Genomic DNA, 72,089 nt, shown 5'->3' with positions numbered 1-72,089 from the left:
GTATTCATGTGAGTTGAACCAGAATCAGTTGTTTTTGTAAGGTTTGCAAATACAAAATATGGGTTTTTCGCACTATGACAGTATACTGTCAAACTCAGTCTGACAGTTATTTAAACATAACTCCTAAACCACACATGAAAATGACTAATAATGCCTGGAGAAATGTATCTTTGTGAGTTTTACTAGAAAAAATATATTTTGTAAGGTTTGCAAAGACACAAGTTAGTTGTTTTACTCAATATGACAGTATAACTGTCATACTAAATCCATCCATCCATCCATTTTCTTCCGCTTATCCGAGGTCGGGTTGCAGGGGCAGCAGCCTAAGCAGAGAAGCCCAGACTTCCCTCTCCCCAGCCACTTCTTCCAGCTCTTCTCAGGGGATCCCGAGGCATTCCCAGGCCAGCCGGGAGACATAGTCTTCCAAATGTGTCCTGGGTCTTCCCCGTGGCCTCCTGCCGGTCGGACTTGCCCTAAACACCTCCCGAGGGAGGCGTTCGGGTGGCATCCTGAGCAGATGCCCGAACCACCTCATCTGGCTCCTCTCAATGTGGAGGAGCAGCAGCTTTACTCTGAGTTCCTCCCGGATGACGGAGCTTCTCACCCTATCTCTAGGGAGAGACCCGCCACCCGGCGGAGGAAACTCATTTCGGCCGCTTGTACCCGTGATCTTGTCCTTTCGGTCATAACCCAAAGCTCATGACCATAGGTGAATTGGGAACGTAGATCGACCGGTAAATTGAGAGCTTTGCCTTACGGCTCAGCTCCTTCTTCACCACAACGGATCGATACAGCGTCCTCATTACTGAAGATGCCGCACCGATCCGCCTGTGGATCTCACGATCCACTGTTCCCTCACTCGTGAACAAGACTCCTAGGTTCTTGAACTCTTCCACTTGGGGCAAGATCTCCTCCCCAACCTGTAGATGGCACTCCACCCTTTTACGGGCGAGAACCATGGACTCAGACTTGGAGGGGCTGATTCTCATCCCAGTCGCTTCACACTCTGCTGCGAACCGATCCAATGAGAGCTGAAGATCCTGGCCAGTTGAAGCCATCAGGACCACATTATCTGCAAAAAGCAGAGACCTAATCCTGCAGCCAACAAACCGGATCCCCTCAACACCATGACTGCGCCAAGAAATTCTGTCCATAAAAGTTATGAACAGTATCGGTGACAAAGGGCAGCCTTGGCGGAGTCCAACCATCACTGGAAAGGGGTCCGACTTACTGCCGGCAAAGCGGACCAAGCTCTGACACTGATCATACAGGGAGCGACCCGCCACAATCAGACAGTCCGATACCCCATACTCTCTGAGCACTCCCCACAGGACTTCCCGGGATAGGGTCGAATGCCTTCTCAGTCCACAAAGCACATGTAGACTGGTTAGGCAAACTCCCATGCACACTCAACGACCCTGCCGAGAATACAGAGCTGGTCTAGAGTTCCACGACCAGGACGAAAACCACACTGTTTGTCCTGGATCCGAGGTTCGACTATCCGGCGTAGCCTCCTCTCCAGTACACATGAAAAGACCTTACCGGGAAGGCTGAGGAGTGTGTTCCACGATAGTTGGAACACACCCTCCGGTTCCCCTTCTTACAGAGAGGAACCACCACCCCGGTCTCCCAATCCAGAGGTACCGCCCCCAATGTCCACGCCATGTTGCAGAGTCTTGTCAACCAAGACAGCCCCACAGCATCCAGAGCCACCGAGGAGCTTTTTAACTACCTCAGCAACCTCAGCCCCAGAAATAGGAGAACCCACCACAGATTCCCTAGGCACTGCTTAATCATAGGAAGACATGTTGGTGGGATTGAGGAGGTCTTCGAAGTATTCCCTCCACCGATCCACAACAGCCGCAGTAGAGGTCAGCAGCACACATTACACGGTGTTGACGGTAAATAGGCTCTTTCTTCAGTTTGACGGCTTCCCTCACTGCTGGTGTCCACCAGCGGGTTCTAAGATTACCGCCACGACATGCACCAAACACCTTGAGGCCACAGCTCCAATCAGCCGCCTCGACAAGAGAGGCACGGAAAATGGTCCAGCACCTCCCTCGTGACATGTTCAAAGTTCTTCCGGAGGTGGGAATTAAAACTCTCTCTGACAGGAGACTCTGCTAGGCGTTCCCAGCAGACCCTCACAATGCATTTGGGCCTGGATCCTCCCCCACCATCGGAGCCAGCTCACCACCAGGTGGTGATCGGTAGAAAGCTCTGCCCCTCTCGTCACCCGAGTGTCCAAAACATGAGGCCGCAAATCCGATGACACAACTACAAAGTAAATCATGGAACTGCGGCCGAGTGTGCCCTGGTGCCAAGTGCATATATGGACACCCTTATGTTTGAACATTGTGTTTGTTATGGACAATCCGTGACGAGTACAAAAGTCCAATAACAAAGCACCACTTGGGTACAGATCCGGGTGGCCATTTTTCCCAATCACGCCTCTCCAGGTTTCACTGTCGTTGCCAACATGAGCGTTGAAGCCCCCCAGCAGAACAAGGGAATCACCCGAGGGAGCACTCTCCAGTACTCCTTCAAGGGAATCCAAAGAAGCGGGTACTCTGAGCTGCTGTTTGGTGCGTAAACACAAACAACAGTCAGGACCCGTCCCCCAACCCGAAGGCGGAGAAAGCTACCATCTCGTCTACTGTGTTAAAGTCCAATGTGCAGGCTTTGAGCCGGGGCCTGTCGCTCTCATTGCTTGCAATGCCAGAGTGGAAGAGAGTACGGCCCCTCTAAGAGAACAGGTTCCAGATCCCTTGCTGTGCGTAGAAGTGAGTCCAACTATATCTACCTGGAACTTCTCCTTCCCTCCCAGCGAGGTGACGTTCCACGTCTCAAGAGCTAGCTTATGTCGCCGATGATTGGACCGCCAAGTGCCCTGCCTTCGGCTGCTGCCCAGCTCACACTGCACCCGACCTCTATGACCCAGCCCATGAGTGGTGAGCCCTTTGGAGGGGGGACCCACATTGCCTCTTCGAGCTGAGCCTGAGTCCCATTGGGACAGGCCCGGCCACCAGGCGATCGCCATCGTGCCCCATCTCTGGGCCTGGCTCCAGAGGGGAGCCCCGATGACCCGCGTCAGGGCGAGGAAAAATCTAGGTCCTCGATTTGTACTTCTCATGAAAGTCTTTGAGCTGCTTTTTGTCTGATCCCTCACCTAGGACCTGTTTGTCTGGGAGACCCTACCAGGGGGCATAGAAGCCCAATACCGATGGATGGACGAGCGTAATATTGTATCTATGTGAGTTTTACTAGAATCAGTTTTTTTGTAAGGTTTGCAAATAGAAAAATTAGGTTTTACTCACTATGACAGTATACTGTCACACTCAATATGACAGTTTTTAAACATAACTCCTAAACAACACATGCGAAATTGCTAATAATGACTGGAGAAATGTATCTTTGTTAGTTTTACTAGAATAATGATATTTTGTACGGTTTGCAAAGACACAAGTTGGTTGTTTTACTCAATATGACTACATATGAAAGTTATATAAACATTACTCCAAAATTCAAACATGCAATATGTCTAAAAATGCCTGTAATATTGAATCTATGTGAGTTTTACCAGAATCGGGTATTTTGGTAAGGTTTACAAATACAAAAATTAGGTGTTACTCATAATGACAGTTTTACTGCCACATTCAATATGACAGTTATTTAAACATAACTCTTAAACCACACATGGGGCGGCGTGACGAAGTTGGTAGAGTGGCCGTGCCAGCAATCGGAGGGTTGCTGGTTACTGGGGTTCAATCCCCACCTTCTACCATCTTAGTCACGTCCGTTGTGTCCTTGGGCAAGACACTTCACCCTTGCTCCTGATGGCTGCTGGTTAGCGCCTTGCATGGCAGCTCCCGCCATCAGTGTGTGAATGGGTGAATGTGGAAATACTGTCAAAGCGCTTTGAGTACCTTGAAGGTAGAAAAGCGCTATACAAGTATAACCCATTTATCATTTATTATTTTACATGTAAAATGGCTAATATTGCCTGGAAAATTTATCTTTGTGAGTTTTACTGAAAAAAAAATATTTTGTAAGGTTTGGAAAGACACAAGTTAGTTTTTTTTACTCAATATGACAGTATAACTGTCATACTAAAAATGAAAGTTATATAAACATAACTCCAAAAGCAAACATGCATTATGTCTAAAAATGCCTGTAATATTGTATTCATGTGAGTTGAACCAGAATCAGTTGTTTTTGTAAGGTTTGCAAATACAAAATATGGGTTTTTCGCACTATGACAGTATACTGTCAAACTCAGTCTGACAGTTATTTAAACATAACTCCTAAACCACACATGAAAATGACTAATAATGCCTGGAGAAATGTATCTTTGTGAGTTTTACTAGAAAAAATATATTTTGTAAGGTTTGCAAAGACACAAGTTAGTTGTTTTACTCAATATGACAGTATAACTGTCATACTAAATCCATCCATCCATCCATTTTCTTCCGCTTATCCGAGGTCGGGTTGCAGGGGCAGCAGCCTAAGCAGAGAAGCCCAGACTTCCCTCTCCCCAGCCACTTCTTCCAGCTCTTCTCAGGGGATCCCGAGGCATTCCCAGGCCAGCCGGGAGACATAGTCTTCCAAATGTGTCCTGGGTCTTCCCCGTGGCCTCCTGCCGGTCGGACTTGCCCTAAACACCTCCCGAGGGAGGCGTTCGGGTGGCATCCTGAGCAGATGCCCGAACCACCTCATCTGGCTCCTCTCAATGTGGAGGAGCAGCAGCTTTACTCTGAGTTCCTCCCGGATGACGGAGCTTCTCACCCTATCTCTAGGGAGAGACCCGCCACCCGGCGGAGGAAACTCATTTCGGCCGCTTGTACCCGTGATCTTGTCCTTTCGGTCATAACCCAAAGCTCATGACCATAGGTGAATTGGGAACGTAGATCGACCGGTAAATTGAGAGCTTTGCCTTACGGCTCAGCTCCTTATTCACCACAACGGATCGATACAGCGTCCTCATTACTGAAGATGCCGCACCGATCCGCCTGTGGATCTCACGATCCACTGTTCCCTCACTCGTGAACAAGACTCCTAGGTTCTTGAACTCTTCCACTTGGGGCAAGATCTCCTCCCCAAACTGTAGATGGCACTCCACCCTTTTCCGGGCGAGAACCATGGACTCAGACTTGGAGGTGCTGATTCTCATCCCAGTCGCTTCACACTCGGCTGCGAACCGATCCAATGAGAGCTGAAGATCCTGGCCAGTTGTAGCCATCAGGACCACATTATCTGCAAAAAGCAGAGACCTAATACTGCAGCCACCAAACCGGATCCCCTCAACACCATGACTGCGCCTAGAAATTATGTCCATAAAAGTTATGAACAGAATCGGTGACAAAGGGCAGCCTTGGCGGAGTCCAACCATCACTGGAAAGGGGTCCGACTTACTGCCGGCAATGCGGACCAAGCTCTGACACTGATCATACAGGGAGCGACCCGCCACAATCAGACAGACCCATACTCTCTGAGCACTCCCCACAGGACTTCCCGGGATACGGTCGAATGCCTTCTCAGTCCACAAAGCACATGTAGACTGGTTAGGCAAACTCCCATGCACACTCAAGGACCCTGCCGAGAATATAGAGCTGGTCTAGAGTTCCACGACCAGGACGAAAACCACACTGTTCATCCTGGATCCGAGGTTCGACTATCCGGCGTAGCCTCCTCTCCAGTACACATGAAAAGACCTTACCGGGAAGGCTGAGGAGTGTGATCCACGATAGTTGGAACACACCCTCCGGTTCCCCTTCTTAAAGAGAGGAACCACCACCCCGGTCTCCCAATCCAGAGGTACTGCCCCCAATGTCCACGCCATGTTGCAGACTCTTGTCAACCAAGACAGCCCCACAGCATCCAGAGCCACCGAGGAGCTTTTTTGAACTACCTCAGCAACTTCAGCCCCAGAAATAGGAGAACCCACCACAGATTCCCCAGGCACTGCTTAATCATAGGAAGACATGTTGGTGGGATTGAGGAGGTCTTCGAAGTATTCCCTCCACCGATCCACAACAGCCGCAGTAGAGGTCAACAGCACACATTACACGGTGTTGACAGTAAATTGCTCTCCCCCAACCCCACCCCCCCAGATAGGCTCTTTCTCATTGCTGGTGTCCACCAGCGGGTTCTAAGATTACCGCCACGACATGCACCAAATACCTTGAGGCCACAGCTCCAATCAGCCGCCTCGACAAGAGAGGCACGGAAAATGGTCCAGCACCTCCCTCGTGACATGTTCAAAGTTCTTCCGGAGGTGGGAATTGAAACTCTCTCTGACAGGAGACTCTGCGAGGCGTTCCCAGCAGACCCTCACAATGCATTTGGGCCTGCCAGGTCTATCCGGCATCCTCCCCCACCATAGGAGCCAGCTCACCACCAGGTGGTGATCGGTAGAAAGCTCTGCCCCTCTCGTCACCCGAGTGTCCAAAACATGAGGCCGCAAATCCGATGACACAACTACAAAGTCAATCATGGAACTGCGGCCAAGGGTGTCCTGGTGCCAAGTGCACACATGGACACCCTTATGTTTGAACATTGTGTTTGTTATGTACAATCCGTGATGAGTACAAAAGTCCAATAACAAAGCACCACTTGGGTTCAGATCCGGGTGGCCATTTTTCCCAATCACGCCTCTCCAGGTTTCACTGTCTTTGCCAACATGAGCGTTGAAGCCCCCCAGCAGAACAAGGGAATCACCCGAGGGAGCACTCTCCAGTACTCCCTCAAGGCAATCCAAAGAAGTGGGTACTCCTAGCTGCTGTTTGGTGCGTAAACACAAACAACAGTCAGGACCCGTCCCCCAACCCGAAGGCGGAGGAAGCTACCATCTCGTCTACTGTGTTAAAGTCCAACGTGCAGGCTTTGAGCCGGTGGCAACAATAATTGCCTCCCCAGCCTGTCGCCTCTCATTGCTTGCAATGCCAGAGTGGAAGAGAGTCCGGCCCCTCTAGAGAGAACATGTTCCAGAGCCCTTGCTGTGCGTAGAAGTGAGTCCAACAATATCTAGCCGGAACTTCTCCTTCCTTTCCAGCGAGGTGACGTTCCACGTCTCAAGAGCTAGCTTATGTCGCCGATGATTGGACCGCCAAGTGCCCTGCCTTCGGCTGCTGCCCAGCTCACACTGCACCCGATCTCTATGACCCAGCCCATGAGTGGTGAGCCCATTGGAGGGGGGACCCACATTGCCTCTTCGAGCTGAGCCTGAGTCCCATGGGGACAGGCCCGGCCACCAGGCGCTTGCCATCGTGCCCCACCTCTGGGCCTGGCTCCAGAGTGGAGCCCCGGTGACCCGCGTCAGGGCGAGGAAAAATCTAGGTCCTCGATTAGTACTTCTCATAAAGGTCTTTGAGCTGCTTTTTGTCTGATCCCTCACCTAGGACCTGTTTGTCTGGGAGACCCTACCAGGGGACATAGAAGCCCAAGTACCGATGGATGGACGAGCGATAACCTGCTGCCACCTGTCCGCCGCAGCTAAAACCATCCTACTGGTGTGTTTTTGATAACAAGGTAATTTCCGTGCAATCAGAGTCACTTGTACCTTGATGTGTCATTTTCTGTTTGAATTGCTTTATATATATATTTATAAAGTCCGAAATTAAATAGCGTCACAGTCAGCATCACAGACACTATCGTTGACCACATGTACCGCCGCATGCTAGCTAGCTAAGTTTTCTTCATTTTTGTCATAGTCATCTCAAAAAGATGATAACTTGCAACATATGTGCTACGACTTGCAGCAATGTATTTGCGTATGTTAGACACATGCGAAGTCTCAGTTGAATGCCTAATGCATCATTTAAGTGTGCTTTACCTGAATGCACAAGAGTTTTTTCCAACTTCTCAGCCTTCAAAACTCACAGCCGTCACCATAAATATGGCAAGAGTAGGACTGATCTGTATAGCGCAGAAGGTTTACCTTGTAATATTGTCTCATTTAGAGCGAAGTGCGATGATATACGGGGCCTTCTCCTGCATTTGAAAAGTCATATTACCGAAGGTAGGACAGTTACGTGCCCCTTCAGTCAATGTGAAAAAAGATTTACAGTCAAGTCTACTTTCACATCGCACGTGGCAAGGAAGCTCTACGGCTACACTGAACGAAGTTTGACTTGCTCAATAGAAAATCCAAGCAGCTCCTGTGCAACACTGATGATGACTATTGTGATACGCAACTTGAGAATTCAGGATATTCCTGTTATGAAGACATGGAGGTCTACCCCGAAAAAACAGATGAAGGTCAATTCCTCAGAAACGTAGCCTTGTTTTATATGAAGCTACAAGCGAAATTGCCACTTCCATCCTCTACTGTTCAAACCATCATTGATCACTAGCAAGAATTACATGACACAAATCAGTCACTTTTGCTGTCCAAACTTAAAGACAAGTTGACACTGCTTGGGCTTGATGAAGCCGCTGTAAGTACTGTGATTGATACCCTGAAAAGTGAGGATCTCCTCAGTGCCAACAATACACACACACACTCAAAACTGACCATAAAAGAAAAACGTTTTACAAAAATGACTTTAAATATGTGGAGCCACTCCCAATTTGTCTTGGTCAGAATGAATCAGGCAAAGAATGTTTTCTACAATATGTGCCAGTGAAAAACACTGTTATCCTTAAAGTCTGTGAGGGAGCAAATACAGCAAGTAAAAACTAGAATCCAAACTGATAATTTTATTCAGGATTTGTGGGATGGCACAAATATTTAAAAGAACATGCTGCTCAAAGACAGGACAGACAGCTTAGGCATAATTCTTTATCAAGATTCCTTTGAAGTGGCAAATCCACTAGGGTCTGGAAGGAAAAAGCACAAGATTGTCAACAAGCTGTCCCACCACTCTGGTCGCTTTGGTGTAGAACACATTAAAGCCTTCTACAGAAAGCTAGGAGTATCCAACAATGATTTCAAATTAGAAATTGTCACAGCTGATGAGGTGCTTAAAAAATTGAGCGCGCTCCACCCAAACAAGGCCACCGACCTTGATAATATTCCCTTCAGATTCCTCAGGGACTCTTCCTCCATCATCACGCACATAATAAACCTTTCAATTTCACACGGCCAAGTACGAAAATATTTTAAGACAACAAGAGTAACTCCCCTCTTTGAAAAAGGAAGCAAATTGGAACCTGGCAACTACCGACCTGTTTTTATTCTCAGTTCCATTTCGAAAGTAATGGAAAAAATCGTTTATGAACAGGTTGATAGTTGCCTTGCCACTAATAAACTCATATACAAATTCCAATCCGGCTTCAGAACTAACCACTCCACTGACACATGCCTTCTCTATCTGACCGACCACATCAAACATGAGGTGGACGCGGGCAAACACTGCGGCATGGTCATGCTGGACCTTCAGAAGGCATTTGACAGCGTTCACCAGGCTATACTGTTGGATAAGCTCAGAGCAATCGGATTTAACAAAACCTCATCGAGCTGGATGCAATCTTACTTGAGGGGAGAGAACAGGTGGTAGAGGTGAACGGCACCATGCCCCCCCCCTCTCAGTGAGGTGTGGAGTCCCCCAAGGCAGAATATTGGGGCCTTCACTGTTCCTAATATACATAAACAACTTGTCATCGGCATGAAACTGTGAATTGTTCTTGTTTGCGGATGACTCGGCCTTGCTGGTATCAGACAAGGGACAAGTCACAGGTGGAGAAAATCCTCAGTGCTGAACTCTGCAGAACTTGCACCTGGCTCGCTGACAACAAGCTATCCATACACTTGGGTAAAACGGAATCCATCCTGTTTGGGTCCCACATCAACCATAAGAAAGTCAATGACTTCACTATAAAAGTGGGTGTCATTGTTATCACCAGGAAGGATGAGGTCACCTACCTAGGTTCCATTCTAGAGGCTAATCTTTCCTGCGATAAAATGGCAACCAAGCTAATCAAAAAGGTCAACCAACGAACGAGATTTCTCTGTAGAATCTCCTCTCTGGTCAACAAAAGCACCATGAGGATTCTGGCGGGAACTCTCGTTCAACCCTTTTTCGATAACGTATGCACCTCCTGGTACCCTAGCACCTCCAAAACCCTCAATTCTAAACTCCAAACATCCCAGAACAAGCAAGTCAGATTACTTCTAGACCTCCACCCCAGATCCCACCTCACTCCTACCCACTTCTCAAAAGTGGGCTGGCTCAGGGTGGAGGACAGAGTAAAACAACTTGCACTGAGCCTAGTCTATAAAATCCGCTACACTTCCCTGATACCGAAGTACATGTCAAACTACTTCCTTAACGTTAATGACCGCCATAACCGCAACACCAGGGGGAGCTCCACTAACCACATTAAACCCAGATTCCGATCTAATAAAGGTCTTAACTCATTCTCTTTCTATGCCACATCAATGTGGAATGCGCTCCCAACAGGTATAAAAGAAAGGGCATCTCTATCCTCCTTCAAAACCGCAATAAAAGTACACCTCCAGGCAGCTACAACCCTAAACTAACACCCTCCCGGATTGTTAATAATCAAATGTAAACAATCAAATGCAGATACTTTTGCTTATGCCTTCTGAGCTCTCTCTCTCGCTCTCTCTCTATGTCCACTACTTGCTGTACATATCCTACCAAGTCAGACCTACAATGTTCCAATATCCATTTCTCTGTTCTCAATTGTTGATGACTGATGATAACAACCAAACTTAACACCCCCCTCCCCCTCCACACCCCGGATTGTAAATAATGTAAATAATTCAATGTGATTATCTTGTGTGATGACTGTATTATGATAATAGTATATATATGGTAGTGTATATCTGTATCATGAATCAATTTAAGTGGATCCCGACTTCAACAAGTTGAAAAACTTATTTGGGTGTTACCATTTAGTGGTCAATTGTACGGAATATGTACTTCACTGTGCAACCTACTAATAAAAGTCGCAATCAATCAATCAATCAATCAAAGTCCGGCCTTCATGCCAAGAGCCTAAATCTCTAATGTGAGTGACGTCATTAGATACTTTGCTCGCCGGGAAATAGTAGCAACAGGACTACTGCAATTTAACGACAAGCCTCAAAATTTCAGAGCTTGGAAACGCTCCTTTAAAAATGCCATAAATGGATTAGATTTAACAACAAGTGAGGAGATGGACTTGATGTTAAAGTGGCTTGGCAAAGAATCCTCTGAACACGTAGAACAAATTAGAGCCATACACATTAACAACTCAACCAAAGGTCTCAATATGATGTGGGACAGGCTTGAGCAATGTTATGGCTCAGTTGAAGGGATTGAGGATACACTCTTCAAAAGAATTGATATGTTCCCCAAAATCACATCCAAAGACTACACAAAACTAAGGAAGTTAGTGACCTGCTCATGGAAATGCAGAGTGCTAAAGCTGAATTGAGACCTTCCTGGTCTTGCGTTTTTGGATACCGCAAGAGGACTAAATCCAATTGTGCAGAAACTTCCCTTCAATTTGCAAGAAAGGTGGATCACAGTAGGAGCTAAATACAAATGCACACAACGTGTCCCCTTCCCACCATTCCAAGAAGCTAACTCAAGAAATGACCCAAGCTTTAACTTTACATCGTTCCCTGACGTACCCAAACTCGACAAACTGCCTTGGAGAGCATATAAACAAAAATAAATGTCAATGCACAAAACTGATGTTGTCTCCAGTTACAATTTAGATACACAAAGAACGGCAAACAAAGCTGTTAACAGCGACAAGCTTTGCCCAATTCACATGAAACCTCATCCCCTCTCAAAGTGCAGATCATTTCGAATGAAAACACTCGATGATCGAAAAGCATTCTTAAAAGAGGACCACATTTGCTTCAAATGCTGTTCTTCATCTACACACAATGCAAAAAACTGTATGGTCAAGATACAGTGCTCTGAGTGTCTTGATGAAAAACACAGCACTGCTCTTCACCCAGGACCAGCACCCTGGTTTAAAGAAACTGAACCTGCAGCAGAGTATGGCGGGGAGAGTGACTCCGCTAAGTCGGAGGAGATCACGTCCAAGTGCACACAGGTTTGTGGCGTGAACGAAGCAGGCAGATCCTGCTCTAAAATTAGTCTTGTTAAAGTGTACCCAGCAGGCCATCCTGAACAAGCAGTAAGGCTCTATGCCATCCATGATGAACAAAGTAACAGGTCGTTAGTATGTCCTGAGTTTTTTGAATTGTTCAATGACCGTGGCCCTAGTTCCCCTTACTCACTAAGGACATGTGCTGGTACTAAAAAAGCAATGGACAGGAGAGCTACAGGATATGTAGTGGCAGCCTTGGATGGTTCAGTCCACATCCCATTGCCTAGCCTCATTGAATGTATAAATATCCCAAACGATAGAGATGAAATTCCCATACCCAGTGCAGCTATGCAACACAGTCACCTAAAGTCAGTAGCTCACCTTATCCCTGACCTGGACTCTAATGTCCCTATACTCATGCTTCTCGGACGGGATGTTATTAGAGTTCACAAAGTCCATAAACAGATAAGTGGCCTTAACAACGCACCCTATGCACAAAAATTGGACCTCGGGTGGGTCATAGTAGGAAACGTGTGTTTAGGTGATGTCCACAAAACTCTCGCTGTGAAGACGCTTTTTCACAAATACAACTGAGAAGGGGCGTCCTACAATGTTTGAGCCATGTCCCAATGTATTTAATGTAATAGCGAGACATTGTGAGCTACAAGTTCCATTCAGCTTCAGCACTCAACTTGTGGATAGCGCTTGTGAACCTGATCATTTAGGATGTAATGTGTTCAAACAAACCAGGCATGACAATTACATCGCACCCTCCATTCAGGACAAAGCCTTCTTGAAAATAATGGAAGAAGGATACAGACAAGAGCTGGACAGTTCCATTACAATTCAAGTCGCCACGTCAAAAACTCCTTAACAGCAGAATTTCACCATTTAATTACAGTAACCTAATGGCAGCTAATGGTTCCAGTATAAAACTGTTTTTTAAAAACTGCTATGCAGTATGAATACATTTGCATAGCCGTTTTTAAAAACAGTTGTATACTGGAACCATTAGCTGCCAGTAGGTTACTGTAATTAAATGGTGAAATTTCTTACAGTGTGAGATAATGTGAAAAAAGCAATAAAAAATGATTCAAACAACTCCTAAACCAAACATGCAAAATGTCTAAAAATGCCTGTAATATTGAACATATGTGAGTTTCACTAGAATCAGTTGTTTTTGTAAGGTTTGCAAATACAAATATTAGATTTTAAACATAATGACAGTATAACTGCCACGCTCAATATGAAACCACACATGAAAATTGTCTAATAATTAATTAAGAAATGTATCTTTGTGAGTTTTACTAGAATCATTTTCTTTTGTAAGGGTTGCAAACACAAAAGTTATTTTTTTTTACTCAATATGACAGTAAAACTGCCACGCTCAATATGTCAGTTATTTAAACATAACTGCTAAACTACACATGAAAAATGGCTAATAATGCCTCAAATAATGCATTCTTGTGAGTTTTGTTCGAAACATATGCTTTTTTAAGGCTTGCAAACACAAAAAGTAGTTTTTTTACTCAATATGACAATAATGTTCTTAGATTATCTGAGAAAATGCGAAAAAAGCAATAAAAATGTATTCCATCATTCCTAAACCAAACATGCAAAATGTCTACAAAAAAAATTAAGAAATGTGTCTTTGTAAGTTTTACTGGAAACAATTTATTTTGTAAGGTTTGCAAACACACAAGTTATTTTTTTTACTCAATATGACAGTCTAACTGCCACGCTCAATATGTCAGTTATTTAAACATAACTCCTAAACTACACATTAAAAATGGCTAATAATGCCTCAAATAATGCATTCTTGTGAGTTTTAATCGAAACATATGCTTTTTTAAGGCTTGCAAACACAAAAAGTAGTTTTTTACTCAATATGACAACAATGTTCTTAGAATCCTGAGATAATGCGAAAAAAGCAATAAAAATGTATTCAATCATAATTCCTAAACCAAACATGCAACTTGTCTAAAAATGCCTGTAATATTGAATCCATGTGAGTTTTACTAGAATCAGATAATTTTTTGTAAGGTTTGCAAATACAAAAATTAGGTTTTACTCACTATGACAGTATACTGTCACACGCAATATGAGAGTTATTAAACATAACTAATAAACCACCCATGCAAAATGGCTAAAAATGTCTGAAATTATGCATCATTGGGAGTTTTACTCCAAACATATGCTTTTTTACGGCCTGCACACACAAAAAGTAATTTTTTACTCAATATGACTGTAATTTTCTTAGAATCCTGAGATAATGCAAAAAAAGCAATACAAATTTATTCAAACATAACTCCTAAACTACACATTAAAAATGGCTAATAATATCTCAAATGATGCATTCTTGTGAGTTTTGCTCGATACATATGCTTTTTTGAGGCTTGCAAACACAAAAAGTAGTTTTTTACTCAATATGACAATTATGTTCTTAGAATCCTGAGATAATGCGAAAAAAGTAATAAAAATGTATTCAATCATAATTCCTAAACCAAACATGCAAATTGTCTAAAAATGCCTGTAATATTGAATCCTTGTGAGTTTTACTAGAATCACTTGTTTTTGTAAGGTTTGCAAATACAAAAATTAGGTTTTACTCACTATGACAGTATACTGTCACACTCAATATGACAGTAATTAAACATAACTAGTAAACCGCCCATGCAAAATGGCTATAAATGTCTGAAATAATGCATCATTGGGAGTTTTACTCCAAACACATGCTTTTTTAAGGCCTGCAAACACAAAAAGTAGTTTGACTGTAATGTTCTTAGAATCCTGAGATAATGCGAAAAAAGCAATACAAATGTATTCAAGCATAACTCCTAAACAACAGATCCAAAAGGGCTAATAATACCTGGAGATATGTATCTTTGTCAGTTTTACTAGAAAAATAATGTTTTGTAAGGATTGCAAAGACACAAGTTAGTTTTTTTAATTCAATATGACAGTATAACTGTCATACTAAATATGAAAGTTATATAAAAATGACTCCAAAACCAAACATGCATTATGTCTAAAAATGCCTGTAATATGGAATATATGTGAGTTTTACCAGAATCGGGTATTTTGGTAAGGTTTACAAATAAAAAATTATGTTTTACTCATAATGACAGTATAACTGCCACAAACAATATGACAGTTTTTTCAAACATAACTCCTTAACCACAAATGCAAAATGGTTAATATTGCCTGGAGAAATGTAACTTTGTGAATTTTACTGGAAAAAACATATTTTGTAAGGTTTGCAAAAACAGAAAGTAGTTTTTTACTCAATATGACAATTATGTTCCTAGAATCCTGAGATAATGCGAAAAAAGCAATGAAAATGTATTCCATCATAATTCCTAAACCAAACATGCAAGATGTCTAAAAATGAATTAAGAAATGTATCTTCGTGAGTTTTACTAGAAATATTTTCTTTTGTAAGGTTTGCAAACACACAAGTTAATTCTTTTTACTAATATGACAGTTTAACTGCCACGCTATATGTAAGTTATTTAAACATAACTCCTAAACTACACATGAAAAAAGGCTAATAATGCCTCAAATAATGCATTCTTGTGAGTTTTGCTCGAAACATATGCTTTTTTAAGGCTTGCAAACACAAAAAGTAGTTTTTTACTCAATATGACAATAATGTTCTTAGAATCCTGAGATAATGCGAAAAAAGCAATACAAATGTATTCAATCATAATTCCTAAACCAAACATGCAACTTGTCTAAAAATGCCTGTAATATTGAATCCATGTGAGTTTTACTAGAATAAGTTGTTTTTGTAATGTTTACAAATACAAAAATTGGGTTTTACTCACTATGACAGTATACTGTCACACTCAATATGACAGTTATTAAACATAAATAGTAAACCACACATGCAAAATGGCTAATAACGCCTGAAATAATGCATCATTGGGAGTTTTACTCTAAACATATGCTTTTTTAAGGCTTGCAAAAACTAAAAGTAGTTTTTTACTCAATATGACAGTAATGTTCTTGGAATCCTGAGATAATGCGAAAAAAGCAATAAAAATGTATTCAAACATATATCCTAAACAACACATGCAAAATGGCTAATAAAGCCTAGAGACATGTATCTTTGTTAGTTTTACTAGAAAAACGATCTTTTGTAAGGTTTGCAAAGACACAAGTTAGTTTTTTTAATTCAATACGACAGTATAACTGTCATACAGAATATGAAAGTTATTTGAACATAACTCCAAAACCAACTATGCTATCCGTCTAAAAAGGCCTGTAATACATGTGAGTTTTACTAGAAACAGTTTTTTTGTAAGGTTTGCGAATACAAAAATTAGGTTTTACTCACTATGACAGTATAATGTCACATTTAATATGACAGTTTTTAAACATAACTCCTAAAAATCACATGCGAAATTGCTAATAATGACTGGAGAAATGTATCTTTGTTAGTTTTACTAGAATAATGATATTTTGTAGAGTTTGTAAAGACAGAAGTTGGTCTTTTTACTCAATATGACTACATATGAAAGTTATATAAACATTACTCCAAAATTCAAACATGCAATATGTCTAAAAATGCCTGTAATATTGAATCTATGTGACTTTTTCCAGAATCAGGTATTTTGGTAAAGTTCACAAATACAAAAATTAGGTGTTACTCATAATGACAAGTTTACTGCCACATTCAATATGACAGTTATTTAAACATAACTCTTAAACCACACGTGTAAAATGGCTAATATTGCCTGGAAAATTTATCTTTGTGAGTTTTACTGAAAAAAATATTTTGTTAGGTTTGTAAAGACACAAGTTAGTTTTTTTTACTCAATATGACAGTATATAACTGTCATACTAAATATGAAAGTTATATAAACATAACTCCAAAAGCAAACATGCATTATGTCTAAAAATGCCTGTAATATTGTATTCATGTGAGTTTAACTAGAATCAGATGTTTTTGTAAGGTTTGCAAATACAATATATGGGTTTTTCTTAATATGACAGTATACTGTCACACTCAATCTGACAGTTATTTAAACATAACTCCTAAACCACACATGCAAAACGGCTAATAATGCCTGGAGAAATGTATCTTTGTGAGTTTTACTAGAAAAAATATATTTTGTAAGATTTGCAAAGACACAAGTTAGTTGTTTCACTCAATATGACGGTATCATACTAAATCCAATTTGCTTCCGCTTATCCGAGGTCGGGTTGCGGGGGCAGCAGCCTAAGCAGAGAAGCCCAGACTTCCCTCTCCCCAGCCACTTTGTCCAGCTCTTCTCGGGGGATCCCGAGGCATTCCCAGGCCAGCCAGGAGACATAGTCTTCCAAATGTGTCCTGGGTCTTCCCCGTGGCCTCCTGCCGGTCGGACTTGCCCTAAACACCTCCCGAGGGAGGCGTTCGGGTGGCATCCTGAGCAGATGCCCGAACCACCTCATCTGGCTCCTCTCAATGTGGAGGAGCAGCAGCTTTACTCTGAGTTCCTCCCGGATGACGGAGCTTCTCACCCTATCTCTAGGGAGAGACCCGCCACCCGGCGGAGGAAACTCATTTCGGCCGCTTGTACCCGTGATCTTGTCCTTTCGGTCATAACCCAAAGCTCATGACCATAGGTGAATTGGGAACGTAGATCGACCGGTAAATTGAGAGCTTTGCCTTACGACTCAGCTCCTTCTTCACCACAACTGATCGATACAGCGTCCTCATTACTGAAGATGCCGCACCGATCCGCCTGTGGATCTCACGATCCACTGTTCCCTCACTCGTGAACAAGACTCCTAGGTTCTTGAACTCTTCCACTTGGGGCAAGATCTCCTCCCCAACCTGTAGATGGCACTCCACCCTTTTACGGGCGAGAACCATGGACTCAGACTTGGAGGGGCTGATTCTCATCCCAGTCGCTTCACACTCTGCTGCGAACCGATCCAATGAGAGCTGAAGATCCTGGCCAGTTGAAGCCATCAGGACCACATTATCTGCAAAAAGCAGAGACCTAATCCTGCAGCCAACAAACCGGATCCCCTCAACACCATGACTGCGCCAAAAAATTCTGTCCATAAAAGTTATGAACAGTATCGGTGACAAAGGGCAGCCTCGGGGGAGTCCAACCATCACTGGAAAGGGGTCCGACTTACTGCCGGCAAAGCGGACCAAGCTCTGACACTGATCATACAGGGAGCGACCCGCCACAATCAGACAGTCCGATACCCCATACTCTCTGAGCACTCCCCACAGGACTTCCCGGGATAGGGTCGAATGCCTTCTCAGTCCACAAAGCACATGTAGACTGGTTAGGCAAACTCCCATGCACACTCAACGACCCTGCCGAGAATACAGAGCTGGTCTAGAGTTCCACGACCAGGACGAAAACCACACTGTTTGTCCTGGATCCGAGGTTCGACTATCCGGCGTAGCCTCCTCTCCAGTACACATGAAAAGACCTTACCGGGAAGGCTGAGGAGTGTGTTCCACGATAGTTGGAACACACCCTCCGGTTCCCCTTCTTACAGAGAGGAACCACCACCCCGGTCTCCCAATCCAGAGGTACCGCCCCCAATGTCCACGCCATGTTGCAGAGTCTTGTCAACCAAGACAGCCCCACAGCATCCAGAGCCATCGAGGAGCTTTTTAACTACCTCAGCAACCTCAGCCCCAGAAATAGGAGAACCCACCACAGATTCCCTAGGCACTGCTTAATCATAGGAAGACATGTTGGTGGGATTGAGGAGGTCTTCGAAGTATTCCCTCCACCGATCCACAACAGCCGCAGTAGAGGTCAGCAGCACACATTACACGGTGTTGACGGTAAATAGGCTCTTTCTTCAGTTTGACGGCTTCCCTCACTGCTGGTGTCCACCAGCGGGTTCTAAGATTACCGCCACGACATGCACCAAACACCTTGAGGCCACAGCTCCAATCAGCCGCCTCGACAAGAGAGGCACGGAAAATGGTCCAGCACCTCCCTCGTGACATGTTCAAAGTTCTTCCGGAGGTGGGAATTGAAACTCTCTCTGACAGGAGACTCTGCTAGGCGTTCCCAGCAGACCCTCACAATGCATTTGGGCCTGGATCCTCCCCCACCATCGGAGCCAGCTCACCACCAGGTGGTGATCGGTAGAAAGCTCTGCCCCTCTCGTCACCCGAGTGTCCAAAACATGAGGCCGCAAATCCGATGACACAACTACAAAGTCAATCATGGAACTGCGGCCGAGGGTGTCCTGGTGCCAAGTGCACATATGGACACCCTTATGTTTGAACATTGTGTTTGTTATGGACAATCCGTGACGAGTACAAAAGTCCAATAACAAAGCACCACTTGGGTACAGATCCGGGTGGCCATTTTTCCCAATCACGCCTCTCCAGGTTTCACTGTCGTTGCCAACATGAGCGTTGAAGCCCCCCAGCAGAACAAGGGAATCACCCGAGGGAGCACTCTCCAGTACTCCTTCAAGGGAATCCAAAGAAGCGGGTACTCTGAGCTGCTGTTTGGTGCGTAAACACAAACAACAGTCAGGACCCGTCCCCCAACCCGAAGGCGGAGAAAGCTACCATCTCGTCTACTGTGTTAAAGTCCAATGTGCAGGCTTTGAGCCGGGGCCTGTCGCTCTCATTGCTTGCAATGCCAGAGTGGAAGAGAGTACGGCCCCTCTAAGAGAACAGGTTCCAGATCCCTTGCTGTGCGTAGAAGTGAGTCCAACTATATCTACCTGGAACTTCTCCTTCCCTCCCAGCGAGGTGACGTTCCACGTCTCAAGAGCTAGCTTATGTCGCCGATGATTGGACCGCCAAGTGCCCTGCCTTCGGCTGCTGCCCAGCTCACACTGCACCCGACCTCTATGACCCAGCCCATGAGTGGTGAGCCCTTTGGAGGGGGGACCCACATTGCCTCTTCGAGCTGAGCCTGAGTCCCATTGGGACAGGCCCGGCCACCAGGCGCTCGCCATCGTGCCCCATCTCTGGGCCTGGCTCCAGAGGGGAGCCCCGATGACCCGCGTCAGGGCGAGGAAAAATCTAGGTCCTCGATTTGTACTTCTCATAAAAGTCTTTGAGCTGCTTTTTGTCTAATCCCTCACCTAGGACCTGTTTGTCTGGGAGACCCTACCAGGGGGCATAGAAGCCCAATACCGATGGATGGACGAGCGTAATATTGTATCTATGTGAGTTTTACTAGAATCAGTTTTTTTGTAAGGTTTGCAAATAGAAAAATTAGGTTTTACTCACTATGACAGTATACTGTCACACTCAATATGACAGTTTTTAAACATAACTCCTAAACAACACATGCGAAATTGCTAATAATGACTGGAGAAATGTATCTTTGTTAGTTTTACTAGAATAATGATATTTTGTATGGTTTGCAAAGACACAAGTTGGTTGTTTTACTCAATATGACTACATATGAAAGTTATATAAACATTACTCCAAAATTCAAACATGCAATATGTCTAAAAATGCCTGTAATATTGAATCTATGTGAGTTTTACCAAAATCGGGTATTTTGGTAAGGTTTACAAATACAAAAATTAGGTGTTACTCATAATGACAGTTTTACTGCCACATTCAATATGACAGTTATTTAAACATAACTCTTAAACCACACATGGGGCGGCGTGACGAAGTTGGTAGAGTGGCCGTGCCAGCAATCGGAGGGTTGCTGGTTACTGGGGTTCAATCCCCACCTTCTACCATCTTAGTCACGTCCGTTGTGTCCTTGGGCAAGACACTTCACCCTTGCTCCTGATGGCTGCTGGTTAGCGCCTTGCATGTCAGCTCCCGCCGTCAGTGTGTGAATGTGTGTGTGAATGGGTGAATGTGGAAATATTGTCAAAGCGCTTTGAGTACCTTGAAGGTAGAAAAGCGCTTTACAAGTATAACCCATTTATCATTTATTATTTTACATGTAAAATGGCTAATATTGCCTGGAAAATTTATCTTTGTGAGTTTTACTGAAAAAAAAATATTTTGTAAGGTTTGTAAAGACACAAGTTAGTTTTTTTTACTCAATATGACAGTATAACTGTCATAGTAAAAATGAAAGTTATATAAACATAACTCCAAAAGCAAACATGCATTATGTCTAAAAATGCCTGTAATATTGTATTCATGTGAGTTGAACTAGAATCAGTTGTTTTTGTAAGGTTTGCAAATACAAAATATGGGTTTTTCGCACTATGACAGTATACTGTCAAACTCAATCTGACAGTTATTTAAACATAACTCCTAAACCACACATGAAAATGACTAATAATGCCTGGAGAAATGTATCTTTGTGAGTTTTACTAGAAAAAATATATTTTGTAAGGTTTGCAAAGACACAAGTTAGTTGTTTTACTCAATATGACAGTATAACTGTCATACTAAATCCATCCATCCATCCATTTTCTTCCGCTTATCCGAGGTCGGGTTGCAGGGGCAGCAGCCTAAGCAGAGAAGCCCAGACTTCCCTCTCCCCAGCCACTTTGTCCAGCTCTTCTCGGGGGATCCCGAGGCATTCCCAGGCCAGCCGGGAGACATAGTCTTCCAAATGTGTCCTGGGTCTTCCCCGTGGCCTCCTGCCGGTCGGACTTGCCCTAAACACCTCCCGAGGGAGGCGTTCGGGTGGCATCCTGAGCAGATGCCCGAACCACCTCATCTGGCTCCTCTCAATGTGGAGGAGCAGCAGCTTTACTCTGAGTTCCTCCCGGATGACGGAGCTTCTCACCCTATCTCTAGGGAGAGACCCGCCACCCGGCGGAGGAAACTCATTTCGGCCGCTTGTACCCGTGATCTTGTCCTTTCGGTCATAACCCAAAGCTCATGACCATAGGTGAATTGGGAACGTAGATCGACCGGTAAATTGAGAGCTTAGCCTTACGGCTCAGCTCCTTATTCACCACAACGGATCGATACAGCGTCCTCATTACTGAAGATGCCGCACCGATCCGCCTGTGGATCTCACGATCCACTGTTCCCTCACTCATGAACAAGACTCCTAGGTTCTTGAACTCTTCCACTTGGGGCAAGATATCCTCCCCAAACTGTAGATGGCACTCCACCCTTTTCCGGGCGAGAACCATGGACTCAGACTTGGAGGTGCTGATTCTCATCCCAGTCGCTTCACACTCGGCTGCGAACCGATCCAATGAGAGCTGAAGATCCTGGCCAGTTGTAGCCATCAGGACCACATTATCTGCAAAAAGCAGAGACCTAATACTGCAGCCACCAAACCGGATCCCCTCAACACCATGACTGCGCCTAGAAATTCTGTCCATAAAAGTTATGAACAGAATCGGTGACAAAGGGCAGCCTTGGCAGAGTCCAACCCTCACTGGAAAGGGGTCCGACTTACTGCCGGCAATGCGGACCAAGCTCTGACACTGATCATACAGGGAGCGACCCGCCACAATCAGACAGACCCATACTCTCTGAGCACTCCCCACAGGACTTCCCGGGATACGGTCGAATGCCTTCTCAGTCCACAAAGCACATGTAGACTGGTTAGGCAAACTCCCATGCACACTCAAGGACCCTGCCGAGAATATAGAGCTGGTCTAGAGTTCCACGACCAGGACGAAAACCACACTGTTCGTCCTGGATCCGAGGTTCGACTATCCGGCGTAGCCTCCTCTCCAGTACACATGAAAAGACCTTACCGGGAAGGCTGAGGAGTGTGATCCACGATAGTTGGAACACACCCTCCGGTTCCCCTTCTTACAGAGAGGAACCACCACCCCGGTCTCCCAATCCAGAGGTACTGCCCCCAATGTCCACGCCATGTTGCAGAGTCTTGTCAACCAAGACAGCCCCACAGCATCCAGAGCCACCGAGGAGCTTTTTTGAACTACCTCAGCAACTTCAGCCCCAGAAATAGGAGAACCCACCACAGATTCCCCAGGCACTGCTTAATCATAGGAAGACATGTTGGTGGGATTGAGGAGGTCTTCGAAGTATTCCCTCCACCGATCCACAACAGCCGCAGTAGAGGTCAACAGCACACATTACACGGTGTTGACAGTAAATTGCTCTCCCCCAACCCCACCCCCCCAGATAGGCTCTTTCTCATTGCTGGTGTCCACCAGCGGGTTCTAAGATTACCGCCACGACATGCACCAAATACCTTGAGGCCACAGCTCCAATCAGCCGCCTCGACAAGAGAGGCACGGAAAATGGTCCAGCACCTCCCTCGTGACATGTTCAAAGTTCTTCCGGAGGTGGGAATTGAAACTCTCTCTGACAGGAGACTCTGCGAGGCCTTCCCAGCAGACCCTCACAATGCATTTGGGCCTGCCAGGTCTATCCGGCATCCTCCCCCACCATCGGAGCCAGCTCACCACCAGGTGGTGATCGGTAGAAAGCTCTGCCCCTCTCGTCACCCGAGTGTCCAAAACATGAGGCCGCAAATCCGATGACACAACTACAAAGTCAATCATGGAACTGCGGCCGAGGGTGTCCTGGTGCCAAGTTCACATATGGACACCCTTATGTTTGAACATTGTGTTTGTTATGTACAATCCGTGACGAGTACAAAGGTCCAATAACAAAGCACCACTTGGGTTCAGATCCGGGTGGCCATTTTTCCCAATCACGCCTCTCCAGGTTTCACTGTCGTTGCCAACATGAGCGTTGAAGCCCCCCAGCAGAACAAGGGAATCACCCGAGGGAGCACTCTCCAGTACTCCCTCAAGGCAATCCAAAGAAGTGGGTACTCTGAGCTGCTGTTTGGTGCGTAAACACAAACAACAGTCAGGACCCGTCCCCCAACCCGAAGGCGGAGGAAGCTACCGTCTCGTCTACTGTGTTAAAGTCCAACGTGCAGGCTTTGAGCCGGTGGCAACAATAATTGCCTCCCCAGCCTGTCGCCTCTCATTGCTTGCAATGCCAGAGTGGAAGAGAGTCCGGCCCCTCTAGAGAGAACATGTTCCAGAGCCCTTGCTGTGCGTAGAAGTGAGTCCAACAATATCTAGCCGGAACTTCTCCTTCCTTTCCAGCGAGGTGACGTTCCACGTCTCAAGAGCTAGCTTATGTCGCCGATGATTGGACCGCCAAGTGCCCTGCCTTCGGCTGCTGCCCAGCTCACACTGCACCCGATCTCTATGACCCAGCCCATGAGTGGTGAGCCCATTGGAGGGGGGACCCACATTGCCTCTTCGAGCTGAGCCTGAGTCCCATGGGGACCGGCCACCAGGCGCTTGCCATCGTGCCCCACCTCTGGGCCTGGCTCCAGAGTGGAGCCCCGGTGACCCGCGTCAGGGCGAAGAAAAATCTAGGTCCTCGATTAGTACTTCTCATAAAGGTCTTTGAGCTGCTTTTTGTCTGATCCCTCACCTAGGACCTGTTTGTCTGGGAGACCCTACCAGGGGGCATAGAAGCCCAAGTACCGATGGATGGACGAGCGATAACCTGCTGCCGCCTGTCCGCCGCAGCTAAAACCATCCTACTGGTGTGTTTTTGATAACAAGGTCATTTCCGTGCAATCAGAGTCACTTGTACCTTGATGTGTCATTTTCTGTTTGAATTGCTTTATATATATATTTATAAAGTCGGAAATTAAATAGCGTCACAGTCAGCATCACAGACACTATCGTTGACCACATGTACCGCCGCATGCTAGCTAGCTAAGTTTTCTTCATTTTTGTCATAGTCATCTCAAAAAGATGATAACTTGCAACATATGTGCTACGACTTGCAGCAATGTATTTGCGTATGTTAGACACATGCGAAGTCTCAGTTGAATGCCTAATGCATCGTTTAAGTGTGCTTTCCCTGAATGCACAAGAGTTTTTTCCAACTTCTCAGCCTTCAAAACTCACAGCCGTCACCATAAATATGGCAAGAGTAGGACTGATCTGTATAGCGCAGAAGGTTTACCTTGTAATATTGTCTCATGTAGAGCGAAGTGCGATGATATACGGGGCCTTCTCCTGCATTTGAAAAGTCATATTACCGAAGGTAGGACAGTTACGTGCCCCTTCAGTCAATGTGAAAAAAGATTTACAGTCAAGTCTACTTTCACATCGCACGTGTCAAGGAAGCTCTACGGCTACACTGAACGAAGTTTGACTTACTCAATAGAAAATCCAAGCAGCTCCTGTGCAACACTGATGATGACTATTGTGATACGCAACTTGAGAATTCAGGATATTCCTGTTATGAAGACATTGAGGTCTACCCTGAAAAAACAGATGAAGGTCAATTCCTCAGAAACGTAGCCTTGTTTTATATGAAGCTACAAGCGAAATTGCCACTTCCATCCTCTACTGTTCAAACCATCATTGATCACTAGCAAGAATTACATGACACAAATCAGTCACTTTTGCTGTCCAAACTTAAAGACAAGTTGACACTGCTTGGGCTTGATGAAGCCGCTGTAAGTACTGTGATTGATACCCTGAAAAGTGAGGATCTCCTCAGTGCCAACAATACACACACACTCAAAACTGACCATAAAAGAAAAACGTTTTACAAAAATAACTTTAAATATGTGGAGCCACTCCCAATTTGTCTTGGTCAGAATGAATCAGGCAAAGAATGTTTTCTACAATATGTGCCAGTGAAAAACACTGTTATCCTTAAAGTCTGTGAGGGAGCAAATACAGCAAGTAAAAACTAGAATCCAACCTGATAATGTTATTCAGGATTTGTGGGATGGCACAAATATTTAAAAGAACATGCTGCTCAAAGACAGGACAGACAGCTTAGGCATAATTCTTTATCAAGATTCCTTTGAAGTGGCAAATCCACTATGGTCTGGAAGGAAAAAGCAAAAGATTGTCAACAAGCTGTCCCACCACTCTGGTCGCTTTGGTGTAGAACACATTAAAGCCTTCTACAGAAAGCTAGGAGTATCCAACAATGATTTCAAATTAGAAATTGTCACAGCTGATGAGGTGCTTAAAAAATTGAGCGCGCTCCACCCAAACAAGGCCACCGACCTTGATAATATTCCCTTCAGATTCCTCAGGGACTCTTCCTCCATCATCACGCACATAATAAACCTTTCAATTTCACACGGCCAAGTACGAAAATATTTTAAGACAACAAGAGTAACTCCCCTCTTTGAAAAAGGAAGCAAATTGGAACCTGGCAACTACCGACCTGTTTTTATTCTCAGTTCCATTTCGAAAGTAATGGAAACAATCGTTTATGAACAGGTTGATAGTTGCCTTGCCACTAATAAACTCATATACAAATTCCAATCCGGCTTCAGAACTAACCACTCCACTGACACATGCCTTCTCTATCTGACCGACCACATCAAACATGAGGTGGACGCGGGCAAATACTGCGGCATGGTCATGCTGGACCTTCAGAAGGCATTTGACAGCGTTCACCAGGCTATACTGTTGGATAAGCTCAGAGCAATCGGATTTAACAAAACCTCATCGAGCTGGATGCAATCTTACTTGAGGGGAGAGAACAGGTGGTAGAGGTGAACGGCACCATGCCCCCCCCCTCTCAGTGAGGTGTGGAGTCCCCCAAGGCAGAATACTGGGGCCTTCACTGTTCCTAATATACATAAACAACTTGTCATCGGCATGCAACTGTGAATTGTTCTTGTTTGCGGATGACTCGGCCTTGCTGGTATCAGACAAGGGACAAGTCACAGGTGGAGAAAATCCTCAGTGCTGAACTCTGTAGAACTTGCACCTGGCTCGCTGACAACAAGCTATCCATACACTTGGGTAAAACGGAATCCATCCTTTTGGGTCCCACATCAACCATAAGAAAGTCAATTACTTCACTATAAAAGTGGGTGTCATTGTTATCACCAGGAAGGATGAGGTCACCTACCTATGTTCCATTCTAGAGGCTAATCTTTCCTGCGATAAAATGGCAACCAAGCTAATGAAAAAGGTCAACCAACGAACGAGATTTCTCTATAGAATCTCCTCTCTGGTCAACAAAAGCACCATGAGGATTCTGGCGGGAACTCTCGTTCAACCCTTTTTCGATTACGCATGCACCTCCTGGTACCCTAGCACCTCCAAAACCCTCAATTCTAAACTCCAAACATCCCAGAACAAGCCAGTCAGATTACTTCTAGACCTCCACCCCAGATCCCACCTCACTCCTACCCACTTCTCAAAAGTGGGCTGGCTCAGGGTGGAGGACAGAGTAAAACAACTTGCACTGAGCCTAGTCTATAAAATCCGCTACACCTCCCTGATACCGAAGTACATGTCAAACTACTTCCTTAACGTTAATGACCGCCATAACCGCAACACCAGGGGGAGCTCCACTAACCACATTAAACCCAGATTCCGATCTAATAAAGGTCTTAACTCATTCTCTTTCTATGCCACATCAATGTGGAATGCGCTCCCAACAGGTATAAAAGAAAGGGCATCTCTATCCTCCTTCGAAACAGCAATACAAGTACACCTCCAGGCAGCTACAACCCTAAACTAACACCCTCCTCGGATTGTTAATAATCAAATGTAAACAATTAATGCAGATACTTTTTCTTGTGCCTTCTGAGCTCTCTCTCTCTCTCTCTCTCTCTCTCTCTCTCTCTCTCTCTCTCTCTCTATGTCCACTACTTGCTGTACATATCCTACCAAGTCAGACCTACAATGTTCCAATATCCATTTCTCTGTTCTCAATTGTTGATGACTGATGATAACAACCAAACCTAACACCCCCCTCCCTCCACACCCCGGATTGTAAATAATGTAAATAATTCAATGTGATAATCTTGTGTGATGACTGTATTATGATAATAGTATATATCTGGTAGTGTATATCTGTATCATGGATCCCGACTTAAACAAGTTGAAAAACTTATTTGGGTGTTACCATTTAGTGGTCAATTGTACGGAATATGTACTTCACTGTGCAACCTACTAATAAAAGTCGCAATCAATCAATCAATCAATCAATCAAAGTCCGGCCTTCATGCCAAGAGCCTAAATCTCTAATGTGAGTGACTTCATTAGATACTTTGCTCGCTGGGAAATAGTAGCAACAGGACTACTGCAATTTAACGACAAGCCTCAAAATTTCAGAGCCTGGAAACGCTCCTTTAAAAATGCAATAAATGGATTAGATTTAACAACAAGTGAGGAGATGGACTTGATGTTAAAGTGGCTTGGCAAAGAATCCTCTGAACACGTAGAACAAATTAGAGCCATACACATTAACAACCCAACCAAAGGTCTCAATATGATGTGGGACAGGCTTGAGCAATGTTATGGCTCAGTTGAAGTGATGAGGATACACTCTTCAAAAGAATTGATATGTTCCCCAAAATCACATCCAAAGACTACACAAAACTAAGGAAGTTTAGTGACCTGCTCATGGAAATGCAGAGTGCTAAAGCTGAAGGAGACCTTCCTGGTCTTGCGTTTTTGGATACCGCAAGAGGACTAAATCCAATTGTGCAGAAACTTCCCTTCAATTTGCAAGAAAGGTGGATCACAGTAGGAGCTAAATACAAATGCGCACAACGTGTCCCCTTCCCACCATTCAATGTTTGTGTAGACTTTGTAACGCCAGAAGCTAGCTCAAGAAATGACCCAAGCTTTAACTTTACATCGTTCCCTGACGTACCCAAACTCGACAAACTGCCTTGGAGAGCATATAAACAAAAATAAATTTCAATGCACAAAACTGATGTTGTCTCCAGTTACAATTTAGATACACACAGAACGGCAAACAAAGCTGTTAACAGCGACAAGCTTTGCCCAATTCACATGAAACCTCATCCCCTCTCGAAGTGCAGATCATTTCGAATGAAAACACTCGATGATCAAAAAGCATTCTTAAAAGAGGACCACATTTGCTTCAAATGCTGTTCTTCATCTACACACAATGCAAAAAACTGTATGGTCAAGATACAGTGCTCTGAGTGTCTTGATGAAAAACACAGCACTGCTCTTCACCCAGGACCAGCACCCTGGTTTAAAGAAACTGAACCTGCAGCAGAGTATGGCGGGGAAAGTGACTCCGCTAAGTCGGAGGAGATCACGTCCAAGTGCACACAGGTTTGTGGCGTGAACGAAGCAGGCAGATCCTGCTCTAAAATAGTCTTGTTAAAGTGTACCCAGCAGGCCGTCCTGAACAAGCAGTAAGGCTCTATGCCATCCATGATGAACAAAGTAACAGGTCGTTAGTATGTCCTGAGTTTTTTTAATTGTTCAATGACCGTGGCCCTAGTTCCCCTTACTCACTAAGGACATGTGCTGGTACTAAAAAAGCAATGGGCAGGAGAGCTACAGGATATGTAGTGGCAGCCTTGGATGGTTCAGTCCACATCCCATTGCCTAGCCTCATATCCCAAACGATATAGATGAAATTCCCATACCCAGTGTAGCTATGCAACACAGTCACCTAAAGTCAGTAGCTCACCTTATCCCTGACCTGGACTCTAATGCCCCTATCTCATGCTTCTCGGACGGGATGTTGTTAGAGTTCACAAAGTCCATAAACAGATAAGTGGCCTTAACAACGCACCCTATGCACAAAAATTGGACCTCGGGTGGGTCATAGTAGGAAACGTGTGTTTAGGTGATGTCCACAAAACTCTCGCTGTGAAGACGTTGTTCACAAATACAACTGAGAAGGTTTCGTCCTACAATGTTTGAACCATGCCCCAATGTATTTAATGTAATAGCGAGACATTGTGAGCTACAAGTTCCATTCAGCTTCAGCACTCAACCTGTGGATAGCGCTTGTGAACCTGATCATTTAGGATGTAATGTGTTCAAACAAACCAGACATGACAATTACATTGCACCCTCCATTCAGGACAAAGCCTTCTTGAAAATTATGTAAGAAGGATGCAGACTAGAGCTGACAGCTCCATTACAATTCAAGTCGCCACGTCAAAAACTCCCTATCAACAGAATTTCACCATTTAATTACAGTAACCTAATGGCAGCAAATGGTTCCAGTATAAAACTGTTTTTTAAAAACTGCTATGCAGTATGAATACATTTGCATAGCAGTTTTTAAAAACAGTTTTATACTGGAACCATTAGCTGCCAGTAGGTTACTGTAATTAAATGGTGAAATTTCTTACAGTGTGAGATAATGTGAAAAAAAGCAATAAAAAATGATTCAAACAACTCCTAAACCAAACATGCAAAATGTCTAAAAATGCCTGTATATTGAATATATGTGAGTTTCACTAGAATCAGTTGTTTTTGTAAGGTTTGCAAATACAAAAATTAGGTTTTAAACATAATGACAGTATAACTGCCACGCTCAATATGAAACCACACACGAACATTTTCTAATAATGAATTAAGAAATGTATCTTTGTGAGTTTTACTAGAAACATTTTCTTTTGTAAGGTTTGCAAACACAAAAGTTATTTTTTTTTACTCAATATGACAGTAAAACTGCCACGCTCAATATGTCAGTTATTTAAACATAACTGCTAAACTACACATGAAAAATGGCTAATAATGCCTCAAATAATGCATTCTTGTGAGTTTTGCTCGAAACATATGCTTTTTTAAGGCTTTGCACCACAAAAAGTAGTTTTTTTACTCAATATGACAATAATGTTCTTAGATTATCTGAGAAAATGCTAAAAAAGCAATAAAAATGTATTCCATCATAATTCCTAAACCAAACATGCAACTTGTCTAAAAATGCCTGTAATATTGAATCCATGTGAGTTTTACTAGAATAAGTTGTTTTTGTAATGTTTACAAATACAAAAATTGGGTTTTACTCACTATGACAGTATACTGTCACACTCAATATGACAGTTATTAAACATAACTAGTAAACCACACATGCAAAATGGCTAATAATGCCTGAAATAATTTATCATTGGGAGTTTTACTCTAAACATATGCTTTTTTAAGGCTTGCAAAAACAAAAAGTAGTTTTTTACTCAATATGACAGTAATGTTCTTGGAATCCTGAGATAATGCGAAAAAAGCAATAAAAATGTATTCAAACATATATCCTAAACAACACATGCAAAATGGCTAATAAAGCCTAGAGACATGTATCTTTGTTAGTTTTACTAGAAAAATGATCTTTTGTAAGGTTTGCAAAGACATAAGTTAGTTTTTTTAATTCAATGCGACAGTATAACTGTCATAGAATATGAAAGTTATTTGAACATAACTCCAAAACCAACTATGCTATCCGTCTAAAAAGGCCTGTAATACATGTGAGTTTTACTAGAAACATTTTTTTTGTAAGGTTTGCAAATACAAAAATTAGGTTTTACTCACTATGACAGTATGCTGTCACACTCAATATGAGAGTTATTAAACATAACTAATAAACCACCCTTGCAAAATGGCTGAAAAATGTCTGAAATTATGCATCATTGGGAGTTTTACTCCAAATATATGCTTTTTTAAGGCCTGCACACACAAAATGTAATTTTTTACTCAATATGACTGTAATGTTCTTAGAATCCTGAGATAATGCAAAAAAAGCAATACAAATTTATTCAAACATAACCCCTAAACAACAGATGTAAAATGGCTAATAATACCTTGAGATATGTTTATTTGTTAATTTTACTAGAAAATTATTATTTCTTTTGCAAAGACACAAGTTAGTTTTTTTTTATTCAATATGACAGTATAACTGTCATACCAAAAATTAAAGTTATATAAATATAACTCCAAAACCAAACATGCATTATGTCTAAAAATGCCTGTAATATTGAATTTATGTTAGTTTTACCAGAATCAGGTACTTTGGTAAGGTTTACAAATACAAAAAGTATGTTTTACTCACAATGACAGTATAACTGCCACAAACAATATGACAGTTTTTTCAAAAATAACTCCTTAACCACAAATGCAAAATGGCTATATTGCCTGGAGAAATGTAACTTTGTGAGTTTTAGTGGAAAAAACATATTTTGTAAGGTTTGCAAAAACAGAAAGTTTTTTACTCAATTATGTTCTTAGAATCCTGAGATAACGCAAAAAAAGCAATAAAAATGTATTCCATCATAATTCCTAAACCAAACATGCAAGATGTCTAAAAATGAATTAAGAAATGTATCTTTGTGAGTTTTACTAGAAACATTTTCTTTTGTAAGGTTTGCAAACACACAAGTTATTTTTTTTAACTAATATGACAGTTTAACTGCCACGCTCATATGTAAGTTATTTAAACATAACTCCTAAACTACACATGAAAAGTGGCTAATAATTCCTCAAATAATGCATTCTGGTGAGTTTTAATCGAAACATATGCTTTTTTAAGGCTTGCAAACACAAAAAGTAGTTTTTTACTCAATATGACTGTAATGTTCTTAGAATCCTGAGATAATGCGAAAAAGGCAATACAAATGTATTCAAGCATAACTCCTAAACAACAGATCCAAAAGGGCTAATAATACCTGGAGATATGTATCTTTGTCAGTTTTACTAGAAAAATAATGTTTTGTAAGGATTGCAAAGACACAAGTTAGTTTTTTTTATTCAATATGACAGTATAACTGTCATACTAAATATGAAAGTTATATACAAATGACTCCAAAACCAAACATGCATTATGTCTAAAAATGCCTGTAATATGGAATATATGTGAGTTTTACCAGAATTGGGTATTTTGGTAAGGTTTACAAATAAAAAATTATGTTTTACTCATAATGACAGTATAACTGCCACAAACAATATGACAGTTTTTTCAAACATAACTCCTTAACCACAAATGCAAAATGGCTAATATTGCCTGGAGAAATGTAACTTTGTGAGTTTTACTGGAAAAAACATATTTTGTAAGGTTTGCAAAAACAGAAAGTAGTTTTTTACTCAATATGACAATTATGTTCTTAGAATCCTGAGATAATGCGAAAAAAGCAATAAAAATGTATTCCATCATAATTCCTAAACCAAACATGCAAGATGTCTAAAAATGAATTAAGAAATGTATCTTCGTGAGTTTTACTAGAAACATTTTCTTTTGTAAGGTTTGCAAACACACAAGTTAATTCTTTTTACTAATATGACAGTTTAACTGCCACGCTATATGTAAGTTATTTAAACATAACTCCTAAACTACACATGAAAAATGGCTAATAATGCCTCAAATAATGCATTCTTGTGAGTTTTGCTCGAAACATATGCTTTTTTAAGGCTTGCAAACACAAAAAGTAGTTTTTTTACTCAATATGACAATAATGTTCTTAGAATCCTGAGATAATGCGAAAAAAGCAATAAAAATGTATTCAATCATAATTCCTAAACCAAACATGCAACTTGTCTAAAAATGCCTGTAATATTGAATCCTTGTGAGTTTTACTAGAATCAGTTGTTTTTGTAAGGTTTGCAAATACAAAAATTAGGTTTTACTCACTATGACAGTATACTGTCACACTCAATATGACAGTTATTAAACATAACTAGTAAACCGCCCATGCGAAATGGCTATAAATGTCTGAAATAATGCATCATTGGGAGTTTTACTCCAAACACATGCTTTTTTAAGGCCTGCAAACACAAAAAGTAGTTTTTTACTCAATATGACTGTAATGTTCTTAGAATCCTGAGATAATGCGAAAAAAGCAATACAAATGTATTCAAGCATAACTCCTAAACAACAGATCCAAAAGGGCTAATAATACCTGGAGATATGTATCTTTGTCAGTTTTACTAGGAAAATAATGTTTTGTAAGGCTTGCAAAGACACAAGTTAGTTTTTTTTATTCAATATGACAGTATAACTGTCATACTAAATATGAAAGTTATGTAAAAATGACTCCAAAACCAAACATGCATTATGTCTAAAAATGCCTGTAATATGGAATATATGTGAGTTTTACCAGAATCGGGTATTTTGGTAAGGTTTACAAATAAAAAATTATGTTTTACTCATAATGACAGAATAACTGCCACAAACAATATGACAGTTTTTTCAAACATAACTCCTTAACCACAAATGCAAAATGGCTAATATTGCCTGGAGAAATGTAACTTTGTGAGTTTTACTGGAAAAAACATATTTTGTAAGGTTTGCAAAAACAGAAAGTAGTTTTTTACTCAATATGACAATTATGTTCCTAGAATCCTGAGATAATGCGAAAAAAGCAATAAAAATGTATTCCATCATAATTCCTAAACCAAACATGCAAGATGTCTGAAAATGAATTAAGAAATGTATCTTCGTGAGTTTTACTAGAAACATTTTCTTTTGTAAGGTTTGCAAACACACAAGTTAATTCTTTTTTCTAATATGACAGTTTAACTGCCACGCTATATGTAAGTTATTTAAACATAACTCCTAAACTACACATGAAAAAAGGCTAATAATGCCTCAAATAATGCATTCTTGTGAGTTTTGCTCAAAACATATGCTTTTTTAAGGCTTGCAAACACAAAAAGTAGTTTTTTACTCAATATGACAATAATGTTCTTAGAATCCTGAGATAATGCGAAAAAAGCAATAAAAATGTATTCAATCATAGTTCCTAAACCAAACATGCAACTTGTCTAAAAATGCCTGTAATATTGAATCCATGTGAGTTTTACTAGAATCAGATAATTTTTTGTAAGGTTTGCAAATACAAAAATTAGGTTTTACTCACTATGACAGTATACTGTCACACGCAATATGAGAGTTATTAAACATAACTAATAAACCACCCATGCAAAATGGCTAAAAATGTCTGAAATTATGCATCATTGGGAGTTTTACTCCAAACATATGCTTTTTTACGGCCTGCACACACAAAAAGTAATTTTTTACTCAATATGACTGTAATTTTCTTAAAATCCTGAGATAATGCAAAAAAAGCAATACAAATTTATTCAAACATAACTCCTAAACTACACATTAAAAATGGCTAATAATGTCTCAAATGATGCATTCTTGTGAGTTTTGCTCGATACATATGCTTTTTTGAGGCTTGCAAACACAAAAAGTAGTTTTTTACTAAATATGACAATTATGTTCTTAGAATCCTGAGATAATGCGAAAAAAGTCATAAAAATGTATTCAATCATAATTACTAAACCAAACATGCAAATTGTCTAAAAATGCCTGTAATATTGAATCCTTGTGAGTTTTACTAGAATCACTTGTTTTTGTAAGGTTTGCAAATACAAAAATTAGGTTTTACTCACTATGACAGTATACTGTCACACTCAATATGACAGTTATTAAACATAACTAGTAAACCGCCCATGCAAAATGGCTATAAATGTCTGAAATAATGCATCATTGGGAGTTTTACTCCAAACACATGCTTTTTTAAGGCCTGCAAACACAAAAAGTAGTTTTTTACTCAATATGACTGTAATGTTCTTAGAATCCTGAGATAATGCTAAAAAAGCAATACAAATGTATTCAAGCATAACTCCTAAACAACAGATCCAAAAGGGCTAATAATACCTGGAGATATGTATCTTTGTCAGTTTTACTAGAAAAATAATGTTTTGTAAGGATTGCAAAGACACAAGTTAGTTTTTTTTATTCAATATGACAGTATAACTGTCATACTAAATATGAAAGTTATATAAAAATGACTCCAAAACCAAACATGCATTATGTCTAACAATGCCTGTATTATGGAATATATGTGAGTTTTACCAGAATCGGGTATTTTGGTAAGGTTTACAAATAAAAAATTATGTTTTACTCATAATGACAGTATAACTGCCACAAACAATATGACAGTTTTTTCAAACATAACTCCTTAACCACAAATGCAAAATGGCTAATATTGCCTGGAGAAATGTAACTTTGTGAGTTTTACTGGAAAAAACATATTTTGTAAGGTTTGCAAAAACAGAAAGTGTTTTTTTACTCAATATGACAATTATGTTCCTAGAATCCTGAGATAATGCGAAAAAAGCAATAAAAATGTATTCCATCATAATTCCTAAACCAAACATGCAAGATGTCTAAAAATGAATTAGGAAATGTATCTTCGTGAGTTTTACTAGAAACATTTTCTTTTGTAAGGTTTGCAAACACACAAGTTAATTCTTTTTACTAATATGACAGTTTAACTGCCACGCTATATGTAAGTTATTTAAACGTAACTCCTAAACTACACATGAAAAAAGGCTAATAATGCCTCAAATAATGCATTCTTGTGAGTTTTGCTCGAAACATATGCTTTTTTAAGGCTTGCAAACACAAAAAGTAGTTTTTTACTCAATATGACAATAATGTTCTTAGAATCCTGAGATAATGCGAAAAAAGCAATACAAAGGTATTCAATCATAATTCCTAAACCAAACATGCAACTTGTCTAAAAATGCCTGTAATATTGAATCCATGTGAGTTTTACTAGAATAAGTTGTTTTTGTAATGTTTACAAATACAAAAATTGGGTTACTCACTATGACAGTATACTGTCACACTCAATATGACAGTTATTAAACATAACTAGTAAACCACACATGCAAAATGGCTAATAATGCCTGAAATAATGCATCATTGGGAGTTTTACTCTAAACATATGCTTTTTTAAGGCTTGCAAAAAAAAAAAAGTAGTTTTTTACTCAATATGACAGTAATGTTCTTGGAATCCTGAGATAATGCGAAAAAAGCAATAAAAATGTATTCAAACATATATCCTAAACAACACATGCAAAATGGCTAATAAAGCCTAGAGACATGTATCTTTGTTAGTTTTACTAGAAAAATTATCTTTTGTAAGGTTTGCAAAGACACAAGTTAGTTTTTTTAATTCAATACGACAGTATAACTGTCATACAGAATATGAAAGTTATTTGAACATAACTCCAAAACCAACTATGCTATCCGTCTAAAAAGGCCTGTAATACATGTGAGTTTTACTAGAAACAGTTTTTTGTAAGGTTTGCAAATACAAAAATTAGGTTTTACTCACTATGACAGTATGCTGTCACACTCAATATGAGAGTTATTAAACATAACTAATAAACCACCCATGCAAAATGGCTGAAAAATGTCTGAAATTATGCATCATTGGGACTTTTACTCCAAACATATGCTTTTTTAAGGCCTGCACACACAAAAAGTAATTTTTTACTCAATATGACTGTAATGTTCTTAGAATCCTGAGATAATGCAAAAAAAGCAATACAAATTTATTCAAACATAACCCCTAAACAACAGATGTAAAATGGCTAATAATACCTTGAGATATGTTTATTTGTTAATTTTACTAGAAAATTATTATTTCTTTTGCAAAGACACAAGTTAGTTTTTTTTATTCAATATGACAGTATAACTGTCATACTAAAAATTAAAGTTATATAAATATAACTCCAAAATCAAACATGCATTATGTCTAAAAATGCCTGTAATATTGAATCTATGTGAGTTTTACCAGAATCAGGTACTTTGGTAAGGTTTACAAATACAAAAAGTATGTTTTACTCACAATGACAGTATAACTGCCACAAACAATATGACAGTTTTGTCAAACATAACTCCTAAACCACAAATGCAAAATGGCTAATATTGCCTGGAGAAATGTATCTTTGTGAGTTGTACTGGAAAAAACATATTTTGTAAGGTTTGCAAAAACAAAAAGTTGTTTTTTACTCAATATGACAATAATGTTCTTAGAATCCTGAGATAATGCAAAAAAGCATGACAAATGTATTCCATCATAATTCCTAAACCAAACATGCAAAATGTCTACAAAAAAACTTAAGAAATGTGTCTGTGAGTTTTACTAGAAACAATTTCTTTTGTAAGGTTTGCAAACACACAAGTTATTTTTTTTACTCAATATGACTGTGTGACTGCCACGCTCAATATGTCAGTTATTTAAACATAACTCCTAAACTACACATTAAAAATGGCTAATAATGTCTCAAATGATGCATTCTTGTGAGTTTTGCTCGATACATATGCTTTTTTGAGGCTTGCAAACACAAAAAGTAGTTTTTTACTCAATATGACAATTATGTTCTTAGAATCCTGAGATAATGCGAAAAAAGTAATAAAAATGTATTCAATCATAATTCCTAAACCAAACATGCAAATTGTCTAAAAATGCCTGTAATATTGAATCCTTGTGAGTTTTACTAGAATCAGTTGTTTTTGTAAGGTTTGCAAATACAAAAATTAGGTTTTACTCACTATGACAGTATACTGTCACACTCAATATGACAGTTATTAAACATAACTAGTAAACCGCCCATGCAAAATGGCTATAAATGTCTGAAATAATGCATCATTGGGAGTTTTACTCCAAACACATGCTTTTTTAAGGCCTGCAAACACAAAAAGTAGTTTTTTACTCAATATGACTGTAATGTTCTTAGAATCCTGAGATAATGCGAAAAAAGCAATACAAATGTATTCAAGCATAACTCCTAAACAACAGATCCAAAAGGGCTAATAATACCTGGAGATATGTATCTTTGTCAGTTTTACTAAAAAAAATAATGTTTTGTAAGGATTGCAAAGACACAAGTTAGTTTTTTTATTCAATATGACAGTATAACTGTCATACTAAATATGAAAGTTATATAAAAATAACTCCAAAACCAAACATGCATTATGTCTAAAAATGCCTGTATTATGGAATATATGTGAGTTTTACCAGAATCGGGTATTTTGGTAAGGTTTACAAATAAAAAATTATGTTTTACTCATAATGACAGTATAACTGCCACAAACAATATGACAGTTTTTTCAAACATAACTCCTTAACCACAAATGCAAAATGGCTAATATTGCCTGGAGAAATGTAACTTTGTGAGTTTTACTGGAAAAAACATATTTTGTAAGGTTTGCAAAAACAGAAAGTGGTTTTTTACTCAATATGACAATCATGTTCCTAGAATCCTGAGATAATGCGAAAAAAGCAATAAAAATGTATTCCATCATAATTCCTAAACCAAACATGCAAGATGTCTAAAAATGAATTAAGAAATGTATCTTCGTGAGTTTTACTAGAAACATTTTCTTTTGTAAGGTTTACAAACACACAAGTTAATTCTTTTTACTAATATGACAGTTTAACTGCCACGCTATATGTAAGTTATTTAAACATAACTCCTAAACTACACATGAAAAAAGGCTAATAATGCCTCAAATAATGCATTCTTGTGAGTTTTGCTCGAAACATATGCTTTTTTAAGGCTTGCAAACACAAAAAGTAGTTTTTTACTCAATATGACAATAATGTTCTTAGAATCCTGAGATAATGCGAAAAAAGCAATACAAATGTATTCAATCATAATTCCTAAACCAAACATGCAACTTGTCTAAAAATGCCTGTAATATTGAATCCATGTGAGTTTTACTAGAATAAGTTGTTTTTGTAATGTTTACAAATACAAAAATTGGGTTTTACTCACTATGACAGTATACTGTCACACTCAATATGACAGTTATTAAACATAACTAGTAAACCACACATGCAAAATGGCTAATAATGCCTGAAATAATGCATCATTAGGAGTTTTACTCTAAACATATGCTTTTTTAAGGCTTGCAAAAACAAAAAGTAGTTTTTTACTCAATATGACAATAATGTTCTTAGATTATCTGAGAAAATGCGAAAAAAGCAATAAAAATGTATTCCATCATAATTCCTAAACCAAACATGCAACATGTCTAAAAATGCCTGTAATATTGAATCCATGTGAGTTTTACTAGAATCAGATAATTTTTGTAAGATTTGCAAATACAAAAATTAGGTTTTACTCACTATGACAGTATACTGTCACACGCAATATGAGAGTTATTAAACATAACTAGTAAACCACCCATGCAAAACGGCTAAAAATGTCTGCAATTATGCATCATTGGGAGTTTTACTCCAAACTTATGCTTTTTTACGGCCTGCAAACACAAAAAGTAATTTTTTACTCAATATGACTGTAATGTTCTTAGAATCCTGAGATAATGCAAAAAAAGCAATACAAATGTATTCAAACATAACTCTTAAACAACAGATGCAAAATGGCTAATAATACCTTGAGATATGTATCTTTGTTAATTTTACTAGAAAAATATTCTTTCTTTTGCAAAGACACAAGTTAGTTTTTTTTATTCAATATGACAGTATAACTGTCATACTAAAAATTAAAGTTATATAAACGTAACTCCAAAACCAAACATGCATTATGTCTAAAAATGCCTGTAATATTGAATCTATGTGAGTTTTACCAGAATCAGGTATTTTGGTAAGGTTTACAAATACAAAAATTATGTTTTACTCATAATGACAGTATAACTGCCACACACAATATGACAGTTTTGTCAAACATAACTCCTAAACCACAAATGCAAAATGGCTAATATTGCCTGGAGAAATGTATCTTTGTGAGTTTTACTGGAAAAAACAAATTTTGTAAGGTTTGCAAAAACAAAAAGTTGTTTTTTACTCAATATGACAATAATGTTCTTAGAATCCTTAGATAATGCGAAAAAAGCATGACAAATGTATTCCATCATAATTCCTAAACCAAACATGCAAAATGTCTACAAAGAAAATTAAGAAATGTGTCTTTGCGAGTTTTACTAGAAACAATTTCTTTTGTAAGGTTTTCAAACACTAGTTATTTTTTTTACTCAATACAACAGTGTAACTGCCACGCTCAATATATCAGTTATTTAAACATAACTCCTAAACTACACATTAAAAATGGCTAATAATGCCTCAAATATTGCATTCTTGTGAGTTTTGCTCGAAACATATGCATTTTTGAGGCTTGCAAACACAAAAAGTAGTTTTTTACTCAATATGACAATTATGTTCTTATTATCTTGAGATAATGCGAAAAAAGCAAGAAAAATGTATTCAATCATAATTCCTAAACCAAACATGCAAAATGTCTAAAAATGCCTGTAATATTGAATCCTTGTGAATTTTACTAGAATCAGTTGTTTTTGTAAGGTTTGCAAATACAAAAATTAGGTTTTACTCACTATGACAGTATACTGTCACACGCAATATGACAGTTATTAAACATAAGTAGTAAACCACACATGCAAAATGGCTAATAATGCCTGAAATAATGCATCATTGGGAGTTTTACTCTAAACATATGCTTTTTTAAGGCTTGCAAAAACAAAAAGTAGTTTTTTTACTCAATATGACAGTAATGTTCTTGGAATCCTGAGAAAATGCGAAAAAAAGCAATACAAATGTATTCAAACATAACTCCTAAACAACACATGCAAAATGGCTAATAAAGCTTAGAGACAGGTCTCTTTGTTAGTTTTACTAGAAAAATGATCTTTTGTAAGGTTTGCAAAGACACAAGTTAGTTTTTTTAATTCAATACGACAGTATAACTGTCATACAGAATATGAAAGTAATTTGAACATAACTCCAAAACCAACTATGCAATCCGTTAAAAAGGCCTGTGATACATGTGAGTTTTACTAGAAACAGTTTTTTGTAAGGTTTGCAAATACAAAAATTAGGTTGTACTCACTATGACAGTATACTGTCACATTTAATATGACAGTTTTTAAACATAACTCCTAAACAACACATGCAAAATTGCTAATAATGACTGGAGAAATGTATCTTTGTTAGTTTTACTAGGATAATGATCTTTTGTACGGATTGCAAAGACACAAGTTGGTCGTTTTACTCAATATGACTACATATGAAAGTTATCTAAACATTACTCCAAAATTCAAACATGCAATATGTCTAAAAATGCCTGTAATATTGAATATATGTGACTTTTACCAGAATCAGGTATTTTGGTAAAGTTCACAAATACAAAAATTAGGTGTTACTCATATGACAGTTTTACTGCCACATTCAATATGACAGTTATTTAAACATAACTCTTGAACCACACGTGTAAAATGGCTAATAATGCCTGGAAAATTTATGTTTGTGAGTTTTACTGAAAAAAATAGTTTGTAAGGTTTGTAAAGACACACGTTAGTTTTTTTTACTCAATATGACAGTATAACTGTCATACTAAATATGAAAGTTATATAAACCTAACTCCAAAAGCAAACATGCATTATGTCTAAAAATGCCTGTAATATTGTATTCATGTGAGTTTAACTAGAATCAGTTGTTTTTGTAAGGTTTGCAAATACAATATATGGGTTTTTCTTAATATGACAGTATACTGTCACACTCAATCTGACACTTATTTAAACATAACTCCTAAACCACACATGCAAAACGGCTAATAATGCCTGGAGAAATGTATCTTTGTGAGTTTTACTACAAAAAATATATTTTGTAAGGTTTGCAAAGACACAAGTTAGTTGTTTCACTAAATATGACGGTATCATACTAAATCTAATTTGCTTCCGCTTATCCGAGGTCGGGTTGCGGGGGCAGCAGCCTAAGCAGAGAAGCCCAGACTTCCCTCTCCCCAGCCACTTTGTCCAGCTCTTCTCGGGGGATCCCGAGGCATTCCCAGGCCAGCCGGGAGACATAGTCTTCCAAATGTGTCCTGGGTCTTCCCCGTGGCCTCCTGCCGGTCGGACTTGCCCTAAACACCTCCCTAGGGAGGCGTTCGGGTGGCATCCTGAGCAGATGCCCGAACCACCTCATCTGGCTCCTCTCAATGTGGAGGAGCAGCAGCTTTACTCTGAGTTCCTCCCGGATGACAGAGCTTCTCACCCTATCTCTAGGGAGAGACCCGCCACCCGGCGGAGGAAACTCATTTCGGCCGCTTGTACCCGTGATCTTGTCCTTTCGGTCATAACCCAAAGCTCATGACCATAAGTGAATTGGGAACGTAGATCGACCGGTAAATTGAGAGCTTTGCCTTACAGCTCAGCTCCTTCTTCACCACAACGGATCGATACAGCGTCCTCATTACTGAAGATGCCGCAGCGATCCGCCTGTGGATCTCACGATCCACTGTTCCCTCACTCGTGAACAAGACTCCTAGGTTCTTGAACTCTTCCACTTGGGGCAAGATCTCCTCCCCAACCTGTAGATGGCACTCCACCCTTTTCCGGGCGAGAACCATGGACTCAGACTTGGAGGTGCTGATTCTCATCCCAGTCGCTTCACATTCGGCTGCGAACCGATCCAATGAGAGCTGAAGATCCTGGCCAGTTGAAGCCATCAGGACCACATTATCTGCAAAAAGCAGAGACCTGATCCTGCAGCCACCAAACCGAACAAGGGAATCACCCGAGGGAGCCCTCTCCAGTACTCCCTCAAGGGAATCCAAATAAGTGGGTACTCTGAGCTGCTGTTTGGTGCGTAAACACAAACAACAGTCAGGACCCGTCCCCCAACCCGAAGGCGGAGGAAGCTACCACCTCGTCTACTGTGTTAAAGTCCAACGTGCAGGCTTTGAGCCGGGTTGGCAACAAGAATTGCCACCCCAGCCTGTCGCTCTCATTGCTTGCAATGCCAGAGTGGAAGAGAGTCCGGCCCCTCTAAGAGAACAGGTTCCAGAGCCCTTGCTGTGCGTAGAAGTGAGTCCAACAATATCTAGCCGGAACTTCTCCTTCCCTCCCAGCGAGGTGACGTTCCACGTCTCAAGAGCTAGCTTATGTCGCCGATGATTGGACCGCCAAGTGCCCTGCCTTCGGCTGCTGCCCAGCTCACACTGCACCCGACCTCTATGACGCAGCCCATGAGTGGTGAGGCCATTGGAGGGGGGACCCACATTGCCTCTTCCAGCTGAGCCTGAGTCCCATGGGGACAGGCTCAGCCATCGTGCCCCACCTCTGGGCCTGGCTCCAGAGGGGAGCCCCGATGACCCGCGTCAGGGCGAGGAAAAATCTAGGTCCTCGATTTGTACTTCTCATAAAGGTCTTTGAGCTGCTTTTTGTCTGATCTCTCACCTAGGACCTGTTTGTCTGGGAGACCCTACCAGGGGGCATAGAAGCCCAAGCACCGATGGATGGACGAGTGTAATATTGTATCTATGTGAGTTTTATTAGAATCAGTTTTTTTGTAAGGTTTGCAAATACAAAAATTAGGTTTTACTCACTATGACAGTATACTGTCACACTCAATATGACAGTTTTTAAACATAACTCCTAAACAACACATGCGAAATTGCTAATAATGACTGGAGAAATGTATCTTTGTTAGTTTTACTAGAATAATGATCTTTTGTATGGTTTGCAAAGACACAAGTTGGTTGTTTTACTCAATATGACTACATATGAGAGTTATATGAACATTACTCCAAAATTCAAACATGCAATATGTCTAAAAATGCCTGTAATATTGAATCTATGTGAGTTTTACCAGAATCAGGTATTTTGGTAAGGTTTACAAATACAAAAATTAGGTGCCATATTCAATATGACAGTTATTTAAACATAACTCTTAAACCACACATGGGGCGGCGTGGCGAAGTTGGTAGAGTGGCCGTTCCAGCAATCGGAGGGTTGCTGGTTACTGGGGTTCAATCCCCACCTTCTACCATCCTAGTCACGTCCGTTGTGTCATTGGGCAAGACACTTCACCCTTGCTCCTGATGGCTGCTGGTTAGCGTCTTGCATAGCAGCTCCCGCCATCAGTGTGTGAATGTGTGTGTGAATGGGTGAATGTGGAAATACTGTCAAAGCGCTTTGAGTACCTTGAAGGTAGAAAAGCGCTATACAAGTATAACCCATTTATCATTTATTATTTTACATATAAAATGGCTAATATTGCCTGGAAAATTTATCTTTGTGAGTTTTACTGAAAAAAAAATATTTTGTAAGGTTTGGAAAGACACAAGTTAGTTTTTTTACTCAATATGACAGTATAACTGTATTACTAAATATGAAAGTTATATAAACATTACTCCAAAAGCAAACATGCATTATGTCTAAAAATGCTTGTAATATTGTATTCATGTGAGTTTAACTAGAATCAGTTGTTTTTGTAAGGTTTGCAAATACATCATATGGGTTTTTCTCACTATGACAGTATACTGTCAAACTCAATCTGACAGTTATTTAAACATAACTCCTAAACCACACATGAAAATGGCTAATAATGCCTGGAGAAATGTATCTTTGTGAGTTTTACTAGAAAAAATATATTTTGTAAGGTTTGCAAAGACACAAGTTAGTTGTTTTACTCAATATGACAGTATAACTGTCATACTAAATCCATCCATCCATCCATCCATGTTCTTCCGCTTATCCGAGGTCGGGTTGCGGGGGCAGCAGCGTAAGCAGAGAAGCCCAGACTTTCCTCTCCCCAGCCACTTTGTCCAGCTCTTCTCGGGGGATCCCGAGGCATTCCCAGGCCAGCCGGGAGACATAGTCTTCCAAATGTGTCCTGGGTCTTCCCCGTGGCCTCCTGCCGGTCGGACTTGCTCTAAACACCTCCCTAGGGAGGCGTTCGGGTGGCATCCTGAGCAGATGCCCGAACCACCTCATCCGGCTCCTCTCAACGTGGAGGAGCAGCAGCTTTACTCTGAGTTCCTCCCGGATGACAGAGCTTCTCACCCTATCTCTAGGGAGAGACCCGCCACCCGGCGGAGGAAACTCATTTCGGCCGCTTGTACCCGTGATCTTGTCCTTTCGGTCATAACCCAAAGCTCATGACCACAGGTGAATTGGGAACGTAGATCGACCGGTAAATTGAGAGCACAGGTGAATTGGGAACATATATCGACCGGTAAATTAAAAGCTTTGCCTTACGGCTCAGCTCCTTCTTCACCACAACGGATCGATACAGCGTCCTCACTACTGAAGATGCCGCACCGATCCGCCTGTGGATCTCACGATCCACTGTTCCCTCACTCGTGAACAAGATTCCTAGGTTCTTGAACTTTTCCACTTGGGGCAAGATCTCCTCCCCAACCTGTAGATGGCACTCCACCCTTTTCCGGGCGAGAACCATGGACTCAGACTTGGAGGTGCTGATTCTCATCCCAGTCGCTTCACACTCGGCTGCAAACCGATCCAATGAGAGCTGAAGATCTTGGCCAGTTGAAACCATCAGGACCACATTATCTGCAAAAAGCAGAGACCTAATCCTGCAGCCACCAAACCGGATCCCCTCAACACCATGACTGCGCCTAGAAATTCTGTCCATAAAAGTTATGAACAGAATCGGTGACAAAAGGGCAGCCTTGGCGGAGTCCAAACACTCACTGGAAAGGGGTCCGACTTACTGCCGGCAATGCGGACCAAGCTCTGACACTCATCATACAGGGAGCGACCCGCCACAATCAGACAGTCCGATACCCCATACTCTCTGAGCACTCCCCACAGGACTTCCCGGGATACGGTCGAATGCCTTCTCAGTCCACAAAGCATATGTAGACTGGTTAGGCAAACTCCCATGCACACTCAAGGACCCTGCCGAAAATATAAAGCTGGTCTAGAGTTCCACGACCAGGACGAAAACCACACTGTTCATCCTGGATCCGAGGTTCGACTATCCGGCGTAGCCTCCTCTCCAGTACACATGAAAAGACCTTACCGGGAAGGCTGAGGAGTGTGATCCACGATAGCTGGAACACACCCTCCGGTTCCCCTTCTTAAAGAGAGGAGCCACCACCCCGGTCTCCCAATCCAGAGGTACCGCCCCCAATGTCCACGCCATGTTGCAGAGTCTTGTCAACCAAGACAGCCCCACAGCATCCAGAGCCTTAAGGATCTCATCCACCTTGCCACCGAGGAGCTTTTTAACTACCTCAGCAACTTCAGCCCCAGAAATAGGAGAACCCACCACAGATTCCCCAGGCACTGCTTAATCATAGGAAGACATGTTGGTGGGATTGAGGAGGTCTTCGAAGTATTCCCTCCACCGATCCACAACAGCCGCAGTAGAGGTCAGCAGCACACCTTACACGGTGTTGACAGTAAACTGACCCCCCCCCCCCCCCCCGCCCCGCCCCAGATAGGCTCTTTCTTCAGTTTGACGGTTTCCCTCACTGCTGGTGTCCACCAGCGGGTTCTAAGATTACCGCCACAACATGCACCAAACACCTTGAGGCCACAGCTCCAATCAGCCACCTCGACAAGAGAGGCACGGAAAATGGTCCAGCACCTCCCTCGTGACATGTTCAAAGTTCTTCCGGAGGTGGGAATTGAAACTCTCTCTGACAGGAGACTCTGCTAGGCGTTCTCAGCAGACCCTCACAATGCATTTGGGCCTGCCAGGTCTGTCCAGCATGCTCCCCCACCTTCGGAGCCAGCTCACCACCAGGTGGTGATCGGTAGAAAGCTCTGCCCTTCTCGTCACCCGAGTGTCCAAAACATGAGGCCGCAAATCCGATGACACAACTACAAAGTCAATCATGGAACTGCGGCCGAGGGTGTCCTGGTGCCAAGTTCACATATGGACACCCTTATGTTTGAACATTGTGTTTGTTATGGACAATCCGTGACGAGTACAAAAGTCCAATAACAAAGCACCACTTGGGTTCAGATCCGGGTGGCCATTTTTCCCAATCACGCCTCTCCAGGTTTCACTGTCGTTGCCAACATGAGCGTTGAAGCCCCCCAGCAGAACAAGGGAATCACCCGAGGGAGCACTCTCCAGTACTCCCTCAAGGGAATCCAAAGAAGTGGGTACTCTGAGTTGCTGTTTGGTGCGTAAACACAAACAACAGTCAGGACCCGTCCCCCAACCCGAAGGCGGAGGAAGCTACCATCTCGTCTACTGTGTTAAAGTCCAACGTGCAGGCTTTGAGCCGGTGGCAACAAGAATTGCCACCCCAGCCTGTCGCCTCTCATTGCTTGCAATGCCAGAGTGGAAGAGAGTCCGGCCCCTCTGGAGAGAACATGTTCCAGAGCCCTTGCTGTGCGTAGAAGTGAGTCCAACAATATCTAGCCGGAACTTCTCCTTCCCTCCCAGCGAGGTGACGTTTCACGTCTCAAGAGCTAGCTTATGTCGCCGATGATTGGACCGCCAAGTGCCCTGCCTTCGGCTGCTGCCCAGCTCACACTGCACCCGACCTCTATGATCCAGCCCATGAGTGGTGAGCCCATTGGAGGGCGGACCCACATTGCCTCTTCGAGCTGAGCCTGAGTCCCATGGGGACAGGCCCGGCCACCAGGCGCTCGCCATCGTGCCCCACCTCTGGGCCTGGCTCCAGAGGGGATTCCCGGTGACCCGCGTCAGGGCGAGGAAAAATCTAGGTCCTCGATTTGTACTTCTCATAAAGGTCTTTTAGCTGCTTTTTGTCTGATCCCTCACCTAGGACCTGTTTGTCTGGGAGACCCTACCAGGGGGCATAGAAGCCCAAGTACCGATGGATGGACGAGCGATAACCTGCTGCCACCTGGCCGCCGCAGCTAAATCCATCCTACTGGTGTGTTTTTGATAACAAGGTAATTCCCGTGCAATCAGAGTCACTTGTACCTTGATGTGTCATTTTCTGTTTGAATTGCTTTATATATATATTCATAAAGTCCGAAATTAAATAGCGTCACAGTCAGCATCACAGACACTATCGTTGACCACATGTACCGCCGCATGCTAGCTAGCTAAGTTTTCTTCATTTTTGTCATAGTGATCAAATGTCATAGTCATCTCAAAACGATGATAACTTGCAACATATGTGCTACGACTTGCGTATGTTAGACACATGCGAAGTCTCAGTTGAATCGTTTAAGTGTGCTTTCCCTGAATGCACAACAGTTTTTTCCAACTTCTCAGCCTTCAAAACTCACAGCCGTCACCATAAATATGGCAAGAGTAGGACTGATCTGTATAGCGCAGAAGGTTTACTTTGTAATATTGTCTCATGTAGAGCGAAGTGCGATGATATACGGGGCCTTCTCCTGCATTTGAAAAGTCATATTACCGAAGGTAGGACAGTTACGTGCCCCTTCAGTCAATGTGAAAAAAGATTTACAGTCAAGTCTACTTTCACATCGCACGTGTCAAGGAAGCTCTACGGCTACACTGAACGAAGTTTGACTTGCTCAATAGAAAATCCAAGCAGCTCCTGTGCAACACTGATGATGACTATTTTGATACGCAACTTGAGAATTCAGGATATTCCTGTTATGAAGACATGGAGGTCTACCCCGAAAAAAACAGATGAAGGTCAATTTCTCAGAAACGTAGCCTTGTTTTTTATGAAACTACAAGCGAAATTGCTACTTCCATCCTCTACTGTTCAAACCATCATTGATCACTAGCAAGAATTACATGACACAAATCAGTCACTTTTGCTGTCCAAACTTAAAGACAAGTTGACACTGCTTGGGCTTGATGAAGCCGCTGTAAGTACTGTGATTGATACCCTGAAAAGTGAGGATCTCCACAGTGCCAGCAATACACACACACTCAAAACTGACCATAAAAGAAAAACGTTTTACAAAAATAACTTTAAATATGTGGAGCCACTCCCAATTTGTCTTGGTCAGAATGAATCAGGCAAAGAATGTTTTCTACAATATGTGCCAGTGAAAAACACCATTGGGTCACTGTTATCCTTAAAGTCTGTGAGGTAGCAAATACAGCGAGTAAAAACTAGAATCCAACCTGATAATGTTATTCAGGATTTGTGGGATGGCACAAATATTTAAAAGAACATGCTGCTCAAAGACAGGACAGACAGCTTAGGCATAATTCTTTATCAAGATTCCTTTGAAGTGGCAAATCCACTAGGGTCTGGAAGGAAAAAGCACAAGATTGTCAACAAGCTGTCCCACGACTCTGGTCGCTTTGGTGTAGAACACATTAAAGCCTTCTACAGAAAGCTAGGAGTATCCAACAATGATTTCAAATTAGAAATTGTCACAGCTGATGAGGTGCTTAAAAAATTGAGCGTGCTCCACCCAAACAAGGCCACCGGCCTTGATAATATTCCCTTCAGATTCCTCACGGACTCTTCCTCCATCATCACGCACATAATAAACCTTTCAATTTCACACGGCGAAGTACAAAAAGATTTCAAGACAGCAAGAGTAACTCCCCTCTTTGAAAAAGGAAGCAAATTGGAACCTGGCAACTACCAACCTGTTTCTATTCTCAGTTCCATTTCGAAAGTAATGGAAAAAATCGTTTATGATCAGGTTGATAGTTGCCTTGCCACTAATAAACTCATATACAAATTCCAATCCGGCTTCAGAACTAACCACTCCACTGACACATGCCTTCTCTATCTGACCGACCACATCAAACATGAGGTGGACGCGGGCAAATACTGCGGCATGGTCATGCTGGACCTTCAGAAGGCATTTGACACCGTTCACCAGGCTATACTGTTGGATAAGCTCAGAGCAATCGGATTTAACAAAACCTCATCGAGCTGGATGCAATCTTACTTGAGGGGAGAGAACAGGTGGTAGAGGTGAACGGCACCGTGCCCCCCCCCCCTCTCAGTGAGCTGTGGAGTCCCCCAAGGCAGAATATTGGGGCCTTTACTGTTCCCAATATACATAAACGACTTGTCATCGGCATGCAACTGTGAATTGTTCTTGTTTGCGGATGACTTGGCCTTGCTGGTATCAGACAAGGGACAAGTCACAGGTGGAGAAAATCCTCAGTGCTGAACTCTGTAGAACTTGCACCTGGCTCGCTGACAACAAGCTATCCATACACTTGGGTAAAACGGAATCCATCCTGTTTGGGTCCCACATCAACCATCAGAAAGTCAATGACTTCACTATAAAAGTAGGTGTCATTGTTATCACCAGGAAGGATGAGGTCACCTACCTATGTTCCGTTCTAGAGGCTAATCTTTCCTGCGATAAAATGGCAACCAAGCTAATCAAAAAGGTCAACCAACGAACGAGATTTCTCTATAGAATCTCCTCTCTGGTCAACAAAAGCACCATGAGGATTCTGGCGGGAACTCTCGTTCAACCCTTTTTCGATTAAGCATGCACCTCCTGGTACCCTAGCCCCTCCAAAACCCTCAATTCTAAACTACAAACAAGCCAGTCAGATTACTTCTAGACCTCCATCCCAGATCCCACCTCACTCCTACCCACTTCTCAAAAGTGGGCTGGCTCAGGGTGGAGGACAGAGTAAAACAACTTGCACTGAGCCTAGTCTATAAAATCTACTACACCTCCCTGATACTGAAGTACATGTCAAACTACTTCCTTAACGTTAATGACCGCCATAACCGCAACACCAGGGGGAGCTCCACTAACCACATTAAACCCAGATTCCGATCTAATAAAGGTCTTAACTCATTCTCTTTCTATGCCACATCAATGTGGAATGGGCTCCCAACAGGTATAAAAGAAAGGGTATCTCTATCCTCCTTCAAAACCGCAATAAAAGTACACCTCCAGACAGCTACAACCCTAAACTAACACCCTCCCCGGATTGTTAATAATCAAATGTAAACAATTAATGCAGATACTTTTTCTTGTGCCTTCTGAGCTCTCTCTCTCTCTCTCTCTATCCACTACTTGCTGTACATATCCTACCAAGTCAGACCTACAATGTTCCAATATCCATTTCTCTGTTCCCAATTGTTGATGACTGATGATAACAACTAAACCTAACCCTTCCCCTCCCCCTCCACACCCCGGATTGTAAATAATGTAAATAATTAAATGTGATTATCTTGTGTGATGACTGTATTATGATAATAGTATATATCTGGTAGTGTATATCTGTATCATGAATCAATTTAAGTGGATCCCGACTTCAACAAGTTGAAAAACTTATTTGGGTGTTACCATTTAGTGGTCAATTGTACGGAATATGTACTTCACTGTGCAACCTACTAATAAAAGTCGCAATCAATCAATCAATCAAAGTCTGGCCTTCATGACAAGAGCCTAAATCTCTAATGTGAGTGACTTCATTAGATACTTTGCTCGCCAGGAAATAGTAGCAACAGGACTACTGCAATTTAACGACAAGCCTCAAAATTTCAGAGCTTGAAAACGCTCCTTTAAAAATGCAATAAATGGATTAGATTTAACAACAAGTGAGGAGATGGACTTGATGTTAAAGTGGCTTGGCAAAGAATCCTCTGAACACGTAGAACAAATTAGAGCCATACACATTAACAACCCAACCAAAGGTCTCAATATGATGTGGGACAGGCTTGAGCAATGTTATGGCTCAGTTGAAGTGATGAGGATACACTCTTCCAAGGAATTGATATGTTCCCCAAAATCACATCCAAAGACTACACAAAACTAAGGAAGTTTAGTGACCTGCTCATGGAAATACAGAGTGCTAAAGCTGAATTGAGACCTTCCTGGTCTTGTGTTTTTGGATACCGCAAGAGGTCTAAAGCCAATTGTGCAGAAACTTCCCTTCAATTTGCAAGAAAGGTGGATCACAGTAGGAGCTAAATACAAATGCGCACAACGTGTCCCCTTCCCACCATTCAATGTTTTTGTAGACTTTGTAACGCAAGAAGCTAACTCAAGAAATGACCCAAGCTTTAACTTTACATCGTTCCCTGACGTACCTAAACTCGACAAACTGCCTTGGAGAGCATATAAACAAAAATAAATTTAAATGCACAACACTGATGTTGTCTCCCGTTACAATTTAGATACACAAAGAACGGCAAACAAAGCTGTTAACAGCGACAAGCTTTGCCCAATTCACATGAAACCTCATCCCCTCTCGAAGTGCAGATCATTTCGAATGAAAACACTCGGTGATCGAAAAGCATTCTTAAAAGAGAACCACATTTGCTTCAAATGCTGTTCTTCATCTACACACAATGCAAAAAACTGTATGGTCAAGATACAGTGCTCTGAGTGTCTTGATGAAAAACACTGCACTGCTCTTCACCCAGGACCAGCACCCTGGTTTAAAGAAACTGAACCTGCAGCAGAGTATGGCGGGGAAAGTGACTCCGCTAAGTCGGAGGAGATCACGTCCAAGTGCACACAGGTTTGTGCCGTGAACGAAGCAGGCAGATCCTGCTCTAAAATTAGTCTTGTTAAAGTGTACCCAGCAGGCCATCCTGAACAAGCAGTAAGGCTCTATGCCATCCATGATGAACAAAGTAACAGGTCGTTAGTATGTCCTGAGTTTTTTTAATTGTTCAATGACCGTGGCCCTAGTTCCCCTTACTCACTAAGGACATGTGCTGGTACTAAAAAAGCAATGGGCAGGAGAGCTACAGGATATGTAGTGGCAGCCTTGGATGGTTCAGTCCACATCCCATTGCCTAGCCTCATTGAATGTATAAATATCCCAAACGATAGAGATGAAATTCCCACACCCAGTGCAGCTATGCAACACAGTCACCTAAAGTCAGTAGCTCACCTTATCCCTGACCTGGACACTAATGCCCCTATACTCATGCTTCTCGGACGGGATGTTGTTAGAGTTCACAAAGTCCATAAACAGATAAGTGGCCTTAACAACGCACCCTATGCACATAAATTGGACCTCGGGTGGGTCATAGTAGTAAACGTGTGTTTAGGTGATGTCCACAAAACTCTCGCTGTGAAGACGCTGTTCACAAATACAACTGAGAAGGTTTCGTCCTACAATGTTTGAGCCATGCCCCAATGTATTTAATGTAATAGCGAGACATTGTGAGCTACAAGTTCCATTCAGCTTCAGCACTCAACTTGTGGATAGCGCTTGTGAACCTGATCATTTAGGATGTAATGTGTTCAAACAAACCAGACATGACAATTACATCGCACCCTCCATTCAGGACAAAGCCTTCTTGAAAATAATGTAAGAAGGATACAGACAAGAGCTGGACAGCTCCATTACAATTCAAGTCACCACGTCAAAAACTCCCTAACAACAGAATTTCACTATTTAATTACAGTAACCTAATGGCAGCTAATGGTTCCAGTATAAAACTGTTTTTTAAAAACTGCTATGCAGTATGAATACATTTGCATAGCAGTTTTTAAAAACAGTTTTATACTGGAACCATTAGCTGCCAGTAGGTTACTGTAATTAAATGGTGACATTTCTTACATTGTGAGATAATGTGAAAAAAAGCAATAAAAACTGATTCAAACAACTCCTAAACCAAACATGCAAAATGTCTAAAAATGCCTGTAATATTGAATATATGTGAGTTTCACAAGAAACAGTTGTTTTTGTAAGGTTTGCAAATAAAAAAAATTGGTTTTAAACATAATGACAGTATAACTGCCACGCTCAATATGAAACCACACATGAAAATTGTCTAATAATGAATTAAGAAATGTATCTTTGTGAGTTTTACTAGAAACATTTTCTTTTGTAAGGTTTGCAAACACAAAAGTTATTTTTTTTACTCAATATGACAGTAAAACTGCCACGCTCAATATGTCAGTTATTTAAACATAACTGCTAAACTACACATGAAAAATGGCTAATAATGCCTCAAATAATGCATTCTTGTGAGTTTTGCTCGAAACATATGCTTTTTTAAGGCTTACAAACACAAAAAGTAGTTTTTTACTCAATATGACAATAATGTTCTTGGATTATCTGAGAAAATGCGAAAAAAGCAATAAAAATGTATTCCATCATACTTCCTAAACCAAACATGCAACATGTCTAAAAATGCCTGTAATATTGAATCCATGTGAGTTTTACTAGAATCAGATAATTTTTTGTAAGGTTTGCAAATACAAAAATTAGGTTTTACTGACTATGACAGTATACTGTCACACTCAATATGAGAGTTATTAAACATGCATAATGGCTAAAAATGTCTGAAAGTATGCATCATTGGGAGTTTTACTCCAAACATATGCTTTTTTACGGCCTGCAAACACAAAAAGTAATTTTTTACTCAATATGACTGTAATGTTCTTAGAATCCTGAGATAATGCAAAAAAAGCAATACAAATGTATTCAAACATAACTCCTAAACAACAGATGCAAAATGGCTAATAATACCTTGAGATATGTATCTTTGTTAATTTTACTAGAAAAATATTCTTTCCTTTGCAAAGACACAAGTTAGTTTTTTTTATTCAATATGACAGTATAACTGTCATACTAAAAATTAAAGTTATATAAACATAACTCCAAAATCAAACATGCATTATGTCTAAAAATGCCTGTAATATTGAATCTATGTGAGTTTTACCAGAATCAGGTATTTTGGTAAGATTTACAAATACAAAAATTATGTTTTACTCATAATGACAGTATAACTGCCACACACAATATGACAGTTTTGTCAAACATAACTCCTAAACCACAAATGCAAAATGGCTAATATTGCCTGGAGAAATGTATCTTTGTGAGTTTTACTGGAAAAAACATATTTTGTAAGGTTTGCAAAAACAAAAAGTTGTTTTTTACTCAATATGACAATAATGTTCTTAGAATCCTGAGATAATGCGAAAAAAGCATGACAAATGTATTCCATCATAATTCCTAAACCAAACATGCAAAATGTCTACAAAAAAAATTAAGAAATGTATCTTTGTGAGTTTTACTAGAAACTATTACTTTTGTAAGGTTTGCAAACACACAAGTTATTTTTTTTACTCAATATGACTGTGTAACTGCCACGCTCAATATGTCAGTTATTTAAACATAACTCCTAAACTACACATTAAAAATGGCTAACAATGCCTCAAATGATGCATTCTTGTGAGTTTTGCTCGATACATATGCTTTTTTGAGGCTTGCAAACACAAAAAGTAGTTTTTTACTCAATAAGACAATTATGTTCTTAGAATCTTGAGATAATGCGAAAAAAGCAATAAAAATGTATTCAATCATAATTCCTAAACCAAACATGCAAAATGTCTAAAAATGCCTGCAATATTGAATCCTTGTGAGTTTTACTAGAATCAGTTGTTTTTGTAAGGTTTGCAAATAAAAAAATTAGGTTTTACTCACTATGACAGTATACTGTCACACTCAATATGACAGTTATTAAACATAACTAGTAAACCGCCCATGCAAAATGGCTATAAATGTCTGAAATAAAGCATCATTGGGAGTTTTACTCCAAACATATGCTTTTTTAAGGCCTGCAAACACAAAAAGTAGTTTTTTACTCAATATGACTGTAATGTTCTTACAATCCTGAAATAATGCAAAAAAAGCAATACAAATGTATTCAAACATAACTCATAAACAACAGATGTAAAATGGCTGATAATACCTGGAGATATGTATCTTTGTTAGTTTTACTAGAAAAATAATCTTTTGTAAGAATTGCAAAGACACAAGTTAGTTTTTTTATTCAATATGACAGTATAACTGTCATACTAAATATGAAAGTTATATAAAAATAACTCCAAAACCAAACATGCATTAAGTCTAAAAATGCCTGTAATATGGAATATATATGAGTTTTACCAGAATAAGGTATTTTGGTAAGGTTTACAAATACAAAAATTATGTTTTACTCATAATGACAGTAAAACTGCCACAAACAATATGACAGTTTTTTCAAACATAACTCCTTAACCACAAATGCAAAATGGCTAATATTAACTGGAGAAATGTAACTTTGTGAGTTTTACTGGAAAAAACATATTTTGTAAGGTTTGCAAAAACAGAAAGTAGTTTTTTACTAAATATGACAATTATGTTCTCAGAATCCTGAGATAATGCGAAAAAAGCAATAAAAATGTATTCCATCATAATTCCTAAACCAAACATGCAAGATGTCTAAAAATGAATTAAGAAATGTATCTTCGTGAGTTTTACTAGAAACATTTTCTTTTGTAAGGTTTGCACACACGTTAATTTTTTTTACTAATATGACAGTTAAACTGCCACGCTCAATATGTAACTCCTAAACTACACATGAAAAATGGCTAATAATGCCTCAAATAATGGATTCTTGTGAGTTTTTCTCGAAACATATGCTTTTTTAAGGCTTGCAAACACAAAAAGTAGTTTTTTACTCAATATGACAATAATGTTCTTAGAATCCTGAGATAATGCGAAAAAAGCAATAAAAATGTATTCAATCATAATTCCTAAACCAAACATGCAACTTGTCTAAAAATGCCTGTAATATTGAATCCATGTGAGTTTTACTAGAATCAGTTGTTTTTGTAAGGCTTACAAATACAAAAATTAGGTTTTACTCACTATGACAGTATACTGTCACACTCAATATGACAGTTATTAAACATAACTAGTAAACCACACATTGGGAGTTTTACTCTAAACATATACTTATTTAAGGCTTGCAAAAACAAAAAGTAGTTTTTTACTCAATATGACAGTAATGTTCTTGGAATCCTGAGATAATGCGAAAAAAGCAATAAAAACGTATTCCATCATAATTCCTAAACCAAACATGCAAGATGTCTAAAAATGAATTAAGAAATGTATCTTCGTGAGTTTTACTAGAAACATTTTCTTTTGTAAGGTTTGCAAACACACAAGTTAATTTTTTTTTACTAATATGACAGTTTAACTGCCACACTCAATATGTAACTCCTAAACTACACGTGAAAAATGGCTAATAATGCCTCAAATAATGCATTCTTGTGAGTTTTGCTCGAAACATATGCTTTTTTAAGGCTTGCAAACACAAAAAGTAGTTTTTTACTCAATATGACAATAATGTTCTTAGAATCATGAGATAATGCGAAAAAAGCAACACAAATGTATTCAATCATAATTCCTAAACCAAACATGCAACTTGTCTAAAAATGCCTGTAATATTGAATCCATGTGAGTTTTACTAGAATCAGTTGTTTTTGTAAGGTTTACAAATACAAAAATTAGGTTTTACTCACTATGACAGTATACTGTCACACTCAATATGACAGTTATTAAACTTAACTAGTAAACCGCCCATGCAAAATGGCTATAAATGTCTGAAATAATGCATCATTGGGAGTTTTACTCCAAACATATGCTTTTTTAAGGCCTGCAAACACAAAAAGTAGTTTTTTACTCAATATGACTGTAAAGTTCTTAGAATCCTGAGATAATGAAAAAAAAGCAATACAAATGTATTCAAACATAACTCATAAACAACAGATGTAAAATGGCTAATAATACCTGGAGATATGTATCTTTGTTAGTTTTACTAGAAAAATAATCTTTTGTAAGAATTGCAAAGACACAAGTTAGTTTTTTTATTCAATATGACAGTATAACTGTCATACTAAATATGAAAGTTATATAAAAATAACTCCAAAACCAAACATGCATTATGTCTAAAAATGCCTGTAATATGGAATATATGTGAGTTTTACCAGAATAAGGTATTTTGGTAAGGTTTACAAATACAAAAATTATGTTTTACTCATAATGACAGTATAACTGCCACAAACAATATGACAGTTTTTTCAAACATAACTCCTTAACCACAAATGCAAAATGGCTAATATTGCCTGGAGAAATGTAACTTTGTGAGTTTTACTGGAAAAAACATATTTTGTAAGGTTTGCAAAAACAGAAAGTAGTTTTTTACTCAATATGACGATTATGTTCTTAGAATCCTGAGATAATGCGAAAAAAAGCAATAAAAATGTATTCCATCATAATTCCTAACCCAAACCTGCAAGATGTCTAAAAATTAATTAAGAAATGTATCTTCGTGAGTTTTACTAGAAACATTTTCTTTTGTAAGGTTTGCAAACACACAAGTTAATTTTTTTTTTACCAATATGACAGTTAAACTGCCACGCAGAATATGTAACTCCTAAACTACAGATGAAAAATGGCTAATAATGCCTCAAATAATACATTCTTGTGAGTTTTTGTCGAAACATATTTTTTAAGGCTTGCAAACACAAAAAGTAGTTTTTTACTCATAAGAACAATAATGTTCTTAGAATCCTGAGATAATGCGAAAAAAGCAATAAAAATGTATTCAATCATAATTCCTAAACCAAACATGCAACTTGTCTAAAAATGCCTGTAATATTGAATCCATGTGAGTTTTACTAGAATCAGTTGTTTTTGTAAGGTTTACAAATACAAAAATTAGGTTTTACTCACTATGACAGTATACTGTCACACTCAATATGACAGTTATTAAATATAACTAGTAAACCACACATGCAAAATGGCTAATAATGCCTGAAATAATGCATCATTGGGAGTTTTACTCTAAACATATGCTTTTTTAAGGCTTGCAAAAACAAAAAGTAGTGTTTTACTCAATACGACAGTAATGTTCTTGGAATCCTGAGATAATGCGAAAAAAGCAATAAAAATGTATTCCATCATAATTCCTAAACCAAACATGCAAGATGTCTAAAAATGAATTAAGAAATGTATCTTCGTGAGTTTTACTAGAAACATTTTCTTTTGTAAGGTCTGTAAACACACAAGTTAATTTTTTTTTACTATTATGACGGTTTAACTGCCACGCTCAATATGTAACTCCTAAACTACACGTGAAAAATGGCTAATAATGCCTCAAATAATGCATTCTTGTGAGTTTTGCTCGAAACATATGCTTTTTTAAGGCTTGCAAACACAAAAAGTAGTTTTTTACTCAATATGACAGTAATGTTCTTGGAATCCTGAGATAATGCGAAAAAAGCAATAAAAATGCATTCAAACATAACTCCTAAACAACACATGCAAAATGGCTAATAAAGCCCAGAGACATGTATCTTTGTTAGTTTTACTAGAAAAATGATCTTTTGTAAGGTTTGCAAAGACACAAGTTAGTTTTTTTAATTCAATACGACAGTATAATTGTCATACAGAATATGAAAGTTATTTGAACATAACTCCAAACCAACTATGCAATCCGTCTAAAAAGGCCTGTGATACATGTGAGTTTTACTAGAAACAGTTTTTTTGTAAGGTTTGCAAATACAAAAATTAGGTTTTACTCACTAGGACAGTATACTGTCACATTTAATATGACAGTTTTTAAACATAACTCCTAAACAACACATGCGAAATTGCTAATAATGACTGGAGAAATGTATCTTTGTTAGTTTTACTAGAATAATGATCTTTTGTACGGTTTGCAAAGACACAAGTTGGTCGTTTTACTCAATATGACTACATATGAAAGTTATATAAACATTACTCCAAAATTCAAACATGCAATATGTCTAAAAATGCCTGTAATATTGAATCTATGTGACTTTTACCAGAATCAGGTATTTTGGTAAAGTTCACAAATACAAAAATTAGGTGTTACTCATAATGACAGTTTTACTGCCACATTCAATATGACAGTTATTTAAACATAACTCTTGAACCACACGTGTAAAATGGCTAATATTAACTGGAAAATGTATCTTTGTGAGTTTTACTGAAAAAAAATTTTTGTAAGGTTTGTAAAGACACAAGTTAGTTTTTTTTACTCAATATGACAGTATAACTGTCATACTAAATATGAAAGTTATGTAAACATAACTCCAAAAGCAAACATGCATTATGTCTAAAAATGCCTGTAATATTGAATCTATGTGAGTTTTACCAGAATCAGGTATTTTGGTAAGGTTTACAAATACAAAAATTATGTTTTACTCATAATGACAGTATAACTGCCACACACAATATGACAGTTTTGTCAAACATAACTCCTAAACCACAAATGCAAAATGGCTAATTGAGTTTAACTAGAATCAGTTGTTTTTGTAAGGTTTGCAAATACAATATATGGGTTTTTCTTAATATGACAGTATACTGTCACACTCAATCTGACAGTTATTTAAACATAACTCCTAAACCACACATGCAAAACGGCTAATAATGCCTGGAGAAATGTATCTTTGCGAATTTTACTAGAAAATATATATTTTGTAAGGTTTGCAAAGACACAAGTTAGTTGTTTCACTCAATATGACGGTATCATACTAAATCCAATTTGCTTCCGCTTATCCTAGGTCGGGTTGCAGGGGCAGCAGCCTAAGCAGAGAAGCCCAGACTTCCCTCTCCCCAGTCACTTTGTCCAGCTCTTCTCGGGGGATCCCGAGGCATTCCCAGGCCAGCCGGGAGACATAGTCTTCCAAATGTGTCCTGGGTCTTCCCCGTGGCCTCCTGCCGGTCGGACTTGCCCTAAACACCTCCTTAGGGAGGCGTTCGGGTGGCATCCTGAGCAGATACCCGAACCACCTCATCTGGCTCCTCTCAATGTGGAGGAGCAGCAGCTTTCCTCTGAGTTCCTCCCGGATGACAGAGCTTCTCACCCTATCTCTAGGGAGAGACCCGCCACCCGGCGGAGGAAACTCATTTCGGCCGCTTGTACCCGTGATCTTGTCCTTTCGGTCATAACCCAAAGCTCATGACCACAGGTGAATTGGGAACGTAGATCGACCGGTAAATTGAGAGCTTTGCCTTACGGCTCAGCTCCTTCTTCACCACAACGGATCGATACAGCGTCCTCATTACTGAAGATCCGCCTGTGGATCTCACGATCCACTGTTCCCTCACTCGTGAACAAGACTCCTAGGTTCTTGAACTCTTCCACTTGGGGCAAGATCTCCTCCCCAACCTGTAGATGGCACTCCACCCTTTTCCGGGCGAGAACCATGGACTCAGACTTGCAGGTGCTGATTCTCATCCCAGTCGCTTCACACTCGGCTGCGAACCGATCCAATGAGAGCTGAAGATCCTGGCCAGTTGAAGCCATCAGGACCACATTATCTGCAAAAAGCAGAGACCTAATCCTGCAGCCACCAAACCGGATCCCCTCAACACCATGACTGCGCCTAGAAATTCTGTCCATAAAAGTTATGAACAGAATCGGTGACAAAGGGCAGCCTTGGCGGAGTCCAACCCTCACTGGAAAGGGGTCCGACTTACTGCCGGCAATGCGGACCAAGCTCTGACACTGATCATACAGGGAGCGACCCGCCACAATCAGACAGTCCGATACCCCATACTCTCTGAGCACTCCCCACAGGACTTCCCGGGATACGGTCGAATGCCTTCTCAGTCCACAAAGCACATGTAGACTGGTTAGGCAAACTCCCATGCACACTCAAGGACCCTGCCGAGAATATAGAGGTGGTCTAGGGTTCCACGACCAGGACGAAAACCACACTGTTCGTCCTGGATCCGAGGTTCGACTATCCGGCGTAGCCTCCTCTCCAGTACACATGAAAAGACCTTACCGGGAAGGCTGAGGAGTGTGATCCATGATAGTTGGCACTCACCCTCTGGTTCCCCTTCTTAAAGAGAGGAACCACCACCCCGGTCTCCCAATCCAGAGGTACCGCCCCCAATGTCCACGCCATGTTGCAGAGTCTTGTCAACCAAGACAGCCCCCCAGCATCCAGAGCCTTAAGGATCTCATCCACCCCCGGGGCCTTGCCACAGAGGAGCTTTTTAACTACCTCAGCAACTTCAGCCCCAGAAATAGGAGAACCCACCACAGATTCCCCAGGTACTGCTTAATCATGTTGGTGGGATTGAGGAGGTCAACAGCCGCAGTAGAGGTCAGCAGCACACATTACACGGTGTTGACAGTAAACTGCTCTCCTCCCCCCAGATAGGCTCTTTCTTCAGTTTGACGGCTTCCCTCACTGCTGGTGTCCACCAGCGGGTTCTAAGATTACCGCCACGACATGCACCAAACACCTTGAGGCCACAGCTCCAATCAGCCGCCTCGACAAGAGAGGCACGGAAAATGGTCCAGCACCTCCCTCGTGACATGTTCAAAGTTCTTCCGGAGCTCTCTCTGACAGGAGACTCTGCTAGGCGTTCCCAGCAGACCCTCACAATGCATTTGGGCCTGCCAGGTCTGTCCGGCATCCTCCCCCACCATCGGAGCCAGCTCACCACCAGGTGGTGATTGTTAGAAAGCTCTGCCCCTCTCTTCACCCGAGTGTCCAAAACATGAGGCCGCAAATCGGATGACACAACTACAAAGTCAATCATTGAACTGCGGCCGAGAGTGTCCTGGTGCCAAGTGCACATATGGACACCCTTATGTTTGAACATTGTGTTTGTTATGTACAATCCGTGACAAGTACAAAAGTCCAATAACAAAGCACCACTTGGGTTCAGATTTGGGTGGCCATTTTTCCCAATCACGCCTCTCCAGGTTTCACTGTCGTTGCCAACATGAGCGTTGAAGTCCCCCAGCAGAACAAGGGAATCACCCGAGGGAGAACTATTCAGTACTCCCGCAAAAGGAATCCAAAAAGAGTGGCTACTCTGAGTTGCTGTTTAGTGCGTAAACACAAACAACAGTCAGGACCCGTCCCCCAACCCGAAGGCGGAGGGAAGCTACCATCTTGTCTACTGGTTAAACCAGTAGACAAGATGGTCTATTCTTGTTGCCCCCCAGGCTGTGAGCCGGGGGCAACAAGAATTACCCCCCCAGCCTCTCATTGCTTGCAACGCCGGAGTGGAAGAGAGTCCAGCCCCTTTTGAGAGAGCAAGTTCCAGAGCTCTTGCTGTGCGTCGAAGTGAGTCCAACTATATCTAGCTGGAACTTCTCCACCTCGCGCACCAGCTCAGGCTCCTTCCCTCCCAGCGAGGTGATGTTCCACGTCCCAAGAGCTAGCTTATGTAGCCGATGATCGGACCGCCAAGTGCCCTGCCTTCGGCTGCCGCCCAGCTCACACTGCACACGACCTCTTTGACCCAGCCCACATTGCCTCTTTGAGCTGAGCCCGGCCGTGCCCCACCTCTGGGCCTGGCTCCACAGGGGAGCCACCGTGACCGGCGTCCGGGCGAGGAAAAATCTAGTTCCTCGATTTGTACTTTTCATAAATGTCTTTGAGCTGCTCTTTGTCTGATCCCTCACCTAGGACCTGTTTTTCTTGGGAGACCCCACCAGGGGGATAGAAACCCCCGGACAACATAGCTCCTAGAATCATTGGGACACGCAAACTCCTTAAGGTGGCAGCTCAGAAAGGATATTATATAAACACATCCAATAATTCTTGTTGCCCCCCGGCTCACAGCCTGGGGGGCATAGGTTTAGGAGTTATGTTTAAATAAATGTCATATTGAGTGTGGCAGTTATACTGTCATTATGTGTAAAACCTAATTTTTGTATTATGTGTAAAACCAATTTTTGTATTTGAAAACCTTACAAAAACAACGGATTCTAATAAAACTCACATAGATTCAATATTACAGGCATTTTTAGACATTTTGCATGTTTGGTCTAGGAGTTGTGTTTGAATAAATTTGTATTGCTTATTTCGCATTATCTCAGGATTCTAAGAACATTACAGTCTTATGGAATAAAAAAATACTTTTTGTTTTTACAAACCTTACAAAATATTTGTTTTCTAGTAAAACTCACAAAGATACATTTCTCCAGGCAATATTAGCCATTTTGCATGAGTGGCTTAGGAGTTATGTTTAAATAACTGTCATATTGACTGTGACTGTATACTGTCTTAGTGAGTCAAACTCAATTTTTGTATTTGCAAACCTTACAAAAACAACTGATTCTAGTAAAACTCACATGGATTCAATATTACAGGCATATTTAGACATTTTGGTTCCGGAATTATGATGGAATACATTTTTATTCCTTTTTTCGCATTATCTCAGGATTTTAAGAACATTACTGTCATATTGAGTAAAAAAACTACTTTTTTTGTTTGCAAGTCTTCAAAAAGCATATGTTTTGAGTAATCTCACGAGAATGCATTATTTCAGGCATTATTAGCAATTTTTCATGTGTAGGAGTTATGTTTAAATAACTGTCATATTGAGTGTGGCAGTATACTGTCAAAGTGAGTAAAACCTAATTTTTGTATTTGCAAACCTTACAAAAATTAACTGATTCTAGTAAAACTCACATGGATTCAATATTACAGGCATTTTTACACATTTTGCATGTTTGGTTTACTTTGAGCTCCCCCCGGATGGCAGAGCTTCTCACCCTATCTCTAAGGGAGAGCCCCGCCACCCGGCGGAGGAAACTCATTTCGGCCGCTTGTACCCGTGATCTTGTCCTTTCGGTCATAACCCAAAGCTCATGACCATAGGTGAAGATGGGAACGTAGATCGACCGGTCAATTGAGAGCTTTGCTTTCCGGCTCAGCTCCTTCTTCACCACAACGGCTCGATACAGCGTCCGCATTACTGAAGACCTCGCACCTGTCGATCTCACAATCCACTCTTCCCTCACTCGTGAACAAGACTCCGAGGTACTTGAACTCCTCCACTTGGGGCAGGGTCTCCTCCGCAACCCGGAGATGGCACTCCACCCTTTTCCGGGCGAGCACCATGGACTCGGACTTGGAGGTGCTGATTCTCATCCCAGTCGCTTCACACTCGGCTGCGAACCGATTCAGTGAGAGCTGAAGATCCTGGCCAGATGAAGCCATCATCTGCAAAATACAGCGACCTAATCCTGCAGCCACCAAACCGGATCCCCTCAACGCCTTGACTGCGCCTAGAAATTCTGTCCAGAATCGGTGACAAAGGGCAGCCTTAGCGAAGTCCAACAGTCACTGGAATCGTGTCCGACTTACTGCCGGCAATGCGGACCAAGCTCTGACACTGATCATACAGGGAGCGGACCGCCACAATCAGACAGACCGATACCCCATACTCTCTGAGCACTCCCCACAGGACTTCCCGAGGGACACGGTCGAATGCCTTCTCCAAGTCCACAAAGCACATGTAGACTGGTTGGGCAAACTCCCATGCACCCTCAAGGACCCTGCCGAGAGTATAGAGCTGGTCCACAGTTCCACGACCAGGACGAAAACTACACTGTTCCTCCTGAATCTGAGGTTCGACTATCCGGCGTAGCCTCTCTCCAGTACACCTGAATAGACCTTACCGGGAAAGCTGAGGATTTTTATTCCACGATAGTTAGAACACACCCTCCAGTTCCCTTTTTTAAAGAGAGGAACCACCACCCCGCCCCCGATCTCCACGCGATGCTGCAGTCTTGTCAACCAAGACAGCACCACAGCATCCAGAGCCTTAAGGAACTCCGGGCGTAGCTCATCTAAAAAGCTCATCTAAAAAGCTCCTCGGTGGCCTTGCCACCGAGGAGCTTTTTAACTACCTCAGCATCCTCAGCCCCAGAAACAGGAGAGCCCACCACAGATGCCCCAGGCACTGCTTCCTCATAGGAAGACGTGTTGGTGGGATTGAGGAGGTCTTCGAAGTATTCCCTCCACCGATCCACAACATCCGCAGTCGAGGTCAGCAGAACACCATCCTCACCATAGTGCACTGAGTGCACTGCGTCCCCTTCCTGAGGCGGCGGATGGTGGTCCAGAATCGCTTCGAAGCCGTCCGGAAGTCATTTTCCATGGCTTCCCCGAACTCCTCCCATGTCCGAGTTTTTGCCTCCGCGACCGCTGAAGCCGCACACCGCTTGGCCTGTCGGTACCTGTCCACTGCCTCAGGAGTCCTATGAGCCAAAAGAACCCGATAGGACTCCTTCTTCAGCTTGACGGCATCCCTCACCGCCGGTGTCCACCAACGGGTTCTAGGATTACCGCCACGACAGGCACCAACTACCTTGCGGCCACAGCTCCAATCAGCCGCCTCGACAATAGAGGTGCGCAACATGGTCCACTCGGACTCAATGTCCAGCACCTCCCTCGTGACATGTTCAAAGTTCTTCCGGAGGTGGGAATTGAAACTCTCTCTGACAGGAGACTCTGCCAGACGTTCCCAGCAAACCCTCACAATGCGTTTGGGCCTGCCAGGTCTGTACGGCATCCTCCCCCACCATCGCAGCCAACTCACCACCAGTTGGTGATCGGTAGAAAGCTCCGCCCCTCTCTTCACCCGAGTGTCCAAAACATGAGACCGCAAATCTGATGACACAACTACAAAGTCGATCATGGAACTGCGGCCTAGGGTGTCCTGGTGCCAAGTGCACATATGGACACCCTTATGCTTGAACATGGTGTTCGTTATGGACAATCCGTGACGGGCACAAAAGTCCAATAACAAAACACCACTCGGGTTCAGATCCGGGCGGCCATTCTTCCCAATCACGCCTCTCCAGGTTTCACTGTCATTGCCAACATGAGCGTTGAAGTCCCCCAGTAGAATGAGGGAATCACCCGGGGGGGCACTTTCAAGTACTCCCTCAAGTGAATCCAAAAAGGGTGGGTACTCTGAGCTGCTGTTTGGCGCGTAAGCGCAAACAACAGTCAGGACCCGTCTCCCCACCCGAAGGCGGGGGTAAGCTACCCTCTCGTCCACTGGGTTGAACTCCAACGTGCAGGCTCTGAGCAGGGGGTGCAACAAGAATTTCCACCCCAGCCCGTCGCCTCTCACTGCTGGCAACGGCAGAGTGGAAGAAAGTCTAGCCCCGCTCGAGAGAACTGGTTCCAGAGCCTTTGCTGTGCGTCGAAGTGAGTCCGACTATATCTAGCCGGAACTTCTCCACATCGCACACTAGCTCAGGGTCCCTCCCCCCCAGCGAGGTGACGTTCCACGTCCCAAGAGCTAACTTCTGTTGCCGAGGATCGGACCACCAAGTGCCCCGCCTTCGGCTGCCGCCCAGCTCACATTGCACCCGACCTCTCTGGCCACTGCTATGGGTGGTGAGCCCATTGGAGGGGGTACCCATGTTGCCTCTTCGGGCTGTGCCCGGCCGGGCCCAATGGGGACAGGCCCGGCACCAGGTGCTCGCCATCGTGCCCCAACTCCGGGCCTGGCTCCAGTTGGTGGCCCCGATGACCTGCGTCCTGGCGAGGGAAATCTGAGTCTCGGTTCTTGTATTTCCATAGAAGTCTTCAATATATAAACATAACTCCAAAAAAACATGCAATATGTGTAAACATACCTGTAATATTGAATTCATGTGAGTTTTACTAGAATCAGTTGTTTTTGTAAGGTTTGCAAATACAAAAATTAGGTTTTACTCTCTATGACAGTATACAGTCAAAATGACAGTTATTTAAACATAACTCCTAAACAACACATGCAAAAAGCCTGGAGAAATGTACCTGGGAGTTTTACTGGAAAAAATATTTTGTAAGGTTTGCAAAGACACAAGTTTTTTTATTTTATTTAATATGACAGTATAACTGTTATAACAGTTATTTTAACCAAAACTCCTAAACCACACATGAAAAATGGCTAATAATGCCTGAAATAATGCATCCTTGTGAGTTTTACTCGAAACATATGTTTTTTAAGGCTTGCAAGCACAAAAAGTAGTTTTTAACTCAATATGACAGTAATGTTCTTAAAATTCTGAGATAATGCGTAAAAAGCAATACAAATGTATTCCATCATAATTCCTAAACCAAACATGCAAAATGTGTAAAATTGCCTTTAATATTTAATCCATGTGAGTTTTAATAGAATTAGTTGCGTTTGTTAGGTTTGCAAATTCAAAAATTAGGTTTTACTCACTATGACAGTGTCACACTCAATATGACAGTTATTTAAACATAACTCCTAAACCACACATGAACAGTGGCTAATAATGTCTGAAATAATGCATCCTTGTGAGTGTTACTCGAAACATATCCTTTTTTAAGGCTTGCAAACAAAAAAAGTATTTTTTACTCAATATGACAGTAATGTTCTTAAAATCCTGAGATAATGCAAAAAAAAGCAATACAAATGTATTCCATCATAAATCCTAAACCAAACATGCAAAATGTGTAAAAATGCCTGTAATATTGAATTCATGTGATTTTTACTAGAATCAGTTGTTTTTGTAAGGTTTGCAAATACAAAAATTAGGTTTTACTCACTTTGACAGTATAATGTCACACTCAATATGACAGTTATTTAAACATAACTCCTACACATGAAAAATGGCGAATAATGCCTGAAAAAATGCATTTTTGGAAGTTTTACTCGAAACATATGCTTTTTTAAGGCTTGCAAACACAAAAAGTAGTTTTTCACTCAATATGACAATAATGTTCTTAAAATCCTGAGATTATGCGAAAAAAGCAATAAAAATGTATTCCATCACAATTCCTAAACCAAACATGCAAAATGTGTAAAAATGCCTTTAATATTGAATCCATGTGAGTTTTACTAGAATCAGTTGTGTTTGTAAGGTTTGCAAATACAAAAATTAGGTTTTATCACTATGACAGTCTCTGTCAGGGCTTGGTAAAAGGATTGGACTCAGATGCAGAGTAGAGAACTTGACAGGCTTTTATTTTGGCATCTTCCTTTCACCTCCAAAGTCAAGGAATACAATACTATAATTAACCAAAAAACTACTTGATGAAAAAAGGTTCCAAAAAATAGGAACAACTGAAAATCACTCCGAACGGAGGAAAACACAAAACCAAAGACGAACTAATAATTGGCGCAGTAAATGCTATAAAATGTATAAACAAAAAACGCTCCAACGGGAGGAATAAACAACAGCTATGAAAAATTCTACACTATCTTATTTAATAAAGTTTAACAAAAATAGTCACTCAAAAATTGAGGAATTTAACTAATAACTTACCACTTCGGCTGAATAAAGTCAATAACAAAAAATCACTCTGCTAAGGAGGAAAAAGGAAAACTCAAAATAGCCACGAAGGGATTCAAGAACATGGAACATAGACTGGATACAAGGCAAGGCATGGACATGGACGTAGACGCTGGAAAGTACGAATGAACGAGACAATCTGGCACAGAACAAATGGAGGAGTGGGCTTATAAGACACATGAGGGTAATAGGGAACAGGTGGAAACAATCAGGGAACAGGGATGACGTCAGACTGATGACACAGAAGGAAGGGCAAGTGACCTGAAACGAGAGGAGAGTTACTTTTCAAAGTAAAATATGCAAATCACAAGACAGAAAAAACCAAGACAAGACATCGCTCACCACGGTGTGACAGTACCCCCCCTTTTAGGGCCGACTCCTGACGGCCCAGACTGTCCAGGATGGTCCCTATAAAAGTCTTCAATGAGGGTGGAGTCCATAATATGACGAGAAGGCACCCACTGTCTCTCCTCCGGTCCATACCCCTCCCAGTCTACCAAGTACTGTCTGCCCCTGCCCCGACTGCGAACTGCCACCAACTTCTTGACCTTGTAGACAATACAATACTATAATTAACTCAATCATCTCGGGTGGTGGAGGGGACGTGATGGCCGGAACCAGCGGGCTCTCTTTGGCAGGCTATACTCGACTGACGTGGAAGGTCGGGTGTACACGCAGGGACCGAGGCAGACGGAGTCGTACTGCTGCGGGCCCGATGATTTTGGTAATGGGATATGGACCTATGAACCGTGGTGCTAGTTTCTTAGAGGGCACTTTGAGCCGCATGCCCCTGCATACCTTCTGCCCTGGCCGATATGCAGGGGCGGGTCGCCTCTTGCGATCCGCTGCCTTCTTCACTCGGTCTCCTTGTTGAATTAACACCTGACGAGCTGCTGCCCAGATGCGTCGGCAGCGTCGGACCATGGCATGTGCAGAGGGAACCGACACTTCCAGCTCATTGTCTGGAAAGACTGGAGGTTGAAAACCATAAGCACTTTTAAAAGGAGAAAACCCTGTGGCAGATGTAGGTAACAAATTGTGCGCATACTCGACCCAGACCAGGTGTTTGCTCCATGTAGGAGGATTTCGGGACAACAGGCACCGGAGGAAGTTTTCCAGTTGTTGATTGAGGCGTTCGGTCTGGCCGTTGGCCTCCGGGTGATAACCTGAGGTCAGGCTGGCCTTCGCTCCGATTAGCCTGCAGAACTCCCTCCAAAACCGTGACACAAATTGGGGCCCCCGGTCGGAGACAATGTCTTTAGGGAAGCCGTGAATCTTGAAAACATGGTTCATCATGATTTCAGCTGTCTCCTTGGCGGAGGGCAGCTTAGGCAAGGCAATGAATCTCACCATTTTGGTGAAACGGTCCACCACCGTGAGGACGGTGGTGTTACCTTGAGAGACCGGGAGCCCCGTGACGAAGTCTATGGAGATGTCGGACCACGGTCTGGAGGGAATGGGTAGGGGCTGCAGAAGGCCCATACGGGCTCCAGAGGACGTCTTGTTTCGAGCGCAGACCGAACATGCCTCCACGTACTCACGTACCTCCGGCTCCATGGATGGCCACCAAAACCGCCGGGAGATGACGAATATTGTTCTCCGAACTCCCGGGTGGCATGAAAGCAGGGAGGTGTGAGCCCAGTGGATCACCTGTGGGCGCAACTCAACCGGGACAAACAGGCGATTATCTGGGCACCCACTAGGTGGCGGGACTCCACCATTTGCCTGCTTCACCTCATCTTCTATTTGCCAGGTGACTACTCCAACCACACGGGTAAGTGGAAGGATAGTTTCAGGTTCCTTGGCAACAGGCTCGGGGTCGAACAGTCGAGACAGGACGTCTGGCTTGACGTTTCGGGACCCCGGCCTGTAAGAGAGAGAAAAAGAGAAGCGGTTAAAAAAGAGCGCCCACCTGGCCTGGCGAGAATTAAGTCTTTTAGCCTTTTTGATATACTCAAGATTTTTATGGTCAGTCCAGACAATGAACGGGAAACTGGCCCCCTCTAGCCAGTGCCTCCACTCCTCCAGAGCGATTTTGACCACCAACAACTCCCGGTTACCGACATCATAATTCCTCTCCGCTTTGGACAGACGTCTTGACAGGAAGGCGCAGGGATGCATTTTACCATCCTTCTCCGAGCGTTGGGAGAGGATGGCTCCGATACCTTGGTTGGAGGCATCCACCTCTACCACAAACTGGCGTTGGGGATCTGGCATGGTGAGGATAGGAGCTGAAGTAAAGCGATCCTTGAGGTTCTGGAACGCCTTTTCAGCCTCTGGAGACCAGCGGAACTGCACCTGCGTGGAAGTGAGAGCATGGAGAGGGGCAGCTATTGTGCTAAAATCTCTGATAAATCGTCTATAAAAATTAGCAAACCCCAAGAACTCTTGAACCCTCTTCCGGCTATCAGGAGTGGGCCAGTCGGCTACGGCGCTAACTTTAGCCGGGTCCATCTTAACTCCTCCAGGAGCTACTATAAAGCCCAAGAAGGAGATAGTATTGGCATGAAACTCACTCTTTTCGGCTTTTACAAATAGCTGGTTCTCCCGTAGCCTTTTAAGTACCTTGGTCACGTGGACCTTCTGAGTCTCAATGTCTGTCGAATAAATTAAAATGTCATCAAGGTACACATATACAAAATGGTCTAGAAAGTCTCTTAGCACATCATTTATCATGGCTTGAAATACAGCATGAGCATTAGGGAGTCCAAATGGCATGACCAGATACTCATAGGGTCCACTGGGAGTGTTAAAACCAGTTTTCCACTCATCCCCCTCCCTTATGCGGATGAGATGATAGGCATTACGAAGGTCAAGTGTAGTAAATACCTTGGCTTGCTGGAGTTGGTCAAACACAGAGTTCATGAGAGGGAGTGGGTATCGGTTTTTGATGGTGATGTCGTTTAGTGGGCTGTAGTCAATGCAGGGTCTCAGGGTACCATCCTTTTTGTCCACGAAGAAGAATCCGGCACCCGCCGGTGATGAGGAGGGGCGGATCAGTCCTGCTCTTAATGAGTCTGTCAGGTACTCCTTCATGGCCGCCCTCTCAGGACCGGAGACTGAGTACAGGCGGCCTTTGGGAATGGTGGATCCTGGGATCAAGTTAATGGCAC

The sequence above is a fragment of the Entelurus aequoreus genome, linkage group LG24, assembly GCF_033978785.1.
Source record: "Entelurus aequoreus isolate RoL-2023_Sb linkage group LG24, RoL_Eaeq_v1.1, whole genome shotgun sequence".
Lineage (NCBI taxonomy): Eukaryota > Metazoa > Chordata > Actinopteri > Syngnathiformes > Syngnathidae > Entelurus > Entelurus aequoreus.
The sequence above is the reverse complement of the archived record's forward strand: the minus strand, read 5'-3'. Positions refer to the sequence as shown.